Raw genomic sequence first — 71,118 nt, 5'->3', positions numbered from 1 at the left:
GCCTTGACTCGGCCTGCCTGGGTGCAGAGCGCCGCGGCTTCCTGCCCGGTCCCACAGTGGGTCCCCGCAGGCCCGGACAGATGACGGTGAATCAGGAGTGGCTCACTCTGCCGCACAGACAGTGCCCAGGAGGCTCTAGCCCAGGGAGGTGATGAGCAGGGTCTGAGAGAGGCCGCCGGTCACCAGGTCTCTTTCCTCCTTGTTTTCCTCCTCACACTTCTGCCCGGTTCTCTTCCACATCAAGGACTTCTGAAGCACCCTCTTCATGCCTGAGTCACGTGCAGGGACCGGGCAGGTGGCGCCTGGAGGGAGGTGGGCGCAGGGGCCTGGCAGATGGGAGCACACACGCTCAGTCGAAGGGGAGCACCCGGGGCTTGCCTGTGGCCCGCTGTGGCCCCGTGAAAATGTGGGAGCGGGGTGGCCAGACCTTCTGATTATTTGACATAGACTTCATTTTTTAGAGAGTTGTACATTCACAGAGAAATTGAGCGGAAAGTACAGAGTTTCCATGTGCCCCCTGCCACCCCCCCAACCATCAACATCCCCCATCAGAGGGTACCTTTGTTATAATCGATGGACCCATCATTATCACCCAGAGGCCCCCGTTCACGTCAGGAGCTCACTCCTGTTGTTATACCTTCTGTGGGTCTGGACAAATGTGCAAAGACATGTATCTATCACTGTAGTACATTACAGAGTAGTTTCACTGCCCGAAAAATCTCTGTGCTCTGCCTCTTCATCCTCCTCTCCCCTTCAGCCCCTAGCAACCGTTGGTCTTTCTGTTGTCCCCCATAGTTTTGCCTTTTCTAGACCTTTTGATTTTTTTTTTTATTGTTTTTCCTTGCAACGTCCATGGCTGCAACTGGACTGCCAACATCCGCTCTGCACGGCTGATGCCCAGGCCAGTCTGGTTAAATATTTTGAATACTATTCCTGGAAATATCCCTTTCTTTAAATGCTGATGACAAATCCTAATTTTATGAAAACACCATGCAGGCAAATCAAATCATCTGCATTTGGCTCATGGGCCAGCCGTTTGAGATGGCAGATATGGGGATTAGGAAGAGAGGTTGGAGTCTGGTAGATCTATTCTAGCTCTGTCACTTCCTAGCTGTGTGACCTTGGGCTAGTCCCCTTATCTCTCTAAACCCATCTGCAGGGGAGGGTCTGGAGCATGTGATTATGGAGGGGGACCCACCCAGTGCCAGTGTCTGAGGTTGGATGTCCTGGCATTTCCACAAGTTCCCTCGGATTCCAGGATGCACAACAAACCAAAACATAGATGTATTGCTCTTGTAAAATTCAAAAACCGTAAAAATATCAAAGATCCCCAGAAATACGCAGACTTTGGGGGTAGAGAGAAAAGAAAGACCAATTAAGACTTGACACCCGCCTGGCTGGGCAAAGGGAAAAGAGTTTCTCGGCATCCCAGAAACCCAACATGACAACCACCATCGTGATGAGGGCTCACGTTGTTGATTCAGGGTTAGGAGCCAGGTTCTGGAATCCCGCTTGTGCTATGGATTAGCTGTGTGACCTTGAGCAAGTAACTCAACCTCTCTGTGCACCAGAGCATCAGGGGTGCTGTTCTTGTTGTGGTCTGTGTGATTGGTGCCCCCTGGGCTGGGCAGTGCGTGGCTGTCCCTGGCGACCCTGAGGTCCTTGTCTGGAAAACGAGGATAATATTTGCGAGGATTAAGTAAGTTAACACATACAACATGCTTGAGGCATGTGGTGTCTGGTGCAAGGCAGTGACTTCCTAAGGGTCTGCCAAGAGAAGTGTTATTATCTGTGCTCTGTGCCACCTGCTCTCCCCGCATCTAGTGCGGCTGTGCTATGATCACCCCATTTTACAGAAGAGAAAACTGAGGCTCAGAGAGGGTGGGGACTCACCCACTGTCACCCAGCTAGTAAGTAGAAACGAGGACAATAAAAGCAATAAGGTGGAAAGGCAGGGAATATCTAACACTGATTGAGCACCCGAGCTGTCGCCCTGTCGCATGCTGGGCCCTGTCGCATGCTGGGCCCACCTCGTTATCTCCAGCCTGTCTCCAACACCCGTGCACTGCTGCCCCGGGGCCCCTGCCCTAAGAGGGTGTATTTCCTACTGCCCCTAAACTCCACGTAGGACCTGAGAGACGGTCAGCTCCAGGCAGGCCTGAGACAGCGTGAGTCTGGTTCTCAGAGTTTAGTCGAGGCTGGGTTCCCGGCGGGCGCCCTGGCCTTGTGACCAGAGCTTCACCCCTTCTTCCCTTTTATCCTCAGATTTCAAAGCACTTTCCGCTCACACTCTAATTAGAGAAGACACCTTCCTGCACTCCCGAGAGGCAGGTATTTATAATTAACTGCCTCTGCAAGGCTGCAGGGCATGGGGCTACAAACACTGCTAATTCTAGGATATACCCACAGGATGTGGCCAGGACAGCCTTGACCGCCACCTACTCAGAGGCCCTCCCGGACTACCTGTTTCAAAGTCGTTCCTCCTCTCCCTCTGTCTCTCTCTCTCCCTCTCACCCCTGCTCTGCTTCTATGTACCGCTTATCAGGTTTTTTAAAAATCCTGTATTTATTTAATAGCATATTGACTTAAAATGATAGCAGCAGTAACATTCATAGAGAGCCACTCTGGGCTGGTCCTGCACTTTGCTTCTATCAGCCTCCTGGGGGCACAGAGAGGTTAGCTAACCTTGCCAAGCTCACACAGCTAGTGAGGAAGCTCTATTGAATTGCTTATTTGTTCCTTCATTTGTCTGAGTGTTTACTGTTTGTCCCCTCCAACCCCCAACCCCCCACCCATCCATCCAACCCTCTATCTATCCATTTACTCAATACATTAATTGAACAAAAACTGTATTCCTGGCTGGCCTTTGGGCCCCGAGGACACAGAGCGATCTTGTTCACTGCTGCATCCCCAGTGCCCAGAACAATGTCTGCATGTAGTAGGTGCTGGATAAATATTTGTGGGTTGAATGAATTCGGGATCCTGTGCTCAGCCTGTGTGAGAGCACCATCTCTGTGTAAATATAGACATCTTTTTCTGTGCCTGAGGGAGAAGGAAAACCACATCCACTCTTCCCTAATTCTCCACCCTCCTTCATGTCTCCACGCCTTTGCTCAAGCTGTTCCCTCTGGTGGTCTTCTCTTTCCCATCATTTACATCAGGGGTTGGTAAACTACAGCCTGGGGGCCCAATGTGGCCCATCACCGGTTTTTGTGAATAAAGTTTTACTGGAACACAGCCACATCTGTTTGTCTAAGTATTACCTATGGCTGCTTTTGATCTATAACAGAATTGAGTAGTTGCAACAGAGAACTGTGGAGCCTGAGTATTTTCTCTCTGGCCCTTTACAGACAAGTTTTGTCAACTCCTGATTTAGCTAATTTTCCTATATCCTTTAAGAGTGAGTTGAGGGGTGCTTGGGTGGCTCAGTGGGTTAAGTGCCGCCTCTTGATTTCGGCTCAGGTCATGATCTCAGGGTTGTGAGATCAAGCCCCACGTGGAGTCTGCATGAGATTCTCTCTCCCTCTCACTCCGCCCCTCACGCTCATGCTCTCTCTCTCTCTCTCTGAAATAAATAAATAAATCTTAAAAAAAAGATGAGTTGAAATGCTTCCACCTCCAGGAAGCCTTCTGTAATTTCTCAGGCTGGATTAAGAGCCCCTACTATGTGCTCCCATAGCCCCATGCTTCTTCCTAAAATAGGGTTTCTTAACCTACCCCCATTCTAAGAGCCCTTTAATCTATTTTTTCCCTAATTGCCAACTCCTCTCCACCAGTGAAATTTTAATATACAGATAAATGGTATATCTGTTTATGTACTGTAGCCCTTTGGAAGGTCACAAACCATTGTACTATCCCAAACTTTTTTGCCCCTGTTGAGAATACATGCTAACCTAACTCTTATCACCCTGTATTCATTCAGTTGTACAGAATGCATTGTGCACCTACTATGTGCTGGACCCTGTTCTAAGCCCAGAGGACATGTGGTATAGATATGAGACACAGTCCCCGGGTCTAATCATCTATTCATGGGAATCATCCCTCACTCTGAGCAACATGGTGGCAGGGACTCAGCTAATTCAACTTTACATCAGAATCGTTTCCCAGGGCCTGGCACACAGTAGGTATTTAACGAGTTCAATGACTGGTTCATATAAGTAGTTATGGAAATGTAAAGGCACAGGGTTGAGGGGATGATTCAGAAAAGTAAAGGTGCATTGGAATAGAGACAGGGATTTTTGGATCGATGGTCCCATTTTGGAGATTTTCAATGAGCCCATGGCATAATGTCGTCTGGTAGGCCACAGTGGTGTGCCATCCTTCCCCAGGCTGTGATACAGATGTCACAAACGGACAGCTCCAGCTATGGGTGTGTATTTTGGTTTGTTCTTCACAGTGTTAAAGACTAACACACAGAGAAATTAGATTGATGGCCAATCTTTAGAAATTGGGAGACTTCATATAAAAATCTGAATTTCTGTCTTCTCTGGAACGAAAGGGAGTGATCAGGCAGCCTTGGACCTATATTCCTCATCGGCAGGAATCAGATGCAGCTGAGGAGCTGCTGCCGCTTCAGACGGGACACACACTCACCAGTTTGCCCCAGTCCCTACCCCTCCCTGCTGTCAGCTCAAGCTGGAGCCAAGAGTCAGTTGCTTTCCTTACACCTGGCCCCCTTCACTCTTGCCAGGCTCCTAAAGGCTTTTGAGCTTTTGATCCCCAGGGTCTGCTGGTAAGAAGGTCACAGTTAGAGACCTTCAAGGCACATCTATGGCAGGCCCTGCCCTCTGGGTTCCTGAGGGGTCTGACCTGGGGGAGGTGACACTGTAAGGGGGGGGGATGGGAGGGGAAGAGAGAAACCAGGGTATTTCTCCCGCTCCCTATGCCTCAGGCACTAGATGTGCTCCTTGGTGGCTGCAAACTGTTGCTGGCCTAGCCCGCACTGGCTAGCTGGACTGTAGGATTCAGTCTCACGTTCGTCTCTATAGCCCCAGAGCCAACAGCAGCTTCTGGCTCTGGACTCCCTCACCCTCCTGGTGTGTCTCCACCACGCGTAACCAGTCCCCATTTTAAATTCCCTCTGCTGAAGGACCTGAGTGTGTGGAGGCAAGTGAACCCTCCTCTCTGGGAGACAAAAGAATGTCAGGCTTGGTGGTCTCAGAGGCCTCTGGTCGCTGCCAGTGGCTGAGTTCCCCAGGGAAGAGACAGCATGTTTGGTCTCCACCCACCCACCCCCCGCCCCCAGCTGGAAGACTCTACAGGAGGCCCTGGTGAGGCAGGAGGACAAGACCCTTCTGGAATGGCTGGTCCTGGACACCTGGAGGAAATGGGGCCATAGAGTGAGCTCAGTACTGCAGTGACCGCACAGGGAGGCAAGGCATGAGCACGCACCTGACCACTGGGAGGGGCAGGACACGGGCTCCGAGGTGGGAAGCCTGGAGATAGAACCTGCCACCTTAGAACCCATTAGGTGACTGGGCCTGGCTCGCCAAGCTGGAGGGCAGAGTTGGGGAGAGTCTCTCTGGGCATATCTGCTGTAATATAAATGGTGTAGCCCTGTTTCATTTTTTCCTTGAATTCAGGAAATTGCAGCCCTGTGCTCCTGGTGATCACACTGGTGGGAGGATGATTAAATAAATGATCAGAAGCAAAAAGGAACTATACTGAATGTCCTTTTTGCTTCCTTTTGATGGGGGAGTTCAGGGAGTTCTTCATTTGTTGTGTGTGCGCGCGCGGGCTTATGCACGCACGTGCGTGTGTGTGTGTGTGTGTGTGTGTGTGTGTGTGTGTGTTACGTATGTTTCTATACCGCATCTAGCTGGGTCTTTTAGAAAACAAGAGTCTACATGTGATGTAACTCTGCAGGGCAACTCGATCTTTGGGAATAAACATCTTCCCAGCTCTTTGGTTGCTGTCTGTCCTCCCCACCACATTGGTACCCCCAGGGGAAGAGCAACAGGCCTACTTTGCTCCCCATGTCCTCATGCGCATAGGTGTGAAAGTATTAAGAAAAGTCTTGGTACACCATACACAAAAATTGACTCCAACGGATCAAAGACGTGAATGTAAGACCCAACACCATAAAACTAGAAAGAAATGCAGGCAGGAAGCTTCTTGACATCAGTCTAGGCAGTGATGTTTTAGATTTGACACCCAATAGCAAAGGCAACAAAAGTGAAAATAAACAAGTGAGACTCCATCTAACTGAAAAGCTTCAGCACAGCAAAGGAAACTAACAGTAAAATGAAAAGGCATTTTCATTTTAATGAATTTTTTTTAATTTTTAAATTTTAATTTAAATTTATTTTAAATTTTAATTTAAAGTTTAAAAAAATTTCCATATTTAAAAAAATATTTGCAAATCATATATCTGAAAAGGAGCTAATATCCAAAATAGATAAAGAACTTACATAACTCAATAACAAAAAACCAAACGATTGAATTAAAAATGGGCAGAAGATCTAAATAGACATTTTTCCAAAGAATATGTACAGATGGCCAACAGGTACATGAAAAGATGCTCAATATCACTAACCATCAGCAAATCAAAACCACAATGAGATATCGCCTCACACCTGTCAGAATGGCAATTATCCCAAAGATTAGAAACAACAAGTGTTGGCGAGGATGTGAAGAAAAAGGAACCCTCATGCACTGTTGGGTGGGGGGGGGGTGTAAATCGGTGCAGCCACTGTGATAAACAATATGGAGGTTCCTCAAGAAATTAAAAGTAGAATTAACATATGATCCAGCAATCCCACGTCTGTATATTTATCCAAAGAAAATAAAAACACTAATTCAAAAAAGACATCTGCACTCCGATGTGCAGTGCAGCATTCTTTACAATAGCCCAGACATGGAAGCAACCTGAGGGTCTACCAACAGATAAATGGAGGAAGAAGATGTGATGTGATACACACACACACACACACACACACACATATATATGTATGTTGTAATGATGTAATGATGTAATATACATATATAACATCAGAATATATAGATTAGATATATATATCAGAATATTACTCAACCATATTAGAGAGATATAAATCAGAATATATATATTATATATATACATATCAGAATATTACTTAGCCATAAAAAGAAGGAAATCTTGCTATGACAACATAGATGGACCTTGAGGACATAATGCTGAGTGAAATAAGTCAGACAGAGAAAGGCAAATGCCATATGCTCTCACTTACCTGTGGCATCTAAAAAAACCCAAAAAACTCAGAGATACAGAGAACAGACTGGTGGCTGCCAGCAGCAGGTGCTGGGGGTGAAGGGATGAAGGGAGTCAAAAGGTACAAACTTCCAGTTATAAAATAAGTAAGTCATGGGGCTGTAAGGTAAAGCATGGTGACTACAGCTAATAATCTTGGGTTGCATATTGTAAAGTTGCTGAGAGTAGATCTTAAAAGTTCTTGTGGCAAGAAAAAAATTCCCTGACTATGCATGGTGATGGACGTGAAACTAGACTTATGTGGTGATCATTTTGCAGTATGTATTAACATCGAATCATTATGTTGTACAACTGAAACTAATATGTTATATGTCAATTATACCTTCGTAAAAAAAGAGAAGTCTTGGGTTACAGTTGATTTGCTGCCCTGCACAGTTTTGATGTCGCCTCTGGGATCTGCCTCTGGGCATTTGCACACACTGCTTCCTCTGTCTGGATAGCCTTTCCAGCCTCTTTGGCCCAGTTAATACCCCATCCCGGTTCATATTCAGCTCCAATGTCACCTCCCCAGGAGAACCTTCCCTGGTTGTCCAGACAAGATTCAGTCCCTTTGTCAAATGTTCTTATATCATTCATTCATTCATTGTTTCTTTCCATCACTTAACCATTCAACCACTTATCCAATAAACAGCACCTACTCTGCTCTAGGAATTGTTCCAGGCACTGGGGACACAACCTTTGCCCTCATGGAGCTCACACTTAGGGATTATTCAACAAACAAGCAAACAGACATGTGCTATGAAGGAATCAAATTAGGGTGATGCTGAGAATGACTGGTGGGAGGGGGTGGAGACCTCCCTAAAGAGGTGATGTTTGGATCAAGATTAATCCAGAAGCAGGAGCTGGCCATGGGAAGGTCTGGAGAAAGCATATCAGTGAGAGAAGAGTGAGTGCAAAGGTCCTGAGGCAGGAACGTGCCCAGCACGCTGAGAAGCTAGGAGGTCTCTGTGGCTGGACCACAGTGGGGAGAGATGAGCCCAGAGAGATAAGGTGGTAGTGGACTGTGCAGAGCCCTGAGGCCTCGAGGAGAACTCTGGACTTCAGCCTGGAGCAGAGGGCAGCCAGCGGAGGGTTTTCACAAGGTCTTACGCTTCTTCACAATTCCAACCTTCACCATCACCTGTGATTCTACTTCTGCGTGACTACAGGGCTGTTGTCTGGCTCTTCTTCTGAGTTCCCAGAGTGGACAGCCACGTCCCTTCTGATCCCCCAAATGTATCTGTGTGTCTGACTCACAGCACATATAGGTCTCAGGCTGGGTGCCCCCCCCCACCCCCGCACCCCTGGAAAGAGACAGCGAGACAAGGATTCAAGTTGTTTGGGAAGTGATCCCAGGAAGTGAGGGAGTGGGGGCAGGAAGGTAGGGCAGCCAGTACAGGGTGCCTTTCGAACAGGTTACTGCTGGGAACCTCTATCCCACTGTGGAACCCTGGGACCAGTGTGAACATGCCTCCATGGTATTCCCACCAAGAGGGGAGGAAACAGAAGGGTTTCTATCCACCGCCTCCCATCAGTCATTGGTTGCTGTTGGGGGCATGAAACCTTGGGCACTTCCGGCTCGTCCCACATGGGCTCGATGGGTGCTGGTGGCCAGAGAGAGCCCTTGGCAAAGAGATGCAGGCGCTGGTGACTGGGAGCCACTGGGTCGGGAGCAGAGGGGTGCAGTCTATATTTAAGTAAATAAATGACTGCTTACCGGTAGAAGAGCCGAGAGAAAAGTGCCTCTGAGCCCATTAGCGTGGGCACCACTTCCTCTTGAGTTTTCAGCGAATCCTCAGAGTTCCTTGGGGGGGTTGGTTTTTGCTCCAGTTTCTTGGTTTTTGTGTGGTTGGGATGGAAGTTTCTGGAAGCCTGCCCTGCCATCCCAGGAGCCTGGGCTCACCACATCCTGGGAAACTGGGGAGAGGAAATCTGGATTTTTCTCTAGGAAGAGTTTCCTCAACAGTCCACAAGACTTTATCAGCGTCCGGCCCTCTCTTATTCAGGTGGGCAGGCCTGCTGGTGGGCCCTGCCTTCCCGGAGCAAAGCCCTGCTCTCCTTCCCCTGCCTGGGAATGCTGGACCACACTTGGATGGCACCATGGCCCGCTGCCCACCATCCGGAAACTGGCCTGGCTAGCAATAGGCAGGTGGGCAGGAAGGCAGGGGTTTGAACATGTCCCTCACCGCCTTGGGAGGGGTGGGGGACGGCAGGGGTGAGCTGTGGAAACGTGATGAGGTCACAGTCCCTTGGGATGTTGCCCTGGTCTCGTGGTACAAGATGCCTGGACCTCACATTCCACATTCCAGCCAGTGGGAAAGGAAAGGGAGAAAGGCTCTTCCCTCCACTTTAAAATACAACCTGGAAGTTATCCCCAGAGCTTAGGATCACATCCCATAGGTCACGTCTAACTGCAAGGGAAGCTGGGAAATGTAGTCTTTCTGGGGGCAGCACCAGGATCAGCTACGGGTTCCCTGCTAGGCAACAGGGGGCGGATGGATACTAAAGGATAACCAGCTGTCTCGACCATATCCCATTTTGCAGATGGGGAAACCAAGGCAGAGGGTGGTTAAGTGGCTTCTACAAGGTCACAGAGGGAATAAGGAAAGAAAGTAAGAAAATGTATATAAATCGTAGGTGCCCAAAGCCAGCCTTACTCTTTAACCCTCTTCCCCTACATCCTTTTAGTACCATCCATGGCAATTTATCAGTTTTGAGGGTCTCCTTCAGAGGAGGATGCTAGAAGTTTCCCACACCTCCCAGACTGATGAATTTTCTAAAGCCCCTGAAACCCACATTCTTTAGGTCATCCAGATGTGACCTCGAAATAACCCAAAGGTTTTCAGAACCATTTCTCAAGCAGAGCAAAGGACCCATGGCCTTGCTTTCCTCCATGCCCTAGTAGGAGATGTGTTGAGACAAGTTCCCAGCCAGAAAGATTCCCCTGAACTTCATGGAAACTGAAGCTCAGAAAGGGGAAAGGTCTTTCCCAAGGCTGCACAGCTTGTTCCTGGCAGAGACAGGATTAAGACCCCAGATGAGGAGCCCTGGAGAAATACCACCTTCTAAAACCTGGGCCATATCATTCCTCCTTCACCTTCTCATTGTCTATTCTCTATCCTGGTGTGTTTATGTACATTTATTTATTTATTTATTTGAGACTGCACAAGCGGGGGGTGGGGCAAGGGAGAGAGAGAATGTCAAGCAAACTCCCAGCTGAGTGCAGAGCCCCACAAGGAACCAAGAGTCAGCCACTCAACCTCCTGAGCCACCCAGGTGCCCCTATTTTCGTCCTTTTCTGTTTTAATCTCTTCGCCGCTGTGTTAGTGAGATTTCTGGAAGAAGCTCTGATTTTGTTTAGGGAGCAGAACCCTGATTTTGTTTAGGGATGGAAGGTGATAGTTTTGCCGCAGGGGAGAGATTAAGACTGGGCTAAAACAGGGGCACCTGGGTGGCTCAGTCGGTTGAGCATCTGCCTTCGGCTCAGGTCGTGATCTAAGGGTCCTGGGATCGAGCCCCATGTTGGGCTCCCTGCTCGGCAGGGAGTCTGCTTCTCTCTCTCCTTCTCCCCCTCCCTCCCGCTCATGCACGCGTGTGCTCTCTCTCTCTCTCTCAGATGAATAAATAAAATCTTAAAAAAAAAGATTGAGCTAAAACAGTCATATTACCTTTGCTATAATATCTCCCCTTTGCTAAAAGACACTTCCCAGCCTCCTTTGCAGTGGGGAGCACACACGTGACAGTTCTGGTCCCTGTCAGTTCTGGTCAATTAGATGTGAGGGGAATCCCTCCAAGAAGATTGTGGGAAAGATTTCCTTTCCAGATTGAAAGAGCTCAAGGAGAAAGGACATTCCACTCTTCCCCAACACTTTTCGTCCTGTCTCAAACTTTATTAAGAATGTGAGACTTGTGACTGTGGCAACTGTCTTGTGACCGTGAGGCAATGAGACTAAAGACAAAGCCAAAACACAGGACGGCCAAGCAGAAGGGTTGCTAGTGGCCGGATACTGGATGACATAGAGATGACTGATATCGATGTTGCCTTGACCCTGAAACTGTCTCCTTCCAGACTTTTTGTTCTCTGAAAGAATTAAATGCCTTTACTATTTAAGCCACTGTTAGAGGAATATTCTGAAAGTTTCAGCTGAAGGCATTCCTAACTGGTACACTTGTGCTCAGTCCACCATATCTCGGCCCTGGAGTTTCTCCCCAAATCCCAGCTGGCAGGACTGTCCCTGATTTCCCTAAGCAGCCACCATGCTACTCTCTTCCTCCCTTGGAAACCAATGGAGAGCAGCCCATGAATCTACTTGGATCCTTGCAGGGCGGGGGAAAGAAATCTACATAGTACTCCTTGGGGGAACTTACAATTTACTCAACTTAAAGGCGTACAACATTTGCTTATATTTTGAAGCTTGGCTTCTCTGAGGAATTACCAAGTCAGAGTTGCACAGCATTTGGAGAATTTCTGACTTCATACACGTGTCTGTAGGAACCGGAATGCTTGGGTGCAGATAAGAGAATCAGAATGACTAACAGTTACATGTTCAGGATGGCTTTGCCGGGCGCTTTAATCAGCACTTCACTTACACTCGCTCGTTTACTCTTTACAACAACCCCATTAAGGAGATACTTATCTTTCCTCCATTCTTCAGATAGGGAAATTGAGGCACAGAGCTAATAAGTGACATAACGGGGATGTGTCCCAGGTTCCTGACTCCGAAGTTCATGCTCTTAGCTGTCACCCTAGAGGGTCAATTAGCAGTGGCTTCAGCCATATGGAGATCTATTATTTATTTATTTATTTATTTATTTATTAAGATTTTATTTATTTGACATAGAGAGACCCAGTGAGAGAGGAAATACAAGCAGGGGGAGTGGGAGAAGGAGAAGCAGGCTTCCCGCCGAGCAGGGAGCCCTACGCAGGGCTCGATCCCAGGATCCCGGGATCATGACCTGAGCCGAAGGCAGATGCTTAACGACTGAGCCAGCCAGGCGTCCCTATCATTTATTTTAGACAAAGTTTGGTGTGGTCAGCTCTGGAGTCCTCCGACCTTGCTCTTTGCCATCCTCAGTACACCAGCCTTGTGCCATGTCACTGGCACAAGATGGCAGCTGGGGCCAAGCATCCCCTTCTCCCACAGCTGTGTCCAAGGCAGGAAGGGAGGGGCAGGGGCAGCACCGGCAACGGTGCTTAGGGGAGAACACCTCCCTGGAGCGCCCATGCAGTGGACTCCCCTGGTGTGTCCTACAGGTCAGAACCAGGTCACGTGCTCATCTTGGACCAATCACTGGCAGACCAGAATGGGTGGGTCATGATTGGCGAGACCAATCACATTCATTGCCTGGGGCCGGCCACAGTGTGGTTGGCACAAATCAGGGTTCAGCTAGCCAAGAAGAAGGGGGATGGTTGTTGGGCAGACACCAATGATGTCCAAGAGAGACTGATGTTTACTGAGCACGTACACAGAACCAGGCATTGTCTTAAGCTCTTCGCATATATTACCTCAAATTTTCATGGTGTTATTTATGATGAACAATTAGAAGCCCAAAGAACTTAAATGACTTACCTCAAATCACTTAAACAGGACAGGAGGAACCTGGCAAGCCCCTTAGACACCCACTGTCAACCCCAGTAGGTAGGGTTACCAGATAAAAGACAGGATGCTCAGTTAAATTAGAATTTCAGATAAAGAGAGAAACTATTTTAGTATAAGTATGTTATAAGTGTTACACGGGGTATACTTACACTAAAAAAACTTGTTGTTGATCTGAAGTTCAAACTTAACTGAGCATCCAATATTTTTATTATTTGCTAAATTCGACAATCCTACTAGAGTAACCAGGAAGGAAATCTAAGCGCAGGGTGGGGGAGGGGCGCTCAGCCACGTTTTGCTGGTATAATGAACCCCAAGGAATATTCCTCAGTTCTGCAAAGAAATATGTGTTCTCCCATTTTTCAAGACACCTGACTCCTCTTGGATTATTGTTTTCCTTTTTTGGAGAGAAATATAGGTACAGAGAAAAGTTCCCTCCTCTCAGGAAAACAACTGTGTATGCATTATGATAAAAGGCAACTAGCATTTGGCCTGAGGACCAGGGAGGTGGTAGGGAGAGGTGGGGAGTGTGGAGAGCCGGAGCATCCCTTTCAAACAAACACTCCCACCCCTTGTTGAATGTGGGCCCAGCACAGTCAAATCTTCCAGTGTTTTAGGGAGGTAGAAATCTGTTTTTTTCTGTAAAAATCCCTTGATTTGTGAACATTGGCTCAAATTTTATTAAAATGCCACGTGGGCCAAAGGAAACATATCTGCAGGCTTGTGGACAGCCAGGAAAAAAAAAACACCTCTGCTGTTTAGCTTTGAAAGAGGAGACTGCGACCCTGTGAGGAGTGGGGGCAGAGAAGAGGCAGCTTTGGCAACTGGAGAGTGCTTGGGGCTAGGAACGGTAGCCAGACCTAGGTTCAAATCTCCTCCCTTCCGGATAACTGCTGTGTGACGGTGGGTGGGTTGCACAGCCTCTCTGTTTTCTAAACCATTTAGGGATGTGATCATATGCATGCATCTCACCGTGTAGCTCTGAGGCTTCCACGGAACAAGCTGACAGAGGCAAAGTGCCTGGCACCTAGGGACTGTATGCTAATTCCTTTCCCTTCCCTGGGAAGCCCTCATGCGAAGTTCAATTTAAAGATTACTTGTTCAAGTTCTTCCCCCTTTCCTCCTTCCCTCCTACTTCCACCCCCCCTCCTCCTTTTTCTTCTTCTTCTTTTTTTTAAAGATTTTATTTATTTGACAGAGAGAGAGACACAGCGAGAGAGGGAACACAAGCAGGGGGAGTGGGAGAGGGAGAAGCAGGCCTCCCGTGGAGCAGGGAGCCCGGTGCGGGGCTCGATCCCAGGACCCTGGGATCATGACCTGAGCCGAAGGCAGACACTTAACGACTGAGCCACCCAGGCGCCCCTCCTTTTTCTTCTTTTTAAGTTAAACAGTGTGAAAGTTTAGGCCCACGTGTCAGGAGACCTGGGACCAGGCCCTGGCTCTATTCTGATCTCAGATTGAGACGTAGGGGAAGGGTCTCTTCCTGGTGGGGCCTCAGTTTTTCCCTCTGCGAAATGGGCAGGTTTGATTGGAGATACAGAGGCTCTTCCGGGTGCCAGGGTCATGCCGGTCTGTGGAGCCCGGGTGGGGGTGGGTGGGGGGTGGGATGGTGGCCTCGGTGGTCATGGGAGGGGTGGCCGTGGAGGAGGCTGAGTCAGAGGCACTGTCAGTGCTGGGAGCAAGGGAACAGACCAGCATATAGTGCCCGGTGACTGGCAAGCCACAGGAAGGTGGCCGCCTGTGTCATCAGGGAGCCCGTAAACACCCTCCAAGGAGACCAAGGTCCCTGCTTGTCTTGGATCCGACCATAGGCCCTTCCCAGGGATTTGGGGTCAGAGCTCTTAATAAATCATCCTGCCCAGAACATGGAAGCCTGGAGCCGTCCTCCTGGCTCTCTCAGATCCGACCTCTGACCACCTCTCCTGCCCGCCTCCCTCTTGCCAGGCCTGAGACTGGTGAGTTTCTCGAACACACAATTCTCTTCCTGCCTCTTCAGGACTTTGCACACCTGTTCCCTCTACCTGGAATGTTCTCTCCCTTTCTCCAGGTTTCACCAAGATAATACTTCCTCATGGTTCCAATTTCAGCTCAAAGATCACCTCCTTCTCTGTTCTTCGGGCAGACGCAGGCCCTTGATATGGTCTTGTTCATCTCCTCGAAGCGCTCACCACCATCTGTGAGCTCTGTTGAAGTGCTTGTCCGTTTGGTCTGTCAGCCCTTCTCCTGAGGGTGGGGCCTGGGAGGGCCATTTCTGCTACTCCAGCCCATTCGCCCAATGAGTGAATGAATGAATGAACGAATGAACAAATGAATGAATGAAGCTCTCAGGAGGGTGCCAGGTAAATTTCATAGGCTCGAGGAGCTCAGCATCCTTTCAAAGGGATATCACATCAGGTCTCTTTCCTTAGCCTCAACCCTGCAGTGTCTCTCCATTGTACTTAGAAAAAAATCCCAGCCTCCATCCTGGGCCTCACAGATGCCCCCCAGGATCCAGCCCCGCTGAGCTCTCTGACCTCATCTGCTGCAGGCTGTATCCCCATCCCAGCTCCTGCCACACTGGCCTCCTTTTGTTTCCTCACCACAAGAGGCTTGTTCCTGCCTCAGGGCAAGCACTTTCTGTTCACCCCAGGCCCTCCAGTCCCTCAGGTCTCAGCCACCTCACCTCAGGGAGGCCTTGTCCCCGCTTCTGTTCTCCCTCCCCTTGCCCTGCTGTGCTCCTTCACAGCATGTATCACTATCTGAAATTATCTCATTTATTTACAAATGTTTGATCAACCTTTAGTTGAGTTCATGGACATGCAGAATAAAAACGGCTTTCCCCAGTTTCCCTAGAAGCAAGATGTGGCCATGTAACTGAGTTCTAACCAAAGGCTTATAACAGGGAGTGTGTTTGGCAGTTTCTGGAATCTTTCCTAGAGGTTTAGCTGTGGCCTACCCTTTACCCATCCTCTTTCCTTCTCCATCCTGCCACCTGGAAGGCAGATGAGAAGGCTGGCGCTGTGGCCTCCACCTTGGATCATGAGAAGGAGGGCCACACCCTAGGGATGGCAGAGTCATGAACAGGAAGGAGCCTGGGACATTGAGAGCTTTGTGGAGTCTCCAAACCAGCCCTGAACTGCCTACATCTGGACCTCATTCACACGAGAGAAAAATAAACTCTTTTGTTTATTGTTGATTTTTTTCAAGTTAAGTTTATTATATTTTATTATGACTACATTTGTATGTCCTAGCGGTACACTCTAATGCAAAATGTCAGCTAGAACACACGCTGTGTCTTTTTATTTTAAAATGTGTTTGATACGTTTTTATCTACTTTGTCTAGAATTTTAGCTGGAGTTACAGGAGGAAGCCTAGGCCAGAGAGGGGAAGCAACTTTCCTGAGGTCACACAGCAGAGGAGGGGCAGAGCTGGAGTTTGCAGGGCCCCAGATCCTAACCCCCAACCCTCATTTCTCAGAAGCTCCCAGCTTGAGGTGTTGCCAGGCTTCCTCCAGGCTCGGCCAGGACAATGGGCAGTGTGGGCTACACCTACTCTGCCTGGTTTCTCAGGGGCCCAGAGCATACCGGGAATGTGAGAGAAGACCCCAATTGAGGGATTGGTGGGAGCTGCACCCCAGTTCTGCCACTGGCAAGCTGTGTACCTCAGGGAAGACCTCAGCCTCTCTGAGCCTCAGTTTCCCTATCTAGTAATCCCCCGGGCCGGGTCAGTTGCCCCGTAGGTTCCCTGAGGCTCTGTACTGAAAATGTTTGCTACCTCAAGGAGGATAGAGCACCAGACCCCACAAAGTGGAAATTGCTGGATTGCAGGCAGTGTCACTGGTAGTAGGAGGTAGCTACTTGGTACAATCAGTTCTGGGTTCAAATCCTGACCCGGCACCTAGCAGCTATGTGACCCTGAGAGTCACTGCCATTGAGGCAGCTTTCTTCAGTGTCCTCTTTGGAAAATGGGAATTTGCTCATTTATCCCACACTTTTGTGCTGAGCACCGCTCATGTCAGACCATGTCTAGGTGCCAGAGACTCGGTGAAGGAATTGGATGCAGTCTTCCTTGTCAGGGGCTGATGATTGAGTGCAGGAGCCCGACGGCGAAGAAACAGACGAACGTGGAGCACGCAGGGTGACAAGAAGACACACAAAGCAAACTAAAGCAGGGGGAGGGCGAGAGAGCAGGAGGGGCTCTCTGAGGCAGGGTGGTCAGGGAGGCACCCCAGAAGACGGGACATCGGGGCAGAGGCCTGAATGGTGTGAGATGTGGGGTCCCGGGGCAGCTGAGCCTGCTCCCGCCCATCACCCTGTAACTATTCCCTGGCCTTGTCCTTCCTTAGAGCAGGAACCACGCGGCGGCCACCTCTCTGTCCCAGGCAGCAGCCCAGGGGTGACTGAGTGAAGCCAGGGACGCTGGTCCTTTCCTTCCCGCCCCCTAAGCATCCGGTCCATCAGCAAGGCTATGTGTTCTGGCTCCTGAGGTTCTCGCGAATCCGTCACTTCCTTGGGTCCCTGCTCATTTCCTGCCTGGACTGTGGCAGGAGCCCCCTTCCCGGTCCGCCTGCTTCTGCCTCGCCCTCCCACAGTCTGTCCCACCCACGGCATCTGCCTTAGTCTCCTCTGGCTCCTGTAACAAACCACGACAAACTTCTTGGCTGAAAACAACACAGATGTATTCGCTTGCAGTTCCGGAGCTCAGAAGTCTGAAATCAGTCTCGGGATAAGTCAGGGGGCTGGCAGGGCTGCATCCAGGGGGGCGCTGCTCCCTTGTCTTGTTCCACTTCCGGGGGTCACCTGCATTCCTTGGCTTGCGGCCCCTTCTTTCATCTGCTAAGCGTGCCCCTCCAGCCTCTGTTTCTGTCTGTCTCCTCTCTCGGTCTTCTCCTCTTCTGTAACCAAACCACCCTCCCTCGGCCTCTGTCTTATGAGACTCCTGAGATACTACTGAGCACACTCAGACAATCCAGAATCATCTTCCACTTCCAGCTCCTTAACTAAGTCACAGCTGCAAAGTTCCTTTTGCCATAGAAAGTAACATTCATAGGTTTGGGGGAGTCAGAGGTGGACATCTTTAGGGAGCATTATTCAGCTGACAACAGCATCTAAAGGGATCCTGTTAGAACCTAAATCAGATCCTGTGCCCCTTCTGGTCAAAATCCTCCCTTGGCTCCCGCCCCCCTCAGAATTCATGCAAAACCCTGACACATCTACCACCTCCTCTCCTCCTCCCTCTCCTGGCTCCAGCCACAGGCCTCCCTCCTGTGCCTCAACATTGCGTGTAGGCTCCTGCCTCAGGGCCTTTGCATACACCGTTCCCTCTGCCTAGAACCTTTCACCCTGTCTCTTCCCAAGGCTGGGTCCTTGTCATCTTTCAGGCCTCGCCTCCTCAGAAAGGCCATCTCGGACACCACCCTCTCCTCACAGTCACATTTAACACAGTCTGAAATTACCCTGATTGTCTTCTTTCTTATTTATTGTCCCCTTCTCCCACTAGAGTGTTAGCTCCTAACGACCCAGGAGGGGCGGGGTCTGTCTGGTTCTCGGCTGTATCTCTGCTGCCCTGCACCAAGGGCAGGGCCTGGCACGTGGTAGGTGCTCAGCAAATGCTTGCTCCATGAATCTGTGTGTGGCCAATCTCAAATGTCCCTCACTGTTGCTGCGAATAAAATACAAATTCATTTAAAGGCATTCTGACCTTCCCGGGGCCTTTTTGGCTTGATTTATTTTCTCAGCCGATGATTAAAACACCGCCTTCCGATGTAAAGAGTTGGTGAGGTATCATTTATACTAGGCAAGCAAGGACTCATAAAGGCCTGGCATAGAGACAGGGGTCTCCTGAGGACAGGAGCCACCAGCAGAGGCGGGGCGTTCTTCTGGTGAAGAGCAGGAGTGTGGCGCATGGCCACCTAGGCAAGAGGTGATTTCTCTCTGTGCCTCAGTTTCTGCATCTGTAAAATGGGGAGCATAACAGGGCTTACCTTGCAGTGGGGACCTCAGTTCTATCGACCTTTGGGGCCAGATAATTCTGTGTTGTTGAAATTGAGCAGCATCCCTGACCTCTACCCACCAGATGTCAGTAGCAGTCTCCCCGTTGTGACAACCCCAAGTGTCCCCAGATATAGCCCCATGTCTCTCGGGGTTGGGGGGGCAAGACTGCCCTTGGCCGCCTCCTAGGGCCACCAGGGGGGTTGAGAGGTGATGTGGGCACAGCATCTGGCACCGAACCTGGTGCTCAGCAGCTGCTCAGGAAATGGCGGGGGGGGAGCCGCTATCTGGTTAAGCGGGCGGCCAGGCTGGAATCCCGGCTCCACCACTCGTTAGCAGGTGGCCTTGGGTCAAGGGACCCTCTAAGCCCAGTTTCTTCATCCGAAAAATGGGGTAACAAGAGTGCTCACTGTCTTGGAGCTGTCAGGAACATTAGAGACCATGCCCAGCACACAGTAAGTGCTCAATAAATGGGAACCCTAAAGAAGAGGGTGAGCGATGAGGAAAATGAAAGATCCCGGAAAAGCGGGAGCAAGAGAAAGGGCACTTTGCAAGGTCTCCCTGGGGTCTCTGGAGTGTGTGCCCCTGCATTAATGGGGGACACAGGGGCACAGCTGCCCACACCTAGGAGGCCAGTGGTACAGCCCCTCAGCCCTGCTGGGCCATTTAATAATTAAGCTGGAAAAGGGGTGATGGGGCTGGGAGGCCCACGGTGACCAGGGCCTGGCCTTGTTTGGCTTCGGTGACGTGATGGCCCTGGGATCACGGCCTTCTTGAGCCCATAAACAGGGGGTTGGGCCCTGAGACAGGCAAGGCCAGGCCAAGGTCTGTGCTGGTGGCCTCCTGCCCGAGTCATGGAGGGGGTGGGAAGGGAGGCGTCTGGTGGCGGCCGCAGGGAGGGGGTCGCTGTGGAACCAGGGCTCACAGGGTCACTCTCCCCTCCCTCCACCGTTTCTCTCCCCTTCCCTGCCCAACCCCCTCTATTGTCCCCTCCAGTTTATTGTGCACTTACTATATGCAGGGCTCTGCCAAAGCACTTTGTATAGATTGACTCCCCCGCCATGATGAAGGGGTGCTCCAGCCCCGCCACAAGCCAGTGAGGCTCCCACGGCCCAGGTGAGCAAGCAGAGGCTCCCAGCGCGGGAGTCACCACATCCCGGCCCGGGGCCGGAGTCTAACCCAAGCTAACCGCACAGCCTCAGCTGTTCCCTCTTGCCTCTCCCTCTCTCTGGGTCTCTCTGGGTCTCTCTGTCTCTGCGTGTGCGTTTCCTTCTGTTTCTGTATTTCTCATCTTCACTTCTCTGTCTCAGTCTCTCTCTCTCTCTCTCTCTCCTTCTCTCCCTGCCTAGCCTGTCTCTCTCTGAAAGCCCCGCCTCGCGGCCCTGTCTCCCTGCAGCCAGCCCTTGTCCCGACGCCAGCACATTATGTCCCTGGTCAGACCCTGACGTCAGGCAGGGCCTGGCGGGCGGCCACGGGCTGCTGCCGGGCAGGCGGAGGGAGTGCACGCCTTCCCGGTCCCCACTGTAGTGGCCGCCTGCCCAGCTCCCAGCACCAGGCTCCGGCTCTCCCGGCCTGGCCTCGGCTGGCCCGAGAGCGGATGGCCCTCGGCGGCCGCCTGGCCTGTGAGCCTGGGGCTGCCGGCCTCTCGTGTCTCCCCCTCTTCACCCAGACCCCATGGCCGCACGGGATGGCTCCTGGCCCTGCTCAGTCCCAACCAGCATTCTTCAACTGGGGGGAGGGGGGGAGGCTCAGAGAGGTGCAAGGGGGGTGGTTCTGGGTGACAGATGAGGGGGTGGACCAGCTGGGGTTTTAGGGGCAGGGACTTGCCATGGGAGGGGGTGGTAAGGCCAGGCATGATGAAGGAACGCCCCACCTTAAGTACAAACAGTGCCCCTTGCCGAGTTGGTCTTAGGCCCCAGCAGAGCTTGAGTAAGTGGTTAAAAAAATGTAATATTTCTTGTTTGGTTTGTTTGGTTTTCCCCCTTGGATTTTCAAAGCAACGCAATTTCCTTGAAGGACATTTTGAAGGGCACCTGAGCATCCTGGTTTAAAAACGACCTTGGGGTTGGACAGACCTAGCTCAGACCCCCAGCTGGGGGAGCTCGGGCCAGTGGCTTTACCGTTGAGCCTCAGTGTCCTCATCTGTCAAATGGGGTAAGAAACGTACGTGCACGCCTTGGACGGTTGTGGGGGGGTGAAGCAGAACCACGTTTCCAGAGCACACTCATCTTTTCTCTTGTCCCTTTTATTTCTTCTCGTGTTAAATCGAGGAATGCAGAAAAGTACCAAGAGAAAAAACAAAAACAAAAACAAAACAAGGTTGCCCAGAGAGAACTGCTCGACGATTTTCATGGCAATTCAGCTCAGTTAACATTTTTATATTGAGATCCTACCATTGCTGGCTTTGTCATTTTTCATGAAACTGAAACCGGACTTGAAGTTTCATTTCAAATGATCTTGGCATATTTTATCATCATTTTGTGAGTAGACGCACATTCGAAAGGTTCAAAGCGGGTCTAGCGAGGAGCGAGGCTCTTCCCCACCCCAGCCTCTGGCCCCCCTTCCCAGAAGCACACACAGCTGGCGATTTCTTGTGTGTCCTTCCTTCCTCTCCTGGTGTTAAATCATCTTCAGACACACGATTTCTAACTCCTCTATTCATTTGGGCTTTGGTTGTGTTTTTTAATTCACTCCAGTATAACACATGACATTACCAAAAAAAAATGAGAACATACCGACACTCAGAAGGAAGGCGAACGTAAGGAAAGCGAGTCACCTGAAATCTTCCGACCCCTTTAGTGTTCTGGAGCATGGGCTTTTTCCATTCCTTGATGTCAGGGCACATTCTTGTAGCTCCCGTGTGTTTTCTTCTTAGCGCTGACCCGAGTTTGTGATGATGTATTTGCGTACTGATCTGATTGTTATCTGCCTTCCCTGCTGGGGACAGGGATGGCCATGCCTGTGTCCCCCTGACAGCAGAATGCTGGCACACTGTAGGCCTGTAATGGATATTTTCCAAATGAGCGAAGGAGGGAGTGAATTTGTGAAAGGGATTGTACGATATATTACACTACCCCATGACCTATATATATATATATATATATATATATATATATATTTTTTTTTTTTTTTTTTTGCTTAACATACCGGGTACATCTTTCCACATCTCCAGCTAGACAACAAATCTTCATTTTTCATGTCTACACAGAGGCACCACAATAAACATCTTTTTGATGCTGGCCAGAAGCTTCTGCCCCTAACTGGGAAATTCTTTTTCAAACGCAGATTTGTTAACAGATTCCATATGATCTACCCGTGCCCCAGCCCTTTGGCGTTTACTTTCAGCCTGACACTTTACTGGTTTTTGTGGGCCCATTGTTTTCTGGGACAAGTCAAGATTTACTGTCTGTCCCTGACATCATGTTTTTCCAGAGAAGCTTAAGAGTAAAGAACTCATCCCACCCCCACCCCACTGCTTCCGACAGTTAAGGGTTCTGTGGATTTGCTGAAGTTGGGAAACCCAGTGTAACCCTTGCCTCCCTGGCTGCCTTGTTGCAAATAACATACACCAAGCTCAGTCCTACCTCAGGGCCTTTGCACTGCCTGTTCCTCGTGCTTCCCATGGATATTTACTCAGCTAGCCTACTTCAGGTCTCTCATCAAATGTCACCATCTCAGAGAGCACTTCTGCAACCATTTTTTTCTAAATTAGCATCTCTCAGTCACTTACCCAGTTTTGCACTTCTTCATAAGACATATATCAGTACCTGGTATCATGTTATATCATATTATATTATGCTATATCAATAGTTTGGGGTTTTCTCATTTACTGTTCATCTCCCCCACCGTAAGGGCAGAAAGTTAGTTTGTCTTCTTTCCTACAGTATCCCCAGTACCTAAAACAGGGCCAGGAGCATGGTCAGTACTCAGGAAATAGTGGCTACATCGATAAATGTTCATTTCAGGATTCCAAGCTTCCTTGCAGGACTAAGAACTGACTGCCATCATTCATTCATTCATTCAAGATTTATGCATAGAGCACCTAGCACGCGCCCCGGCCCATCTGGATGCTGGGAGTACTAGAGTGGGTAAGGAGGACAGGTCCTCCACTTGAAGGATGCGGTCTGGGAGACACACCTACATCACATAATGACATCCAGGTTGACTTGCTGGTTGCAGGCGACGGGGTGAGAATGGGGCTCGTGCTCTGCCAGGCGTGGGTCCCCAGCTCTAAGGCAGCCCTTGCAGAGCTGGGGAAACTGCCAGGGTGACACCAGTGGGAATGACATCCTTGTCCTCTACTTCTGCCTGCTGGTCTTCAGGATAAGTGGAGGACAAATTAAAAAGTAAGGCAGGAAGCCTTTCTGCATTCCTCCCCAGCCCAGCGGGTCTTTGCTTGGGGAGCTAAGTTTCGCCCTACTTTCTGGCTGCTCCGCACCTTGCATATCCGCTTCAAGGAAACTCCTTCCCCAGTGGCCACTCTCCCGGAAGGAGATGCCAAAAACTCACTTTCCCAGCCTCCCTTGCAGCTTGGTGCAGGCATGGGGTCTGGGCTTCATCAGGGAGACATGCCTCCCAGAGACTTATGATTAGCAGAGAAGGACAGGAGGGGGGCGCGGAGAAGGCACTGGCTCTAGCGGATGCAGGGGGAGGGGTCCTCAGCAACAAAGCAGGTTCCCTGGGGCAGCTATTCCATGAAACCCGAGCCTCTCTCCTAGCGATGTAGCCTCCCATCCGGACTCTGTGGCCCACTTGGGCGGATGGTTATTAACAGGCATTAAGAAGGTTCATGTTCTTTGACCCCCCCCCCCCCCGCCAACCAAGTCCCTATTATGGAATTGTGTACTGAGGAAATAACCACAAATAGTGAAAATGCACAGAGATGTTCAGGACAGAATTATTTAGAGTAGTGGGGAGTCCGAAACTACCTAATTGCCCAATCGCCAGGGAATGGTTGAGCTACTTAGGTGGTAATTCCTAAAAGAATGTTAGAGACAATTCCTCCAGCACAATGTTAGTGCAATACTCGGATTAGGTTCATCTTTGAGTAGCTAAAAGCCCCAAATGCCAGGGGCATAAATGAAACAGAAGTTTGCTTCTCTCTTATCAAAAAGAAGTGTGGAGGTGGCTATCCAGGGCCGGTAGGGTGTTTTTATAAATTCATCCAGGACTCGGGTGCCTTTTCTCTTATTGCTCCACCATGGCCCAAAATTGCCACTCCGATTCTGGCCATCACACCTGCATTCCAGCCAGCAAGGAAGATAGGAAGAAGAGCAGGCGCCCTCTCTCTGAGGACACTACTTGGAAGTTACTTATGTATCATTGGCCAGAACTTAGTCACATGGACACATCTGGGAAATGTAGTTTTTTTCTGGGTGGCCACGTGCCCAGCTAAAACTTGAGATTTCTATTATGAAAGAAGAGGGAGAGGTCAGAGAATAGAGGAGAAACTGGGGTCTCGGCCACAACAGGCAACAATTACAAATAGTGTCCAAGAGGATTTTGTAATAACATGAAAAAAAAAAAAACCCTGATTTTGTAGTTTGGGGAATTCGTATATATATATATATATATATATATATATATATATATATATATATAGTGTGTGATTGCAACTGGGTGATAAAATTTCAAAGCAGAGAAAGCTTCTCAGAGGACAAGGCTGCTAGAAAGTGAGCCTTTTGTGAGAAGTCCAATACGAAATTTTATTTTTTCTTTTTATTCTTATTTTCCAAGAATCCTGTGCAGATTACGGAATCTGCTTGGGCTATAATTCATGCCCTGCAAGTCTGTTCTGGAACGCGCCAAGGTAGCCACATGGGAAAAGCAGAAATGAGATTACATCTAGTCACGGACAACATGGTTGTGAATGGGGAGAAGTCCAAGGGACCCACAAAAATCGATTCGAAAAAGAGGGACCTGGGACTTACCACAGGTTCAAATCACAGCGTTGCTGAAATGTCAGCTCCATGACCTTGGGCAAACCACTAACCTGGCCATCTCTGCCTCTGTACAGCAGAAGGACGAAAAGCATCCGTCTCCAGGTGTAATGGGCTCTAGGAGGAGGTGGCTTCTGCAGAGTGTGTGCACCTCCTGTACCCTGCACAGAGCAAGCCCCAGACCACGGGTTCTCTGCCAGGGGACAATGGCCATGTCCGAAGATACTCCTGGTTGTCACAACCGAGATGGACAGAATGCTACTGATACCAGGGATGCTGCTAACATTCTACACGGCACAGGTCAGACTCCCACTACAGAGACTGATCCGGCCCCAAATGTCCGTAATTCTGAGTGGAGAAAGCCTGCCCTACACACACACACATCAGCTGCGACCCTTATCAGGCCGGTTTCCTGGCTTTTGCTGTCAGAGCTGCACACACGGTAGTGGCCAGCTGGGTCGCACACCTGCGTGTGGGAGGATCGGCCCAGGATGTGTTTCTGGGCAGGAGTCTCGACAGCGTCCCTGCTCTGCACCCACACGCTGAAGCCTCCTGAGTGCCCCCGTGGGGTCTTCTGCCGCGTGTCTCAAGCTCCCCACCAGGAAGCTGGGAATGTGTACCGAGGAGCCGGGAGAAGGAGCAGGGGGGGCCACTGGCCCCCAGTCCAGGGACTAACAATGCGGCCGCTGCTGCACCAACAGGACCTGCAGGGCGTGTCCCCAGTGCTTACCATCCAGCGGGCACTCTGCTCCGCTCCTTCCGGCCTCCTGAAACCCCGCTCCACGTCAGAGAAGAGGAGGCAGGCTGCAGGACGGTGCAGGAGTCAGCCAGCCCCAAAGCCAGCACTCTTCCCAGAACTCCCTGCCCTGCTCAAGGGTTCGCCACCTGGCTGCATATCAGAATCACCTGGAGCGCTGAGGACCCCAGACTCCCGGGCATCCCCGCCTGCCCAGTGAAGCCAAGCTTGGTTCTGGAATCAAACAGATCTTGACTTGAATCTTGGCTCCTCCACCTCCTGGCTGTGTGACCTGGGGTCAGTGACTAGCTCTCTGAGCCTCAGGTTTGTCCTCCAAATAAATAAAAAAAAAAGATTAGTGGACACCTGGGTGGCTCAGTCAGGTAAGCATCTGCCTTCAGCTCAGGTCTTGATCTCGGGGTCCAGGCACTCCCTGCTCAGTGGGGAGTCTCTTTCTCCCTCTCTCTCTGCTGCTCTCCAACCCCAGCCCCTGCTCGTGCTCTCTCTCTCTCAAATAAATAAATAAAATCTTTTTTAAAAAAAGATTAGTATTAGTTACTAGCTCAGAGGGTGGCCATGAGGTTCAGTGAAATGTCCTACCTCATAGCCTGCACATGGGGTCTGGTATACAGTAAGTACTCATTAAGTGTTGGCTTTTATTTTTATTTTTGGAGCAGGGCTTAGGCACCTGTGTGTGTGTGTGTGTGTGTGTGTGTGTGTGTGTGTGCTATCTAAGCTCTTTAATTGATTCTGATGTGCCCAACTAGTTATCTATCCATCCATCCAACCATCCATCATCCACCCATCCATCCATCATCCACCCATCCATCCATCCATCATCCATCCATCCATCCATCATCCATCCATCCATCCATCATCCACCCATCCATCCATCATCCACCCATCTATCCATCCATCCACCCATCTATCCATCCATCCATCATCCACCCATCCACCCATCCATGCACTGAATCATCCACCTACCCATCCACCATCCATCCATCCCAACATCTATCCATCCATTCATCATCCATCCATCCAATCATCTCTCCATTTATTTATTCAACCATTTATTTAACACGAACTATGTGCCTGGCTGGGCTTTAGGCCCTGAGGACATAAAGTGATCAAGATAAAGGCCCGCCCCTCATGATGTTGACAGTATCAGTGTTGGGAGAATAGACTAGAAAATAAGTGAATAAATAAGTTAGTAAAGTCATGTGGTATAAACTGCTGGATACATAAACAGGTAGGATAGGGGAAGAGCATGGGGTGAGCTTCTCTTCCAGGTGGGGTGAGAAGCAGATATCCTCTGTTTGCCCTTCCAAACCCCCCTTCACCCCACTCTGTGTCTCAGAGCAAATCTGGGTAGACAGCACCAACCTTAGGAGCCCATGCCTCCCCAAAGTAGATGCCAGAAAACTCACTTTCTTAGCCTCTCCTGCAGCCTGGGTACAGTCGTGACAGCCATGTCTGAGAAACAGCAGGGAGCCTGAGAGGTAGACGTGGGAACTGAGGTTCCCAGAGGGCAAGGGGTTCCTATGAAGCCAGGCAGCTGGGGAGGGGGCGAGGGCGGCCTTGAACCCAGGAGTACTGGATCTGTCAGTTTGAGCCCCTCACTGGTTCACGGCCCTCACTGTGGGCGGTTGCAACGAGTTGACAGGTAGAGAAGGAAAAGTTGAGAAGGTCAGCCGGCGTCACACCCTGAGGCCCAACTTAGCGTTTACCAGCCACCTGCTGTAATCCAGACGTGGCTCTGCCCTTCATAAGCATGGGCTCTCAACAACCCTACAAGGCAGGATGAGCAAATCAGGATTCAGAAAAGTCAAGCGAATTGCTTGAAGTCACATGGAAAAGGAGTCAGTATACCCCACTTCCAACAAGAAGACCAACCGTAGGGGAGCTTGGGTGGCTCCGTTGTTAAGCGTCTGCCTTCGGCTCAGGTCATGATCCCAGGGTCCTGGAATCGAGCCCCGCATCGGGCTCCCTGCTCAGCAGAAAGCCTGCTTCTCCCTCTCCCACTCCCCCTGCTTGTGTTCCCTCTCTCGCTGTGTCTCTGTCATATAAATAAATGAAATCTTAAAAAAAAAAAAAAAAGACCAACTGAAGATGTGTGGGCATATATCTGACTCTCTGAGGACACCCTGAGCAACCTGGGGTCAGGGTCCACATCTGAAACTTTTTTCCATTTCCAGACCAAACCCAGGGCACTCCATATGCCAGGCCCGCAATAAAAACATAATCACTGCAAGAAGGCATGACCAATTTACAGGGTTTTCCTTGAAAAATTTTAGAAGCTCAGAGGCTCTTCCTTCTTACATTTTTTTCTCCTAAATATCTTTCACTTGAAAACTCTCTGAGTCATTCTTTGGATTCATTTTAGTTCTTCTAAAATGGTGGCCTTGTGTGTGTGTGTGTGTGTGTGTGTGTGTGTGTGTGTGTGTGTGTGTGTGTATGTGTGGGCGGGCAGGGTGTAAAAAGCAGTATTTCCCACATTCTCAGCCCGGACTATAATATGTATCTACCCAGCCTTCTATTTCTCCATTTATCTGCCTGCCATCAATCTACCTACACACTTCCAAGCACCCATTCTATTCACTCACTCTGTGGAACATTCCATTCATTCTTCCATTGATTGATAAATTCAGTCATCATCCATCTATCTGTCCATCCCTTCATCCACCAATCCATCCATCCGTCCGTCCGTCCGTCCGTCCGTCCATCCATCCATCCATCCATCCATCCATCCATTCTTTCATCCCCCATCTATCCATCCATCTCTCCCTCCCTCCATCCACAAACACCTACCAAGCATCTCCTTTGCGCCAAGCCCTATGCTGGACTCAGAGGCCCTAGAAACAAATAAGACTTGGTCCTCGACCTCACAGAGCTCCCAGTACAGTGGGAGAGACAGCTATGAGGGCTGGTAGGAAGGGCTGGTTCATTCATTCATTCTGCCTATGTTCCATGCTGCCTCCTATGGGTCAAGCAGTGTTAGACCCTGGGGAACAAAAATAAAGGAGACGAGGTCCTTGGGCTCCCATCCTAGCGAGAGCGACAGTAAATATGAACCCAGGCAGGAAGTGCGTGTTCAATAATAATTTTGTTCATCCGCACGTGTTTGCTGATGCCCCCCACATGCCGGACCTGGGCTCTGGGGACACCAAGATGTGAAAGATTCACTCTTATCCACTAGGAGCACAGTCCAGAGACTGAGCAGAGAGTTTGTGCAGAACGTGGTATCAGCTGCCGTCAGGGTGTGAGCAGGGCTGCACCGAAGCAGGGAAGGCGGTCTGGGGAGCTTCCCGGGGGAGGTCGGGCCTGGTCTGAGCCTCAGGGACCTGCTGCGTTCTGCTGGTTAGCTCTGCTCCCCGGGCTCCTCGCAGCCTTCTTTCCTCCCTTCTGCAGAAGGTGAAGGTCAGACTCAGGGGCCCCCAGCCACCCCCTCCTTCCCACTCAAGCAGCTCTTTTGAGGCTAGGACTCAAACCCTGTCTCAGGGCAAGGCCCTGGAGAGCTAGCTGGCCAGAACTTGGAGACTATCCCACAGTGACCAAGGTCCATCAGTGACATTGAGATTGTTTGTGCAAATATGCTCCATTTTCCTATGCAGTCTTGTTTACAGAAAAAAACCCAATTCTGCTAACATGACTTCTGGTGGCGTGTGAAGGGGGTGGCTGAGAGTGTCTACCATGCACGGCGCCCTAGGGAACAGAGCCATTGGTGCCAGGGGGAGGCGAGGGGCAGAGGTCAGGCTGGAGGTGGCAACAGGGGCCAGGTCATGCAGGACCTCACAGGCCTTAGGAAGAGCTCGGGGTTTGCTGTGAATGGTAATGGAGAGGAGTTGAGCTGGACTCCACTGGGTTAAAACATAAAATTCAAAACCTCCAGATGGCTCATGACTAGTTCATCGGCTCATTCATTCATTCAACCAATATTTGAGTACCTACTCGGTTCCAAGCACAGTTCCAGGCACTGGGGGATCAAGGGTGAACATAACAGCCACAGACCTTGCCTTCTTGGTATCAGTGGGGACACAGACCCTAAATCAAATAATCACACAGTGAAATACAATGACAACTGCTATCAGGGAAGTCTTCTCTCAGGGGACACAGAAGCAGCTGGTTTAATCATTCAGCCAATGTGTCAGGCACTGTGCTGGGTGAGCAAGGCAGGGATGCAGGTGAGCAAGGCAGACCTAGTCCCTACCCTCAGGAGCTGATGTTCTAGTGGGGGAGACACACCCCGAAACAAACAACAGCGCAGTGAGGTAAATGCAGTTGGGGTCCTGTAGAGGGGCTGTGGAAGCAGGGAGGGCTTCCTGGAGGAAGGGGCATGAACAGGAGTTAGCGAGGTAAGGGACTGTGTATGGAGGAGGTGAGGGAGGGGCAGGTGGGGTGTCTCTCCTGTGACCCGCTGGACTCAGGGGGCCGGGGGGGGGCAGGAGAAGATGCCATAGCTTTGGGGGAAGGTCAAGACTCTGTGGAATGAGGGCCAAGGCCATGACCCAGGGAGGCTGAGGGTATCTCTGGGGCGCCCTCTGTCTCTCCATCTCTGTCTCTTCTGTTTCTCTCATTATCTCCGTCTCTGGCTTTCACTGTCAGATGCTAACAGGTCCTCGGATCCTCTCGGTGTCTCTTGGTCCCTGTTTCTCTTTCTCTTTTTTCCTACACTCTGGTCATCTTCACGAGATGTCAGTAAGAGACAAGGATACTGGGAAAAACCCGGGGCGGGTGGGCAGGAAGCGAGGTCAGGGGCACAAGGACAGCTGAGCACAGGGACAGGCGGTGACTGAATGTTCTGTTTTGGAAAGACAGCTCTGGTCGGGGGCGAAGGTGGAAATCCGATAACCTGGCCTAACCCTGCTCCAGCCAGCCCTCTGGCCAGCGGCCCGTGACCCGTGGATGCTGCACAGAATTTTCCCAGAGGGAGGGGACAAAGGGGGAAAATGGCCCACGGGCAGCTTTCCCTCTGCAAGTGGGACCAACAGGAAGGGATGGAAATAAGGGAAGAGCGAATGCCCCAGTGAGATCTCGCCGTGGCCTGCTTGTCTCTACATGCTTTTCAAAGGTTTAACAACTTCAGAAGTGCCTATGTGTGCGCCAGGCACCAGGTCCTCGCTAACCCTCCCAAGCAGAGCATTTGGGTTTGAGACCGTGGACTCTGGAGCCAGACCACCTGAGTCTGAATGCTGGTTTTGCAAATGTCGAGTTCTGTAACCCGGCCTCTTTTCTTCACGTGTGAAACGGGAAAGAAAATAGCACCTGTCTCATACATGGGAGGTCAAGTTTAATACTAGCTAATACACGTAACAAAGTAAGTGCTCAACAAAATTCAAATATTTTTATGTCAGCTTTGTGATTGAAGAGCTAATGCTAAGGAGGCAGAGGGAGTCACGTTCAAATCCCTGCTCCACCGCTTCCTAGCTCTGTGACCTTGGTTAGGGCTCATAACCTCTCTGGCTGTCTCTCTTCCTACCTGGTAAGTGAGGATGGTTGTAGGCCTCGCCTCAGTGGTGGTTGAGAGGTTCTATGTGCGTGTCAAAGTAGATAGAAAGCACTCACTTCCCAGGTGAAGATAAGTCTCGAAGAAGTTCATTCTTTTCCTCCATATGTCCAGTAGGCTCCTGGGCCTCAGAGCACTCATGATGTACTGGGTCCTCGGCTCTTCCTGTTTGGGAAGACAGCAGCGGGCAGCTGGAGAGGGAGCGAGCCCCCTGGGGGCCCAAATGAGACCTGACAACAGCCTTCCCGTGCAGGCATTATCAACCCATTTCACAGAGGTGGAAACTGAGGTCTGGAGAGGTAAGTAGGCCGCCAAGGCCAAAGGTTCGTGAGCACCGGCTCCTCGGAGCTGCTCTTGACCTGAACTTCTGTGACAACTCCACCCACCACTTCCTCTTGTCCTCAGAGGCAGCTGGGACCTCGACCTCTCTCACACTCTCGGCTTTGTCCTCCTGCCTTGGCATCCCCAGATGGCCCAGAGTGTGCCTCAGAAATGTTGTTGTACCAGACAGAATCTGCAAGCCCAACGGGCTATGCTGTTCCTGAATTAACCTTCCCATCCCTGGCCTGCTTCCTTATCCTATGCCAGCCAGCTGGAGGAAAACAAGAGGGCCATGAAGCCCCAGAGCACCTCCCTCACTACCAGGTGAAGCAGGTGCCAGGTGCAGGAAGGGACAGAATGGGGTCTTGGGGTCTGGAACCCCAGAGTCCCAGGTTCTCATGCCTGGCTCTGTGAGTCCGGCCATGGCACTTCCTCTCTCTGAGCCTCACTTTCTTTGTCTGTAGAATGGGCACAACCATCATAATCTCCACCCCTTTCAGTTGATGTGCAGAATAGAGAGAGCACGGGCAGGGGGCAGGTGCTCAGAAAATGACAATTGTCCTTGCTATGTGGGAGGGGTGGCTGAAAGCCTCTCCCCCAACCCCAATCCCTCAAGCCCAGTTTGGCTTCTTATGGTCAGTGGTGAACTCCTCGTGAGGAAGCAGAGTGGGTAAGAGCATGAGCCCCAGTCTTGACTGCCTGGAGTCAAATCCTGCCTCTGCCACCTGCGAGCTGTGTGACCCCCGCTAAGTGACTTAACTTCTGTGGGCCTTAGTTTCCCCATTCCTGAAGAGAGGTAATAATAGTCCCCGTCTCTCTGACTTGTTGTGACGATCAAACAGGTTCACAGATGTAAAGGCTGGGATCCTGCCAGCACACAGTGAGAGCTAGGGAAGAGTTTGCTGCTCTTCAGACCCCGAAGGCAGAAGGGACCTGGTCTTCCGCACAATTTATAAAGGCCTCAGGGCCAGGGAAGGAGTGGAGGAGCCGGGAGAAGAATGCCATCTGACCCAGGAGGGATTCTGCAAAGCAAGATCCGTCACATTGGCAAAGGGCTTTGTGCGGGTCCCTCGGGGGCCCAGGGAAGGGCTGCCCCCCATCCGTGCTTCCGTGAGAGCCCAGCGCAGCGTTTGGCCTTCTCCATAAGGTGGAAGGATCATCCTTCCAGTTGCTCCGCCTTGAACCCTGAACTCATCCCCGATTTCTGGATTTCTGTCACATCTGGTGGAGCAGCGTGGCCTGTCAGCTCTACTTTCTGAACAAATCCAGAACGCGAGGCTCTGGACTTCTCCTCTCCCCACGGCCACGGCCACGGCCACACCCTGGGCCCGGTCATTATCTCCTACGGCCCGGACCGTCGCAGATACCTCCTCCGTGACTGTGGCCCTTCCCTCCTCGCCCCTGCAGTCCAATGCTCCACACGCAGCTAGAGTGGGTCTTTCAGAACCTAGAACCTAGGCCACGCCCTCCTCTGCGCAGGACCCTGCACAGTTCCCCGCACAGTTCCCTGCACAGTTCCCTGCACAGTTCCCATCTGCCCTAGAGAAAAGCCCGAGGCCCTCCAATGACGTGCAAGGCTCGGCCCCTCGACCCTCTGCCTTCACTGCTTCCCACGAAACCCCTCACTCGGGCCGCCCCAGCCACACTGGCCCTCTCCTCATCCTCACACAGGCCAAGCACAATCTCAGGGCCTTGGCACCTGCTCCTTCCTCCGCAGGGGACGCTCTTCCTCCAGATAGCCCCCTTGCTCCCTCCCGCATTACCCATTAATGTGGAGCCTGCTCTCCACCTCCCAAATGTCAGCTCCACAAGGACAGGGGCTGGTCTCCATGCCTTGTTCATTGTCGCGTGTCAACACACCCAGGCAACCAATAAATAGGGGTGAACGTGTCACCTTCGCCGCTGCTGGAGAATGACAGCCGGAGGCCAGGAGAGGCCGGGACCACAACAGGCTCTGGCAGCCGGCTGGGCTGGAGAGGCTGGGGGCCCACCGGGGGTGGGGGTGGGGCAGGAATGGTCCCTCCCGGATGGAGCGGAGATGATGGGATGGGGACGAGATTGGGGGGGAGGACGGAGCCCTGCTACCTGGCCTGAGGGTCTGGAAGGATGGAGCTGCCACTGAGTGGGAGGGGGAGCCGGGGGGAGGGGCAGGTTTTGATCGGGGACGTGTCAGCTGAGAGCTGGCTCTCAGGCTTTGCTGAGGCCTGGCCACTGTCCCCGGGGCTCAGGAGCCAGCAGAGTGAGACACTGAGCCCCCGACTTCTTGGCACTTTCCCGAGAACTTGAATGCCAGAGCTGCCACAGACTCACCAGGAAGCCTTGAACCACCGCGTGCCATCTCTCCCCGGCCTCGCTTTTCCCATCTGTCAATGGGATGACAATCCCTCCTCCCAAGGCTCTGGTGAGACCCAGTGATCTAATGCCTCTGAAGTGCCTGGCACCTGGTGGGCACTTGACCAGAGCTCATTTGTCCCCTGTCCAGCCCCCAGGCTGGCTGCCCCCCAGGGGACTGTGCTGTGAGCATTATTTTTAACTGTGGCTCCAGCAAGCTGGGCAGTGGCTCTGAAGGCCGCGGGAAGACCACAGGGTGAGCAACATCCCAGCTCCCTCGATGCCAGGAGGCCGTGGCGTGGAAACATCAGGGGAGGCCACCCTGGGCCCAGGCTTTGGTAACCCTTTATATGGAATTATGTCATGTCACCCGGTGCTGTTTATAAACAGCACTGACCTTTCCCAAGCAGGGGACTGGGGGAGGGGGCTGCAGCCCAGTCTCCCCGCCCCTCACCCTCAGCCCGAGCTGGTGGGGTTCCCTCCCATCAGCCCTCATTCACAGAGCAAACTTGGGGCGGCTGGCCTCTGGCCAGACTTGGCCTGCTTGTTTCAACACCTCTGAGCATTTTGCAGCTGACCAGCCCTGGGGTATTTTTAAACGCTGGCCTCGGCCAACCTCTTTGTCACATTCCAGTCGGGGCTTGGATTTAGTGCATGTCCCAGTTTAGGGTAGTCCGGGGGTGATGGCAGGGGGGCAGGATTCGTTGACAACAAACATTTAACAAAATTCCAGGACCTGTGGTCCTACTGTGTGCCGGGCCTTGTAGCAGGAATGGAGAGGCACCAGGTGACCTCACTCACAGAGCCTGTTCTCAAGGTGGTCCTAGTTTGTCGAGGACGCTGTGACTGAGGTTAAGTGGAGGCTAAGACAGCAATGACACCTCAGATGTCCACAGGGCCCAGCAGGTTACGTAAATGAGTGAAGGGGGACCTGCGGGAGGTGACAGGGAGGGGTGGGAGATGCCGTGGACCTATCGGAAGGGGGAGCCTCCCCCTCAGTTCCGGCCTCTGTCAGCGCGAGAGACTCAAGACCAGTATGCCCAGACCTTCTGACTTTCCCAAAGATGCTGCAAACCTAGGTTTATGTGGACTTTCCTGCAAACATTTCTTGACTTTCAAATGTTGGCAACAAATTTTTTTTTAATGTTGAAAACATTCTGAGAGCCAAATGAAACCCGTTTGTGGGCTGGACTCAGCCTACAGAGTCAAGTAGATGGAGGCAAACAATTTGTGCTTTCTGATACAAACAGATGCATTAGAAAAGGCTCAACAAACTCAGGCTGAGCACCTGCTCCGAGCTTCCTCTACTATTCCAGGCCCTGGGGAAACAGCGGGAAACAGGATGGACAACATCCCTGTCCTCGCTGCTTTATTTCCAGGGCTGTGCCCGAGCCGGCTTGTACTGGCTTGTGAATCCTGCAAGCTGGTTGTTAGACACAGCCATCATTAGGAATTAAATTACATGAACTTACAATTAAATAAATTATAATCAAAAACAAAGGTAACAACTACTCAAACTTATCACTCTCTAATTGTTTCATTATTGTCTATATTCTCAAGCTTATTCACATCTATTGCATCTATTATATCATACAATATCACGCTGTTAATATGATGGAAAGAGTATATAATGGCCAGGGCGCTGCGCATCTCCCCTCAACTCCAAGTTCAGTGAATTCATGTTGAAATTGGTCATGGTGGGAGTATTTACACCAAAAATTGGCAAAGGTAAAATCAGAGCTCCCCCTTGCTGAGAGCCAGTTGTTAAACATTTAGCAGCAGACCAGATTAAGACAAATGTACTGATAATATGTAATATGTCAGATGCCTACGATGAAGGAAAATAAAGTAGGTAGAGGGTTTGGTGGTGATGCAGGAGAGTATTTTAGATGGGCAGGCCAGGAGGAGATGATACTCGAGCAGAGACCTGAATAAAGTGAGAGAATGAGTCAGACAGATATCTGGCAGGAGGAGGTTCAGGCAAAAAGAACAGCAAGTTTCGGCCTGGGGACAGGTACAAGCTTGCTAGTTTGGGACAGGGAGGAGGCAAGAGTGGCAGGAACAGAGTGAGGGAGGGAGGGTAGGGATGAAGCTGGGGAGGTAGGCAAAGGTCAGATCATACGAGGTCTTATAGGCCACGGTGAGGAGGATGATTTTTACTTTAAGGGAGATAGGAGATCTAGAGGGTTTTGAGCAGGGGAATGGCAGACTTAATTTGTCTTTTAAACAGTTTCCTCTGACTGTGGTGGGTGGAGTGGAACAAAGCTGGAAGCTGGGAGAGTAGGGAGGAGGCCACGATCACATTCCAGGCAGGTGAGGATGGTGGCTATACAGGCGACAAGGATTCGGAATGTGTTTGGCAGTCAAATCAATAGGACTTCTGATGAATGGGATGTGTGGGGTGAGGGAACAGGGGGTCAGATATGCTCCCCAGGTTTTGGCCTGAGCGCCTGTGTTTGTCGGGGGCGGGGGGCACCATCTCCTGAGATGAGACCAGAAGGCGGGACCAGGACCTAGGAGGGGAATCGGGGGGCTCTGTTTTGTGATGTTTGAAGGGGGTGGTACCCAGGTGGAGGTGTCAACTGGCCAGTTGGGCACTGGAGTCCGGAGCACAAGGTAGTTCTAGAAGCAGTGTCTTTCTCTTGCTACAGCAACCCCAAGCCAGGGGAAACGCTGCTGGGGGTTGAGGAGGGTTCTGGGAAGGCCTTACACTGAAGAAGTTGTAAAGTTTAAGGAGAGGCATCTGGCAGGTGGAGAATGGAGGAATAGCATTCTGCAGGAGGGAACAGCAAGGCCAAAGGCCCAGTATAACCTTTTTGTAGAATGGTGTGGGAGGGGAGGCCAGGGTGGGAGAGGAGGCTAGCGAGGCAGAAGAGCAGATCTGGGAAAGGACTGTTTGCTCTACCAAAGGAGGCTGGAGGGTGCCCTCAGGGTGCTGGGGTGAATTGTGAGCAGGTGTAGGCCACAGAGAGCACCTTAGGAAGGAAACACTTCATCCCCTTCGGCCCTTACTTAACGTTGCATGGGATTCAGAGCCTCCCGCGCCCTGCTCCCAGCATACACAGCAAAACCCCCTCCTAGTCAGCCGGAGCCTTGGCCAACCCGCCAGTGTCTTGGAGAATTTATGCCAACGAGCCAGGAAAACAAAACAACCCTGAGGGGAGGGAGGAGAGTTAAAAAAATATTCTGGAACCTTTGGTTTCTGGATTCCCATCATGCGGAAGGACCAGAAGTTCACTTCCCGGGACTGACCAAGGTGACCAAGCACGGCAGGGAGCTCGGGGGTTCACAGGACCTTTGCGACCATCTCTGGGAAGAGGCACTGGGGTCAAGGGGTCTGGCCCTGGGACTTGGGGCCCGCCCTGTCCCCATTTCGGGTCTGAGTTCAAGGCAGGCTTTTCTGCCACGTACTTGCTGTGTGATCTTGGGCAAGTCATTGGTCTTTCTGAGCCTCAATTTTCCTATCCAGTGGGATAAGGGCTAATAATGGCATCTATAACCCTGTCACTCACCTGCGCCCAGCGATTACTAGGGATGAAGTTGAGATAACATAGGTCGATAATCGAGCCCAGGGCCTAGCTCATGCTACTCTCCTGATAAATGTCAGCTGTCAATCATTATTGGTAATGCTATTATTCATTATCGAGCGCTTACTTATGCCAGGCTTTGAGCTGCACGCACTACCTCATTTAAGCCTCATTCCCTCCCTGGGAGTGAGGATTATTATCAATTCCATTTTACACACAGGGAAACAGAGCCTTGGAGAGTGGACCAGGCTTGGCGAGTTAAAATTGCTAGTGGGGGACACAGCAGGAATTTGAACTTATATCTGCCCTCAAAATCTGTTCGTGTGTTCGTTCTGGGTTCTGTCTCCTGTGAATCAAACCAGGTTCCAGAATTTGGGGAAAGAGTAGTCCGTGTGACCCTCAGCATCCATCCACACCAGTGGGCGCCCCTGCCTTTCCCAGAGCCAGCCAGCTCAGACCACACACATGTCCTAGGGTGTAGACAGGACACGAATGATGGCTGCCCCAGGGCAGCAAAGGGCCTGGAGAAGCAGAGCCCTAGGCCAGGCTGAGGCCTTCCTCTTGAATCAGGAGTCCAGCCGGGCACCCGCGGCCCATCAATAAACGTGCCCCAAAATAGCTTGCTGGGCCCGGCCAGGACAGAAGACCAGGACGTCCTGTTCCCACTGGCTCTGGCCGGAGAGTGACCGTGTACTTGGCCTTCCCCATTGGAGGCTATTGGAAGGGAGGGCAGAGCTCATCCTGCCTGAGGACTCATGGGAATAAGCTGGGCACCAAACCTCCCGACCTGGGCACCGTGGGGCTTCCGGAAGGCACCGCTGGTGATTGAGATGGCTTCGGGGGCTGGGGGGGGGGGGTTGGACTGGGCCTCTCCTCTTAGTAGGCCGCTTCCCGGGCCGTTCAGAGCGCGGACGCCAGCCTCACGAGCTGTCAGGGTGCCCTCTGGGCTTCATCCGCATCACCGACTTAGCGCTCACACCCGCCCCGGAGGGGGCTCCCGTGTCCCTCCCTTCCAGATGGGGAAACCCTGGCTCACCCACCCAGGTGCACACAGCCAGTTACGCAGCCGCCCCAGGATTTAAACCCGGTTATGTGTCCCGTTGCAACTACAACACACTATGGGAAACTCAGTGGCTTAAAACAACACAAATGGTCGGAAGTCCCAAATGGGTCTCACGTGGCTAAAATCCAGGTGTCAGCAGGGCTGTGTTCCTTCCGGAGGCTCTGCTCCTTGCCTTCTCCAGCTTCCAGAGGCCACAGTCCTCGGCTCTGACCTCTGTTCTGTTGACACATCAACTTCTCTGACTGGGACCTTCCTGCCTCCCTCTTAAAAGGACCCTGTGATGACGTGGGCCCTACGGGATCACCCAGGTTGATCTCCCATCCTAAGACCCTTAACTTTATCCCATCTGCAAAGTCCCCTTTGCTGTGTAAGATCACATTTTCTCAGGTCCTGGGGATCAGGACGTGGACATCTTTGTGGAACCCTCATTCCACCTACCATGAACCCCGAACCCACCCTTTTGGGCTTTGCCTGAGAGCACTCCAGGCTGCAGGGCCAAGAGTGGGCCGAGGAGACGTAGCGTGGTGGTCGGAAGAGTGGGTAGCCTGGGTCTCTCCGAAGTAAGCCTGGGGCCCTTATGGGAGAAGGTTCCTGGGCGAGAGACGGCAGGCCCAGAGACGATGAAGTGGGCCAGCCTGGGACATGGGGACCCGGGGGTGGGGCGCGGTACCCAGAACACTACTCCCACTGACTGGTGCCAAAGGAGAAGTAGGCCCAGGTGGCCAGAGCTGTTGACTTTCCAAAAGAATCTGGAAATCCTGGGTTTAGGTGACATCTCCAATTTTTAGGAGTCAGCAAATGATACCAAATTGAGAGGGGGCAAGCCCCTACTCACATGTATATACACACGCTGTGCATGAGGTCACACAGAACACGTCTGAGGCCAGACGGGACCCATAGGCTGTGAATTCCTGACCTCAGGCCCTGCCCGGGGAAGGAAGGCATGTCCTCGCTGAGGGGAGGAGAGGCTGGGACATCTGTGCGGGAGCCAGACGGTGCTCCCCGGCCAGCTCTGCCAGGTGGCGGAAGCCTGGACAGAAGGTAGTCAAGAAAGGGACAGCGGGCTTCAGCAAAGAGCAGGGGCAGACAGAAGCCAGAAGACTTGAGCTCCACTTCCGGCCGTGACCCCAGGCAGTCAGGTGGGCTGTGTGGCCTGGGACAGGTTACCTGGCCTCTCGGTGCACTCCCCAGAGTCACACATTCTGGTCTATGAGCCAGGTGCCATTCTGGCCCCAGGGACTCAGCACCGTGCAAAGCAGGGCAAGCACCTGCCTCCTGTGGCCGTGGATGGGCCACTGATGTGGAATGAGCCTGGGGCTTACTGAGGAGGAACTGAAAACCATCCAGTTCCTCCACTGACCCCTGGTTTCCCTGCCTTGCCCTTAGTGTGAGGCTAACGGAAGACTTTCACTCATTCATTGAGCACCAACTCCATGTCCTATAGTCTATCCTCAAAACCTCTGAGGCTGGTGTTACTGGCCCCATGTCACAGGTGGAGATGCCGTGGCCAAGACACACAGGCCACATTCGCCAGACTTGGGAAGGAGCCTCTGCCCCAGAAACTATTCTCTTGGCCCCTGTGCCTTAGGCCTCAGCTATTTATCAGTCCTGGGGAAGCTCTTAGGGTCACTGGCCGGGGCAACCTTGCAGGTAACATGAAGGAAGTGTCCTCTGTCCGCTAAACTTTGTTCTGAATTTGCCTCTTTCCAACTTCAAACAGGCGCCAAGTCCCGACCTTGTTGACCAAAGGCCCTTGGTGCCTTTAGAGATTTCAAACAACTGGTCATCTTTCAGCCTTCTGGACTTGAGACCTGGGCAGTTTTCAGCCTCTGCACCCGAGGCTGGGCTGACTCCCTGAAAGCCATTTTTTTTTAAAGATTTTATTTATTCATTTGAGAGAGAGAGAGAGAGAGAGAGAGAGGACAAGCAGAGGGAATGGTGGAGGGAGAGGGAGAGGCAGACTCCCTGCTGAGCAGGGATTCCCTCCGGAGGGCTCGATCCGGGGACCTGGGGATCATGACTTGAGCCCAAGGCAGACGCCTAACTGACTGAGCCACCCAGGCGCCCCTCCCTAAACCGTTTTAAAATAACAGTGGCCAAGGACAGGACCTACTGTGCTCCAGGCACTCGACAGACACGGGCTCACTTAACCTTTAACAAGCCTGCGGGGCGGGCGACTAGGACGGCTGAGGGAGCTGAGAGGCTGGGTGGGATGAAGTCACGTGCCCAAAGCCACACGAGCCTAAGTAGGACAGATCCAAAGCCACCCTGGGAGCCCTTGGGCCATGTGGCTCCACCAGCCACTGGGTGGGGAGAGGTTTCTGCTCTTCACCAAGAACCTCACCCTCCTTGTACCCACTTCACCGGCAGGGCGAATGCCTGAGAGCTGCAGTTTTCACTAATCCCCTGTTTGAGGGCTGCTTCCTGGACTGGGGGCCAGGTTGCTAACGTGTTCAGGGGGTCCCTTTCCAAGCCCCTTCTCTCGTCTCGTAAGTGGGCTTCCGTGGTGGGGAAATCCTGTCCATTCCCCGCCCCCCGCCCCCCCCCCCCCCCGCCATGGAATCTCCTTTGTGGGGGAAGGCGACAAGGGAATTGATGGGGACGCCTTGGGCAGGTTTTGGGGTCCCTGATTCTAAACGCCCAGGGAAAAGCTGGCAGGAGGGTGGGTGGGGAGTTGCCCAATTCAAATTTGGCCAGTTCTTACCAGCTCCAGAGTTCTAGCAGGCGGTGGAATCAAAGGAGCCCCCGGCTGTTTATTTCCCCCCTCTCCTTTTTGGAACAAGGAGATCAAAGCAAATCCTCTGCTCTGCCCACCTCCTCCCTCCTTTTTCCTTCTCTCTCTCACAAGCCTGAGAACCAAGAATCCCAGAGCTGAGAAGGTTTCCCCGGCGCAGCTTTGCCCTGAGCCCTGGGCCGAGCATTTCATGGGAACAATGGCACAGGTCGTGCAGATGATGAAGCGACAGCTCGTACTAACCCCACTGGCAGAGGACAAAACAGAGACCCTGGAGCCACTCTTCACAGGTGGCTCAAGCCTCTCTGACTCCCAGCTCAACACTCTTAACAGCTCCTCGAGCCACATTCCTCCTCTAGATTTGTATTTCCGCCTCGAAAAGTGAGCACAAAGGTACCTAACAGCAGAAATCCAGCTTCCCAGGAATGTTCCCTGGACCTCTCTGCTGTGCCCAGACCCGAGTTCAGGGGCCCCAAACTCCAGTGACCTCAGGGCCCGGGCAAGACACATGGATGATTGAAGGTGGTCAGGTGGGAGACAGTAGGGAGGGGTGGGGACTCTGGTGAATCATAAAGGCCCCGAGTTTCGACTCAGCACCAGCCCATGGCTGTCTTGGGAAAAGGAGGGCCCATTGTTGCCAGGGTTTTCAGGCAAGTCAGAACTCCAGAGGTTTCATGTGAAATCTCTGGATTTTTTAAAATATGGTGTAAGACAGAATTCTATTTTATTTTTTTTATTTTTTATTTTTTAAGATTTTATTTATTTGACAGAGGCACAGCGAGAGAGGGAACACAAGCAGCGGGAGTGGGAGAGGGAGAAGCAGGGAGCCCGACGCGGGGCTCGATCACAGGACCCTGGGATCACGACCTCAGCTGAAGGCAGATGCTTAACAACTGAGCCACCCAGGTGCCCCAGGATTCTATTTTACTTTAGTAATAAATAAACTGATACTGTACTATGCTGGCACCCTGGATTAAATATTCTATTTTTCCCAGCGAGTTGAAATACTGCCTTTGCCATAGTCCTTCCCACCCTTCTTCTATTTCATATTTTCCTTGGAAGCCCCGACATTAGTTTATCCAATGAAAAGACCCCATGGGCCACTACTTGAAATTGCATTAAGTTGATATGTGTTGGCACATTTGTCGTCATTAAGGATGTGGAATCTTCCTGTCTTAGTCTCATCTTATTTTGTGCCCCTTAGGAAGATGCTTTAGTTTTCTTCCAAAGTTGATTTTCAAGTGATGGCAAAATTCCAAGCTGTTGGAATTGCACGGGCCAAGGAACACCTCCTGTGGGCTGCGTTTGGCCTGGGGGGGCTCCCTGTTGCCCCCCTGAGATTCAGGGCAGCCTCACCCCATGCGGGAGACTCAGCATGCTGTCATTCAGTGATAACCCTGTCCCAGGCGGAGAGATCTCCAGGGCCAGGCAACTCTGGGCAGTCTGGGCTGAGAAAGTCTGGGATGTTCGCCGTTTGACCCACCCTGTGGGAAGGCAGGGCACCCACTTCCTTCACTCACGGCCAGATAAGCCTGTGGAGTCTCCCACCAGCTCATTTTTGACCAACACTGAAAATAATAAATGGAACCTAACCCAGATGGTTTGCTTTTTAAAAATCAGATTTATTTTTTAAAAGATTTTATTTGAGAGAGCGCGTGCGCATGAGCATGGGGGGGTGGAGAGGGAGAAGCAGACACCCCGCAGAGCAGGGAGCCCTATGTGGGGCCCGATCCCAGGACCCTGGGATCATGACCTGAGCCACCCAGGCGCCCCTAAAAAGTGAATTTTAAAAAATATTAGAAAATACAGTCAATTGATTGGGGAATGTCTCTCAAGGCCAACTGGGGCCAGGCACTGCCCAAGGAGCTGTGGACGGGGCACATGGGACCGGCTCCTGCTTTGTGGGTCTTACGGTCTAGCGGGGAACACAGATGAGAAACCCAGAACCACGAAAAGCCAAGGCACATCGCAGTGATGACTGATGCATGAAGAGACGAAGAAAGTTTACAGGATCAAGACAGACCAGAGGACCACTGTAGACAGGGGCTTGCAGATGCCTCTCAGCAGAGGTGACATTTTGCTAAGACCTGAATGATGGAAAAGAGGCAGCTGTGACACCCAGGAAAACCACTGTGACATTTGGGCATCTATAACTGCCAACTTTTTCACCTAGCTATATTTTTGTATATTACGTACATAAAAATGTACTTAATTTCTATTTTACATGTTTATCTTTTCCAGAAAAACGGAAGTGGCCACACATCGTGTTCTATAACCACCTTCTTTTCCCACTTGGAGCCTCAATTTCCCTGCCTGGAAACCAGAGAAGATCTTCCTAACTACCCCTGGTGAGGGTGAAGATCACCCTGAGTAAGTGGCCTCTACAGCTCATGTGACTGATCCCAAGATTAGCCATTGTCGGTATTTTAAAAATCACTTTTCAGTGGCAGCTCTGAGAGGTAGAGATTATCACTTCCATTTTGCAAGGGAGAGTTTAAGGCTCGGAGGCCCCAAACGTGGAAGGCTGAGATGTGACGCCGCTTGGGAGCCGGCAGCACGTCATTCCTCGGCCCCCCGGCCCCCGCCCCCCGGCCCTCAGAGCAAAACCTCAGCCAGACATTGCCCCTTCCTCCCCAGAAAGGAAGTTGAGACTGAAACCAGAGGCTTCTTTTTGGTGGTTGTTTTTTTTTTCCTCTGCGTGATGTTGTTCATTTTTATGAGCATCACACTTATCTGATGTCGCAGGTTTGGGGAACCCAAACCGCAAACACAAATATGCCGTGTTATTCTTTTAAGGATTGTGCAGCAAGATAAGGGAGTTTGGTGCTGGGGGATACCACGCAGGGTTTGTTTCTGCAGAATTGGGAGTGGCAGGGTTTGCTCTCTGGTTCAGTCGTCAGCATCTTTGGGGGGAGCTTGGTCACTGGTCACCCGGGCCACACTGCGTGTGCTGAGAATGCATGCCTTGCCCAGCACTAGCCAGAACAGCCAGGCTGTGGGCACAGGGGAAGCCCAGTGACAGCACCAACACCCAGCATCAGCATCTCCTGAGGATGCTGCAGAAAAGCCTGGTGGCCTGGCGTACCTGGGGCTCGGGCATGCTGCTGGTGTCCATCTTGGTAGATTCTGAGTTAACCTGAAGATCCTGTTTGGTTTTCCTGTGCTTTTTTTTTTTTCCTGTGCTTTTTGAGAACCACACTCAGACACCTGAATCCCCTCTCTGACCTAAGCGTCACCGGGCCTACAAAACCTTGCTTCCTGCTTTTCTGCCCAGGCCCCCAGGCAGACTGTTATCCACACGCAGCCAGAGGGATCCTGTGAAAACCTAAGTCAGGTCACGCCCGTCCTCGGCTCAAAACCCTCCTGTGGTTCCCTTCTCACTCAGGGTCAAAGCCAAATCCTTCCTGTGGCCTACCAGGCCTCTGTCTGCCTGGTCTTCCCTCCCTTCCTCTGCCTGCTCCTCCTTCATCTCTCCCGCACATTGCACTGGCCCCCACCAAGCCCCTTTGCCTCAGGGCCTTTGCACTTGCTGTCTTCTTGCTTCCTTCACTGAAATACCTCTTATCAGGGAGGCCATGCCTAACCCCCACCACAAGTGTCTTTCTCAAAATAACTGTTTTCTTATCCCACCTAATTTTTCTTGCTAGCTCTTTGTTACTGCCCAACATCTTAGATATTTATTCTTTTGTTTATTATCCTTTTGTGTTTCTCTGGTGCCTGAAAACTGCCTGGTGCATTGAGTAAGCTCCATAATTTCTTTTTTTGTGTGAATAAATGCAAGAATCTTGGGGCCAACCACTTCACACCAAAGGGGTTAGCTCAGATCACAGGACAATGAGAATCATAAAGGACTTTTAAACCGGGGACTTACATGATCACTTGGTGTAGGAACGATCACTACAGCTTCTGAGAAAGGCCACATGCCCTGAGTGTGAGGCGTGCCCCGTGCGTGGGCCACCAGATAGATGGTGTGGAATACAGACTTCATATCAATGCCTCCCTGGTGGGGATGTCTCAGGGATTAAACCAGATGCTTTGTGTGTGAGGCTTAGCCCCACGCTTGGCATGTGGTTAAGCACAAGCAAATGGTCACTAGAAGTACCAGCTGTAGTGAGCCAGGGAGCGTGCAGACAAGAGGATTAGCTGACATCCAGGTTCCTGGACTGAGCAATGGCCAGGAGGAGAATGCATGAGATTGGAAACAAAGGAGGAGGAAGTCTGGGGGTGGGCTTGACGTCACGGGTACCAGGGTCAGAGCAGGAGAAAGGATTGGGGGTTCTGCGAAGGGTCTAAGGGAAGGCGTCCAGTTGGCAGGGGGACTTGGCAGAGAGGCCTGGTGTGGAGGTACCGATCTGGAGATTCTTGGTGCAAAGGTGGGGACTGAAGGCTTGAGAATGGCCCTGAGTCAGAGATGGGGTGCAGAGAAGGAGCCGAGGCGGGGAGGGAATCCTGAGGGACTCCCAACGTCCCTCCTCTGCTCAGGGCTTCCATCCTGAGACTGCACTGATCTCCTCAGGCTGGAGAGGGAGCCCCCTCCTCGAGCACGCCGGCTGACGGTCCCTCAAATTAAAGAGGATCTTCTCGGCCAGGAGAAGAGCTGACAGGGCTTGAGGACTCCGCAACATCAGCCACACCTCTGTTAACCAGAACTCTTCTGTCCCGTCCTCGCCTCAACTCCCGGCGATCTCATCTCCAGTCCCACTACTAGTATCCGTCACCCACAGCTACAATCAGGCTGCGTAACAAACGAGCCCGAACCGTTTATTCTCTTGAATATGGAATGGCTCCCGGTCAGCTGACCCAGGGTGGGCTTGGCCAGGCGGCCCTGCTGGTCTCGGCCGGACCCGTTCCCAGAGCGCTGTTCGGCGGGAGGTCAGCAGACCCGGGCTGGCCTGGCTGGTGTGGCTCTGCTCCACACGTCTCTCATCTTTCTCTGGGACCCGTGGGCCATCCTGGGTGTGTCAGGTGACGGTGGCAGAAGAACAGGAGTCAGGTGGGAGCACGCAAGTTCTCCTATTAAAGCCTAGTCGCCGACGGACGAACGGTCACTTTCATCTCACTGGATTGGCCAAAGCAAGTCACGTGGCTGAACTCAAGGGGGGATATGCTCCGCCCTTCTGTGGGAGGGGCCACAGGTCTCCTGTCAAGAGGCGTGGATACAGGGAAGGGCCAAGAATGGGTTTCTCTTTGTTCTCCCTTCTCTCCCTCAAGAATATTCATCTTCAAGATCCCCCTCCCCAGCCCGAGGAGATAAATCAAGTCTCGGGACAAGCCCACACACTGCTGATGGTAGTGTAGAAAAAGAGAAAAAACACACGGCCCTGATAACATCATTGAATCTTTGAGCTAACAAGCCTTACACGACTTGTGCCCACTCGATACCCACTTTCCCTTGTGTCTTTGTTTACGGAACTCTGGTTGTATTTGGGGTGGCAGGGGTCAGCTGAAAGCACCCACTCTTCTAGACTCCCTCGCACCTGGGAGTGGTCATGTGATCCTGGTATGACCCAAATTTGGCAAGAGGGGTTCCTGGGAAAGATTTTAAAAGAGAGACCAACATGGTGGGCATGCTGCTCGCCTCTTGACCCTTCTTCCTGCCTGTAATGCAGATATCAGCTGGAGGTGGAGTGGCCATCTTGCAGCCTTGACCAACCATGAGGACAAGAGGGCTGAGCAGAAAGTGGGAAAGAACCTGGGCCTCCAGTGGTATCACTGAGTCACTCAGCCCTGGGTGCCTACCCCTGGATTTCTAGTACAGGAGACTGACTAATGGTCAGGTTTTGTGTAACTTGCAGCTGAATGCATGCCTGATGGACCCACCACACTGTTTCTGGTTTCTGACCATATGAGATGCATTTTCTTAATGATTAAGCCAATTTGCTTTGGGTTTTCCTGTATTGCATTTGAATGCATCTTAATGAATATCTGAGTTTTGCAGTGAGTTGACTTCTGATAAACTGAGATATGCCTGATCTTGGACTTGGGTGAAATGGGGGGCAGGGGGGGCCACTCTTGTTCTCCCTGGGAAATCAGATGGTGAGACAGAGGCAGTATGATTTCCTGGGATCTTTCTGCTAGGACCAAGAGGACTAAGGACTCAGGGTCTTCTTCCACGTTAGGTATCTGTGGAGAGTTCTGACTAATGAAGGTGGTTGGATTTTTGGGTTTGAAGAGGGAGGCTAAGGTTCCAGGGGGCAGATTTACCACCTGAGGCTCTCGGCCAGAGCTGGGTCTGCCTGACTGTGGGACTGTCTTCTCTTTCTCCTTCCTGGGCTCCTGTCTTCTCATCAGTGGAATGGGATTACTCAAGATCAAAGCTTTGCAAACATTTCATTTCAAAGTAGGTAAAACCCTTTTATAGCCGAACCTTGACTTCTTGTCCAACCCATAAAAAAAGATAAAAGAGAAATTGCTCAGAGTAAGGCAGGTCAGGAAGCCTGCAGCCTCCTCCCCAGGCCCCAGGGCCCACAGGCACCTCGCTGCAATCCTGGGCTCGCCCTGAGGCTTTTAGGAAGCACCAGCTGAGGTTATCCCAAGGCCTTTGGAAAACCCTGAATCAAAGAGGGGAGTCTCTGATCTTGCAAACATCCCTCAAACGTCTTGCAGAAGACAGGCACACACTCGGCAACAGAAAACCAAACTTTCCAATGGTGCAAAAGGACAAGGAGCAGAGTCACCTCCCTCCCATCTCTGACTCACCGGCCTCCTGCCTCCCCCAGAGATGGTCTGTGCTCTTGCAGCAAATATGGACGTGTATTGCCCCCTCGCTCCTTAAAATACATGCGCGCGCACACACTGTGGTGTTCTAGAATCACTATTTGCATCTTGTGTTTCTCTGTTAACATTACATCTTGGTGGTTTTTCCAAATCCGTGCTCAGAAATCTGCTTCATTCACTTCATTGGTTGCATGATATTAGAATACTATTTCATGTACATGGCTAAAAGTCCCCTATTTTTGGGTATTCAGGTTGTTTCCAGGCTTTTACCACACCAAAGACCCCACAATGAAGCTCCCTAGGTCCGTATATGTGCGTCTTGGTGCATCTGTGTTATTTTAGACACTTGGTTTCTCTCTCTCTCTCTCTCTCTTTTTTTTTTTTTTGCTTATTAGCATTTTCAAATTTTTATTCCATGAATATGTTCCATTTGTATAATAATTAAAAAGATATGTTTACAGGCCCAGGCCTCCAACTTCAGCCAAGTTAGATAAACAGCCCCACGCATAAGCACAATTCGGAAAGAACAAAAATGGGCCTCTGCCACCGAGGCCTGTTTGGCTGGGAGGTTGTGCTTCTAGAGAGTCGTGTGCCAAGGCCCAGCCCTGCCTGCCGCGGCGCACCCTGCAGAACAGGGTCGGGGTTCGAGACCTAACCATGCCATCAACTTGCCAGGTGACTCCAGGCAAATCACTAAGCCCGGCTGGGCCATCAGAAGGGTGTTTACTGCATGCCAGGCTCTGAGCTAAGGTTGATATGGTGTCTGGGGACATTGGTGTTATCCCTACTTCTCAGATGAAGAAAAAAAGACTCAGGGGGGATGACGCACGTGCCAGTTTCCTCTAGGTCAGTCAGGGAATCACCATCCATCCAGCCCAGGGGCCCGTCCTGATTCCTCCCACCTCCCCTGAAAATATCAAATCATCCTAAAGCACCAGCAGCTCTATCCTCAAAATATAGCCCTGTCTCTCACCAAATCCTCACTGTGGCCTTTAAGACCCTCCGTGATCTGCCCCCACCAGCTTTACAATGCCATTCTCATCCCTGACCCTCTCTGCCCCATCACACACAGCTGCATTCTCAACCACAGGGCCTTTGCACTTGCTGTGTTCCCCTCTTTAGCTGCAGGTCTAGGCCCAGGTTGAGACAAGTGAGATGCCCAGGGTGAAAAGTTTAAGGAAGCACTCACTCTTAAGTGCCAACCTGCCCTTGAACGAGACCGAGAGCGAGTGTCCCCTTACATTCTGCTCACTGGGTCACTCCCTGGCATCACCCTCACCCAGCACTGCTTCCCAGACATGGTTCTTCTCATCCACGGGGTCTTGGCTTAAGTGACCTCCCCTGCTCAGAGAGACCTCCTTGACCATCTTAGTGAATGCTGTCCCCATTACCATCTGGCCTACTGCATTGTCTTGTTTCCTTCATGGCTCTTATCACAAAAGTGACTGTTTTGTGCCCATCTCTGTCCCCTGGGTTAGAAGCTCTATTGAGGGTAGGGACTGTGTTTGCCTCCTTCTCAGAATGTCTCCCCAGTGCCCGGCACTGTGCCAGCATTCAAGAGATACTCCATATATGTGTGGGATGAGTGAACGGATGAGCTGGCCAGCCCTGAAGCACGATTCGAACCCAGGTTGGCCTGATTCTAAAGTCAGTCCTCCCGTCCGTGACTGAGAAACACGGAGTTTAGATCCAATCGGCCAGGGGACCCTTGACTGTGGCCTGTGTCACAGCCTGTCCTGTATGTCTCAAGGACAGGCTGCCTAAGGAAACTTCGGGCGGGGAGGAGCTTGGCCAAGTGGAGGGGACTGCTCTCAGCTTCAGGCCTTCCTTCACGGGGCCAGCTGTGCCCCCCCGCCCTGCCCTGCCCTGTCCCATTCTAGTTTTTATTTTTAGCGGCAAGTTTTTGGGCACGGAGAACTCTCCTTAGGAAAAGTCCAACAAGAGGATGAGGGAGGCGGTTTTGAAATCCGGTGGGAAAGTAGGTCAGGCTGGGTTGCTGGCCGGGGTCCAGACGATAAGGCCTCGGTGGAAGTTTAATAACGTGAGTGGCCGTATCCATGACATAATTCATAACTGAGAGGAAATGACAATTAAGGAGCAATTGTGCAACGCGGGACAAGCCTCCTTCGCAGCTCATAAAAGCAGAGGAGGAAGAGGCAACGCTGTCATATTCTGGGGCCACTTGGGGCTCAGCCTCTGCATCGGGGGGTTCACACCCATCTACCCTTCCCTCTTTCAGGCCTCAGGGAACTGGGAGGAGACAATAAGCACATACTATGTGAGCAGATGGGCTCAGGGCTGGGGTGAGAGCCACGAAGCTGGAGTCTTGCTGTGGCTGAGAGATTCGGACACAGCTGCACCATTTTGATGTTACCTTGTCAAAATGGAGAATCGCTTTGATTATTGAATAAACTGTACAACAGACACCCCTGATCCTTATTCCATCTCCCTCCTCCCCAGTCCAGTTACTATGGATTTTCATTTCTCCTTTATACATTCTCTATTTTTTGATCTTTCCATGAGCACTCTTTGCTTTTATAACCAGTTACACACACACACACACACACACACACACACACACACACACACACACACACACCAGGATATCCACCCGGGCGCGTTTTTCCTCCTTGAACAAATCAGGTATGTGCCCACCCCAGGGCCTTTGCACTTGCTATGCCCTCTACTTAGAATGCTTTTCCCCCCAAAACATCCACAGGGCTCACCTCTCAGCTCCTTCAAGTCTTTGCTCAAATGTCATATTCCCATTGACGTCTTAGCTGACCAACCTTTTAAAAACAGCAAACCCATCTGGTGTTCTCTACCTCTCCTGTTTTATTTTTATCTGTAGCACATACTACCAATCAACCCTCTCCATCTGCTGTTCACTTATTTTATGGTCTATTTGGTCCTCAGTATATTAGCACCACAAGCAAAGGGATTTTGATCTGTCTTGTTCGCCGCTGCATCCCCAGAGCCAGGAACCATGCCTGGAACACTGTGGGTGCTCAGGAAATAATGGTGAATGAAGGAAGGAAGGAATGTTCGCTATGATTCCTGGCTTATTAAAAAGGCTGACAATGTGCTGGTTTGGTTTGGAAGGCTGCCTTAAAATGGTCCCCAGGTCAAGCCCTTCCTGGACGCTGCTGGTGGGATGAGGAGTTGAAGCAATCGGGGCTGGGGCTGTTGGCCCAGGTGTTTGCAGCTGACATTCGGTCCGAGCGGTCGGAGGGCCCTGTGAAGATTTTATCTCCTCCCTCCTCCCCGGGAGCTCTTTGGCCACTTCAGATAAGATTCTAAATGCATCGATCCGCTGACCCCGCCCATCTACGAACAGTCTCACGCGACAGCACAAGCCTCTGTACGCACAAGGGGTTCTATGCAGAGCGCGTCACAATAGTGCACATGCACGCACACACACTCAGTGCTCCCCCACACACTCAGACACACCTGACCTGGAGGTCCAGACCCTGCGACACACGCTCACATATGCATGCAATTATGCACACTCATTTTGTTATTCACACACGCAAACACACGCTTACATGCTCAAACGTGTTTGTACACACAGCACACAGATACCTACTCACACCCACACCCACATGAACACACATACACGTGCTTGCTCGCCCTCTTAAAGCTGTACATTCACACTCTCACATGCGCTTAGACATGCAGCCACCCCCACCCGCATGCACACACTCTGGCGTCCCACCCCCCGCCCCCCACCAGCATCCGCAGCCGGGTTCCCAGTCCTTCCTGAAGGTGGAGCCCTGGGGAGCCAATCCTCAGCTGTATTTTGAGAAGTGGGACAGACCGCTGGCCCTGACCCCAGTCCACCTTGGATCTCCCCATGCTGACCCCGCACTGCCAGGAAGCCACCCAGCGTGGGCAAACCGGGTTGGGGCCAGCTCCGTAAGCAGCGGGTGTGTGATGCCCACATCAGCCCTGACTGTGCCGCCTCGGGGCACGTCTGCCTGGCTCATCTGTGCCCAGGGCACCCGCCCACTTCCTCCCCATCAGAGGGCAGGCTGGTCCTGCTGACATCAGGCGGTTTCTGGGCCTGCCTGGCACCCAAAACAGAGGAAGGAAGCAATCTTCCCCAGCCGCGGGGGCCAACTGGAGGAGCCCGGGGCGCGCGCGGTGCCCTGGGCCCCGCTGTGGCCGGGCTGCCCGCCCCTCGGTTCGGAGGACGGGGCTCTCTGAATTAGCCCCCAGAGGTTGCGAGCACCTCCCCTGGCGTCCGTGAGAACAGCGACAACAGTGACTGATACTCATGGAGCTCTTCCCGTGTGTCAACCACCGCTCCGACTCCCCGTGGCCTATCTCATTAAATGCCCACCACAGCCCTACTGGTGCTCGCAGCATCCCAGCTTACACAGAAATGAGGCACAGAGAGGAGTGGGGACTGGCCACGGAGAAGGATCTGATCCCCCACTCTCCATCCCCCCGCATCCCCCGCCGCGGCTTGCACGTGTGTTATTTCTTTGGTTTGCTTGCTTGTTTTTGTGAGCCTCCAATACCCATGGCCTTGCACGGTGCATCTGTCTGAATCTCGGCAACGATCTCACGAGCTGGGCACCAGTATTAGCCCCATTTAAGAGAAGAGGAAACTGAGGCTTAAGTGACCCTACTGGGGCGGACAGCAAGGAAGGGGCAGAGCGGGGTTTGTCTCTGGGTCTGAGGGCTCTCTCTGTGATGTCAGGTCATCCCTCTACCAGGACGGGGGAGGGGAATGGGGGCTGACGGGGGCCTCGGTGGCCATAGAACGTCAGAGAAATAATAATAATACATTTATGACGACACCACTTTTGTTACTTTTTAAAATAGTGGGAAATAACGAACCTGCCCTAAAATCCATAGACATTTATGGGTTCCAGTCAATGAGTTCTGACAGATGCACTCGAGACTCAACCCCCTAAAACAAGATACAAACACTGCTACAACGAGGCTTCCCCAGGCTCCTTCCCAGGCGACGCTCGTCACCCATAGCCCCAGGTCACCACCAATCGGTGCGCCGCCAGCCCTGGGGTATGTGGGGCGGGTTCTGTCTCATCCAGAGTTTCAGAGTGAACCATGCGGTGTGTGCTCTTTGTATCTGGCATCTTCTAAGCAACATGACACCTGCAAGGTTCCCCCGTCTGCTGCAAGGATCCACAGTTAGTGTCCTTTATGGCTGAGTGGCGTCCCCCCCAGGAGAGCCTTCCCTGGCTTGCTTATCCAGCCTGCAGGGGAGGGCGTCTGGGTTTCTGACTGTTGCGAACATCCATGCACACTGAGCACCTACTTTGGGCCAATTGCGGTCCCGACCCAATGTCCTTTGCAGGCACCGTGTCTGGTAATCTCCACGCCAGGTAGATGCCACTGTCTGCACTTGGGGGCAGGAGGAAACATGGGCTCAGGGCAAGAAACCCAGAGACACACAGCTCACTGCGGCCAGGGTGGGATAGGAACACCGGGCAAGGGGCAGAAGGTGACAGGCAGGCAACCCCTGGGAATGCATGTTTAGTGGAAAGTGAGCTGGAGCAACCACAGGGATATCAGCAGGCTGCCTTTATTAGGCACCCACTATGTTTCTGGGCATGGATCCACCCATTCAGTCCTCCCAACAGCCTCTGTTATCCTGTATCTCCACTGGAGAAACTAAGGCACAAGGAGGATGAGTCATAGCTCCAGAGTCACATAGCTACTGAGGAGCGGAGCTCAATCACTCAGGCGATCAAGTCCTTTAACCAGAAGGCTATGCGGCCACAGTAGTCCTCCTATTTGGTGAGTGCCCCTAGTGGGGCTGGCTCAGGTCCTGGGCTACCCCGGAGGCATTTCCACTCACAATTACCTCCCCTCCTGTCGGGGAGCTCCCCCGGACCGGGAAGTTCAGGATCCAAGGGCCTGGAGCTGGGAGTGCAAGCGGAAAGGTTGAAGGTCAAGAGCGGGACTCTAAAGTTTATTTATTTTTTTTTAGTAATCTCTACACCTAGCGTGGGGCTTGAACCTACGACCCTGAGATCAAGAGTCACATGTTCCGACTGAGCCAGCCAGGCGCCCCAAGAGCAAGACTCTAAATAATAGCCTCTGAATCGGGCTGTGCCATTCGCCGGCTGTGTGACCTTTGATCAGTCACTTAACCTCTCTGAGCTTCCTTTCCTTATCTGTAAAATCAAAGATGATGGCGATGACGACCTCAGGAGGATGCAGTGAGTACAGCATGGTATTATTAGAGCTGACATTTACCTACATTTTCCTCCACGGTAGCCTTGCAAAGCACACGCTGTTTAATCCCCATTTTACAGATGAAGACACTGTGTCTCTAAATATCGTCCCCATGGCAAAAATCTCCACACATACATCTTCTGCCAGGATGTCTCACCTGAACTCAGGCTTGACTATCCAGCTGCCACTCAACATGCCTAATCAACAACTCAGACATCCAGGTAAGAAATAGAACTTCTTACCCTCCCACACGACCCCGCCCTTCCTGCAGCCTTCTTGGCTCTGGAAAACGCCACCTCTATCTTTCTGGGGGCTCGGGCCAAACCCTTGAGTGTCCTTACCGACTTCTCTGTGTCTCTAACCCCCAAACCCCCTTCATCCCAACCATCAGTCTTCAGAAGGCAGCCCCACCCGGGCGTGAGTCACCCAGTGCTTACGTGGATTATGACATTGCCTTCCAAACTATCTCCCCCTTTCTGCCATTTCTCCCTAACCAAAGGAAGTCAGATCGTGTCTCTTCTCTGTTCAACACCCTCCTGGGGCTCCCAGAGTGTTACCCAGAGTAAAAGACAAGGTCCTGACAGTGGTCCCTGGGTCCTGCCTGGTCGGCCCCCACCTTGACTCTCTGACCACTCCCCTCCAGCCACACTGGCCAGCTCCCTACCCCTGGAACTTACCAGGCAGGCTGCAGCCCCAGGGCCTTTGTACTTGCTATTCCTTTTGCCTGAGACTCTCTTCCCAAGAGATAACAACATGGCTCCTCTCTCACTTCCTTCGGGTCTTCACTCAGATGTGAATGTATCCAGGAGCTTCCCTGACAACCCCATTGCAATGAATAAGCCCCTTTCACCAGCACTCCTTGCCCCCCTTTCTCTCCAGGGCATCCGTCACCAACTGACATGTGGAATTTTAAGTTTTGTTAATATCGTCATCATGACCAGTTTTGAAGTCTCTGCCCACTGTGCTGTACAAGGGTGGGATTGCTCTGGAATGTCCATGGCAGCACCCTCAGCACCTCCATGTCTGGTTCGAAGAGCCTGCTCAATAAATATTTGTCAGATGCACGAAGGGGGATCAGAAGGGGTTAACTGACCTCCCAGGCCATCAGGTTAGGACATGTTATAGCCAGGACTGAACCCGGGGTCCATGTCCCAAACTGTGTCCTTAATCTCCCAAGGCCTGGTTCCCAAGTCAGCACCCCAGAGATGCTGGGTGGCTGTCAGTGCCATGATTTTTAGGGCGATGTGCCCATCCTTCCCCACCCACAAGGGAAGACTAGGGTGCAAAAGGGAGAGGTCAGGCTGACTGTGGCCTCCAGCCAGTAGGAGGTGACTCATCAACCCCATGATGACAGGTGACATTCCATCCTCTTCCCTAGGGGACTTTGGCCCGAGATAAAGGGAGCCCTGCTTCTGGGAAGCAGGAGGACAAACTGGTGGGAGAGGTGGCTGGGCCGCTGCTTGGGGGATTGCATGCCTCAGCCGGGGGGGGGGCCACAGGGTCCAGGGATGAAGTGGGGACAGCCCAGGTTAGATTGGCCAGATGGATTCCCGAGCCTCCCTTCCAAGATCAGAGATGTGGAGTCCTCTTACCAGGAAAATGGAGCGAAATTTCCCCTGTGAAGTCAGCACCCCAGCCTCTACGTCAGGCACCCAGGGGGAAAGCGTCTTGGCGACCTTCCATTTACCCCCAGCATTTTTGCATGGGTCAGAAGGACTTGAGCCAGTCGGCACACACATCTTGAAAAGGAATTTCAAGGGGCCCCAGACTCTAGCCAGATAGGCTATATTTGATATAGATCTTAGTTTTTAAAAATCCTAACCATACAAATAATACTTGAATGCAGTTCGTTGCAAAAAAGCGCAAGCAACACACTTCCTACTATAGGTTTCCTGCCTCCCTAGGATTGCCTTTGGCCTCAAGTAACAAATAACAGTGGTTTTGCCAGCAGGAGATTCCATGTTTCTTGTCTGAAAGGAATTCCAGAGGTGGATTCATTTAGGGACATCATCAATGAGCAGCTTCCCAGTCTCCCACGTTGATACATGACTTTCAAGCCCATAGCTCAAGTGGGCTGCTTCCCTGTCTGGCATTGTCCACTCAGCCCAGGCAAGAGGACAGGGAAGGGGCGAAGGGCGTGCCAACCGAGGCCCCGCTTTGATCAAGACATGGTAGCTTTTCCAAAGTTTCACGTGGTAAATTTCCAGTCACTTCTCATTGACCAGAATCAGGTCACGTGGCTACCCCCTTGTACTCGCGTGCCTGCAAGAGGAGTTGGGGAGGTGATTCGTTTGCTTGAACCCATTGCCATCCCCTTCAGAATCAGGGTCCTATTAGGGAGAAAACGGGGTGGTGGATGATGGGCAAGCACCATTGGATCTGCCTCGGATTTGCTCTGTGTTAACTGCATGGGGACAGGCTATAAATGTGGTTTGTACCTTGCTTTTTTTTTCACCTAACAATAGGCGTTTAGAGATTTACCTTATCCTAACGTTGATCTGCTGTGTAGTATTCCATGGGATGGATGTACCACAGTTGATTTACCTAATCCCATGTTCATGGAAATTTAGCTTTTCCCCCCAAAATGTTCACCATTCTAAGCAATGCCTCAGTGGATGTTGGCCTCATGCAGCACTCTTGATGCCCAGATGCGTTGTTACAAAACTAGAACGCTCAGGTAGAGAAGCGTGTCCATTTAAAATCCTGGAAGTGTTCCCAAATCAACACCAGGGTTTTGCCAGTTTATACTCCCTTTGACTGTGTACTGAGAGGACCTGCTTCCTGCACACTCACCAGCCAGGATATTGTCACTAAGATTCTTTTTTTCCCATTGAGATGGGGGTAAAAAAATCATTCTTGTCACAATTTGCATTTCCATGATTAGTATGGAGGTACTATCTGATTATCATATTATGTACTTATCATATTATCATTTATGTATTGGTTATCTGTATTTTCTGATGTATTAATTTGCCTTTTTTTTTTTTTTGAGAGAGAGAGAGAGGGAGCAGGGGGAGGATCAGAGGGGGAGGGAGAGAGAGAATCGTAAGCAGACTCCACACTGAGCGCGGAGTCCTACATGGGGCTTGATCCCACGACCCTGAGATCATGACCTGAGCTGAAATCAAGAGTCGGATGCTTAACCGACTGAGCCACCCCGATGCTCTTTCTGTTAATTTGCCTTTTTAAATCATCTGGTCATTGTTTTCTATTGAGCTGTTGTTTTCCTTCCTGATAGGCATGAGACCTTTTTTATTCTAGCTATATAAATCCTTTTTTCAAAAAATCAACTTTATTCAGGTATAGTTTATGTACAATAAACTGCATCCGTTTAAGGCAGGGTTTCTCAGTCTTGGCACAATGGACATTTTGGGTTTGATACTATTTTGGGGGCCTGCTGTGCATCATGGGATACTGTCAGCATCCTTGGCTTCTACCCCTAGGTGCCATTAGCATGTCCCCTGCCCGTCATGACAACCACAAACGTTTCAGGACGTTGGTAAATCCCTCCTGGGGGGCAAAGTCATCCTTGGTTGGAAGCTCTCATTTCAAGTGCACAGCTGTTGAGCTCTGAGAGATGTGTGCCCCCAAGAACCTACTACTACCTTCAGGAACTTCATATTTAGGTAGCAAATATGTCCCTCAGCCCGAGGCTTGGCTTCAAATCCAAGACCTGCCCCTTCCTATTGGAATGACCCCAGTAGCGTTGCTACGTGACTCTGAAACCTCAGTTTCCCCAGCTGTGAAATGGGGATGATAATTCTGACCAGGCAGTGATTTGTGATAGTTGAAGGACCAATGCTGTGGCTGACACGTAGGAGCTGCTCAAAAATGCTAATTCCCCTGTCCTTCTGCACTAAGTACGTATTCATCTAGTCAGTGCATACTCCCTGAGCACCTGCTATGCGCCAGGCCCTTTGCTAGACTCTGGACACAGTGGAGACCAAGACAGCCAGGGTCTCTGTGCTCAGCTCGGGGAGAGAGACAGTAAATGAGCAAACAAAGGATGCGTGAGAGCGATGTTTGTAAAATGGTCTTATGATGCTGCTGATCGGTGCCAAGCCATCAGTCAGATGATGCAGTGATGCAGCCGCCTGGGTGAGCCGTGGCTTTTTGGGGAGAGCGAGAGGAGGAGCTGGAGCAGCAAGGAAGGGCGATCTGGGCAGAGGGAACAGCAGCATGAAGGTAGTGAAGCTGGAACCAGCCGGACACATCTGAGAAGAGCAGTGGTGGCCGGGACAGAGCCATCACGGGGAGGAACAGAGGTGAGACTCAAGGTCAGAGAGGTAAAGAGGTGGGGGCAGAACATGCAGGGCCTTGGCGACTGCGGATGAGAGTTCTGGGTTATTCTAACATGCATTGAGAAGCCACTGCACAGCTGTTAGCTGGGGAGAGACGCGAGTCCCTCATTCACCCAACGTTGAGCTCTCGCTCTGCCTCCTTACCCTGGAGGAGACACATGGGATCATGGTGTGCCAGTTCTCCAGGCCTCTGCCTGGATCTCCTCAATAGTACCCTATGAAGGACACAAATAACCAGCTTTTCTCTAGAGGGACCCAAGGCCTCAAAGCCCCATTTCCCATCCATGTCTTACACCAACCCTGAGAAGCCACTCGGGGCTATGGGTGCCTATTTGACAGATAGGAAAGCTGAGGTGAAGCTACACAGAGGGGAAGCACCAAGATGGGCCTTGAACCCAAGGCTCTTGCTGCTAAACCTGCTTCTCCTTAATCCCTCGAAGCCCTTAGGGTGGAGGGGGAGGGAAGGATGTTCTCCCCCTTCTTTAGATGCCCCATGGAGCAGGGGCTCGCGTCCACAGTGCCCGTATCAGGCAAGGCTCCTGGGCTGCCCACAGGGGAGGAGAGCCCTACCCACCCCCTCAGGAAAGCAGGGAAGGGCAAGTGCTCGGGTTTGGGCCCAAAGCCAGATAAAGCTGCGGCAAGGCAGGAAACGCGGTGGGCCCAGAGCCAGGTGGGATTAGGGTTTGGGACCTGCCCCACCTGTGGGGCACCCATGGCGCTTCCTCCTTCTGGCTATGGACTCTACACTGTTTCTGTGCCAGTGCCCGGGATTCCCTTGGCTACCCCATCAGGTGGGGTCTCGCAGCCCCAGACCCAGCATCTGTTGGGATTCTGCCGGGCCAAGCTAGCCTCACTGGCCCCCCCTGTCACCTGGACCAGGCTGGGAGTCCCAGGATCTTAGGTGCAACAGGAGCCCAGAATACGTGTGTGGAACTGAACTGGGGGCGTGCCTCAGGTTCTCCAGTTTGCACTTCCAGCCTCTGCCGTTTCTTCTCGTTTGCTGTGTGCCAGGGATGTTGCTCGTGGCTGGGGATGAAACAGGGACCGCCATGCCCGGTCCCCTCCCTCAGGGAGCTGGCCGCCTCGCACCAAGCAGGGAACACTGTGCTCGGTGCTGAGGGTGAGTGTGGCAGGGCCCACCAGCATCCACTGTCCTCCATCATCTCTTTCCTCAGAAGGAGAGAATTCTGGAGGGTTAGCAGGGCACATGCTGCCCAAGGAGGGGTTATACTTCTCAGCCTCCTTTGCAGTTAGGTGGAGTCCTATGACTAAGTTCTGGCCAAGGGAATGTAAGTAGAAGTGATGTGAACCCACTTCTGGGTCCTGCCCTTAAAAGTAATGACACTTTCTCTCTTCCTGCTGAGCGGAACGTGGACGTGTGATGGAGGGGCTTGGGAGCCATTCTGGACCTCACTTGGAGGCTGTGGAGGGCAGAGAACTAGATCGAAAGAACCAGCGTTTCTAGAATGAACTTGCAGAGCTAAAGCAACTCACCAACCTTGAACCTTCCACCTCCATGCTGGAAATGATGTTCTGTCCCATCGAGCCACTGCCGATCTCCATTATAGTGGCTCAGATGGTAGCCTGCCCGATACGGAGGAGCAAACACATGTTGTTGGGAGGGCCTCAGAGGTGTTTAACCTGGCCTTGCGCGGATAGGTGTGGAGAGCTTCCTAGAGGAGGCAACTTTTAAATGAAGTCTTGACAATGAGGAGGAGGATTTTTCTAGACAAAATTTCCAGGCAGAGACATAGCATCTGGGCAAATCTAAAGGGGTGAGGGAGAACACGGGGCTTTCAAGGCACCTAAAGAAGCTGAGGGTGGCTGGAGTGTAGAGAGGAGGCACGGGGGCAGAAGAAGATGGGGCGGGGGCGGTGCAGGATCCACTCCCAAGGGCCTGGAAAAGCCACATTAAAGCATTTGGATTTAGGCCTGAAGGTACAGGGGAGCCATGGGAGGCTCGAGGCAGGAGGGGGAGGTGATTTGAAAGCTCTCTCCGGCGATGGGGTGAGGAATGGATTTTTTTTTTCGTTTATTTGAAAAAGCTGAAGCTCTGCGATGTGCCAGGCACTGAGGATTATCAGTGAACAAAACAGACTTGGTTCCTACCGCGTGGAGTTTGCAGCCTGGTGGGGTGAGGCATGAGTCACATAATCGCACACATAAATACGAAGTGTGGTATGGTCAAGGCAGGGAGGTGTGCAAGGCTGTGAGGGAACGCAATGTGGGGGGGTACCTGGAGGAGTGAGGGGAGCTTCCCTGAGAAAGGCGATGGGGACCAGCGGCGGGAAGAATTCCAGGCAGAGGGAAGAGCGCAGAGGGCAGCACGGGGAACAGGGAGGGGCAGGCGGAAGATGATGGCAGACGTGGAGACAGTCAAGCGCAGATGGTGAGAGAGAGCAGGGAGTCTCGAGGGCCAGCCAGCTTCCAGCTTGAGCGAGGTGGCCGACAACAGAGGCTGAGGACGGGGAAGTGATTTGAAGAGAAGACCCTGAGTTCAAATATGGCGTGTTGGACTTGACATCCCTATGGGCCATCCAAAGTGGAGATGGTGAGCCAGTGGTTGGATACAGGGGTCTGGTGCACAGAGGGGCTCCCTGGTCAGTTGTGCTGCCCTCCCAGGCCAGAGCTTGCCAAGTGCTGGCCTTTGGGGCACCTAATATATGCCAGGAACTATTCTTCTGGTAGACACAGTGATTGCCCACTCACATCCTCTTTGCTGGCAGGATCCAGTTTTGCTGGATGTGCATCTATCCAGGGTCTCGGGGGCAGGGGCCATGCCCCTCCCCAGCCTCAGAGTGAGTTAGAATGGGTCTGAGCCAGTTGTGGGAATTCTCACTTCTCTCACCAGTGGTTGGTTTGGAATTGGGCACGTGATGTAATCTTGGCCAATGAGAAGTCTGCAGGGGGGCTTCTGGGAATGATCTTCTTCCTCATAAAAGGAGACCCACGGCAGGAGGAGGAGATGCCCCTCCTCCTCTTTGCTTGATGCTCTTAGGTCTGTATGTGATGCCTGGAGCTGTAGCAGCTACCTTGAAACCATAAGGACACACATCCATAAAGTGCTAGGTGGGAAATGGAAAGAATGTGAGTTTTTGTTGACACCTTCCAATTAAACAACCTTTTTAGATAAAATTATGAATCTCCCTTCCCCTGTTTCTTCTTTTTCTTTTTGCTTCTCCGAAGGTGACTGACAGCAGTGGCTGATTTAGTTATGCTGCTAATTTACTTCCAAAGTTTTGTTTAGCACCTTAGAAATATCTTTTCTTAACGTTTCTTTTTCGCCACCTTTAGGCAAGCGTTCTATTCCTTGTGGCTGAACTCATTCTGATTGATAAAGTGCTTCATTATGCATTCTCTCGTGTAACCCTCTCAATGACCCTCTGAGATGGACACTACTATTGTAGCCCATTTTACAAAAACAAGAAACAGAGGCTCAGGGCAGGTGAGTGAGGTTCCCAAGATCACAAGTTACACAGCTGGGATTTGAGTCCAGGCTGGTCTGATTGGAGAGTGCAACTGGGCTAATGCTACACTCTCCTTTTAAAAGTCTTTCCCTTAACATGTTTTAGTAGGAAGCCATAGCTCTGTTCTTATTTTTCCCTGGAAAACTGTGATTATGGTTGGTGGGAAATTTAGAGTGGGCTGCGTTTCTCTGTACATAGTTAATGGCTTTGATTATATGTTTCTGGCTTCTTCATTCTGAGAAAGGCAACCATTGGTTGTACAATATAATCAAATCATTTCTTATGTAAACAGCCGTCTGGCACAGAGTCAGCGGCAGTTCCATCGGCGGGAAGGTGAAAATGAAACTGTGCTCCCAGCTCCGGAAAGCAATCTGCTATTCAGCAGGAAAAGATCAAGGGTTAATGACACGGAGTTGGGCAAAGGCTGCTCTGTGGCTCTGAGCATTATCAGGAGGCGGGAACAAAGAATGGTTGTTAAATGGGTTTGTTACAAAAGTTATTTCCTAATGTAATTCATGAAATGCTTGCCAGAACATTAGGCACATCCTTCGAAAGCACAAGGGAACAAAAAAAAAAAAAAAAAAAGAAAGAAGAAAGAAAGAAAGAAAAAAGAAAGGAAGGAAGAAAAGAAGGCTTCTAATGTCAACAGTTATAAAACTCTTAGAAAGGGTTAATATCTTTAATATACAAAGAGTTCTTGCAAAACAATAAGAAAAGGTACACACCTTATTATAAAATGGACTATTCACAAATAAAGAAATACAAAAGGCAGGCAATCCTATGAAGGCAAGATCCACCCTGTCAGTAATCAAGGAAAGGGAAATAAAAGCTGCAATGATATGTCATTTTCCACCTATCAAATTGGCATAGAATGGCAGTGTGCACCATGACATCCAACGGGCAGGAATTTCAAAGCAACCCAGAAATTTAGCTTTGGGGCATTTACCCTGAGGATATGATGGGCCAAACATCCTCCATGGACAAGGGTGTTCCTTATAGCAATGTTTATAACAGTGAAGAACTGGGGGAAGAAACCCAAAACGCTACACTATGGAGGACTCGCTAAGAAAACTTAATTAAATACTATATTAAAAATTAAATTGCATTAAATAAATATGAAAATTGTATTACATTGTCATAAAGTACTAATAAAAATGGCAATCTAGAAAAATGCCACAACGTATGGTAGAGAAAAAAATGCTCACACGCACATTCTAATTTGTACTAAGTTGTGCGTGCTTTGGCACATGTTATCAAAGAGAGTGTTCTACAGGAGGTTTACTGAAATGTCAGCAGTGTTTATTTCTGGGTGGTAGGATTTTCAGTAATTTGTCCTTTAAGTCAGACTTTCTCAGCCTTGGCACTATTGACACTTGGAGCCAGATAATGTTTTGTTTCAAGGGACTGTCCTGGGATGCTTAGCAGCATCTCTGGCCTCTCCCCACCAGATGCCAGCAGCACCCCCACCCCCAAAAAACAACGCAAACTGCATCCAGACATTACCACGGGTCTCCTAAGGAGCAAAACCACTCTCCGTTGAAAACCACTGTTTCAAATACTTTTCTACATTATTTAAATATTTTAGCAGCAAGCACGTATTGTTATCATAATCAGAAAAACAAACAGTTTTAAAAAACATTCGGTAAAGTCATTTGTGGCTTTGTGAATTGGCTGTGGGTTCGGTCGATGGAATTCAATCAGAGAGCAGAAAAATCTGTTATCTTGCCTTTGATACAAGGTTCTGGTGAAATATCTAGACATTGGCAACGTTTTCCCTGGACTGGGAAATTTGTTCTTCACTCAAAGAACAAATTCTCCAGATTTTAATATAATTAAGCTCCGGGAGTGGGTGTTTTGACTCTCTTGCCCCCTTCTCTTGGTGACTACTCTAATTTGAGAGAGTAGCCACACCTCGCATGCAGCCCTCCTTTTGAGGGGAGCTAACTCTCTCTGGCTCCAAACATAAGCTAATTTTCTAAATCTCACCGTCCAACTGTGGCTACTGTGTCAGGGATGGACACGGAACCAGTTTGGTCCCTTGAGTCTAGAGGACACTCAGTGTTTTGGGCTTCTGGAAAAGATGCATTCCAAGTACTCTTAAAAGCCACTCAAAGAGATCTTCTTCATCTTAACAGAATGAGGCCTGGAATTGCTGTACCCATTTTAACACCATGAAGAAAACCAGCTAGAGGAAAAAAATCAACACACAGGATCACACAACTGGGTGAAACACAGAGGAAAAGAGCTAGAGCCCTGATCGAACCACTCCTGAAGCTCATTTTTTTGCTAGGCTTTTGTTTATGGGAGCCAATACATTTCCTTTATAGTTAAGTTGGTCTGAGCTGAGTTTCTATTACTTGCAGGCCCAAACAATCTGTTACAGCCCCCTTTGATGCCCCCCCAACTTATTTCATGTCATTTCAGCAAATGCTTTGGACACTTACAGGAGGCCAGGCCCAATGCCCTGATCCTGGAGGAGCAAAGACGACACAGTCCCATCCCTGCCGAACATGCTGTCTGGCTGGGGGGCAGGGATGGAGAAAGGCGAACAAATAGGCAAGGCAACTTGTGTTCTGATGACAGGGACACAGGGACACAGCCCAGGCATGGGGTGGGGAGAGGAAATCCTGGCTGAGCCCATCTTAAAGGGAGAGCGGGGAGAGGGAGCAGGGTGTTTGGACAGAAGGAGCAGTGGGTTTGCCAGGCTGGACGTTTGAGATTTTACTGGGGCTCAGGGCAGGGAACCACTTAAAGGAAGAAAAGAGCTGCTGGGGGAGGGGATGTGGCCCCCAAAGACTGTAGGGGACCCGGTACGAAGAGGGCCCAGGTAGAAGAACCCTGCAGCTTTGGAGTGTGGACCCCTGCCTCCCCTATCCCTGGTGCAAACCAGCTCTTATTGGAGAAGGTGGGGGCTTGGGGAGTCAGCACTTCACAAAACCCAGCTTTTCCATATTCCAAGGATGGAAAGACCAACAAATCACTAAAGATGACACTTCATGCCTAATATTCTTTCAACAGCATTCAGTGCACACAAGCACTACTAAGGTGGAAGGCAAAAATTAACCTGGACTCATGGCCTGGTAGGAGACAGATAATCACCTAATGACTCTAAAAAATGTAAACTTCAGCCGTGCTCTGGGGCGTCTGATAGGGGTGTTTGACATTCCAGGAAGGTCAGGGAAGGCTTTCTGGAAGATGTAACACTTGAGCTGAGAGCCGAAGGATGAGGGGGTTCTCCGGGCAAAGCCAGGGAAGACGGGGTTTTAGGCAGAAGGAACGGCTAGTGCAAAGGCCCTGTGGCAGGACGGAGTATATGAGGATGAAGGACTGATATTTGAATAAGCCCTTTGCCTTTACCCTGTGCTTTTCATGGGTCCTGGCAGCAAGCATGTATGTTATCATGCTGTCTGGTAGGCCTTGTTATTCCCATTTAACAGATGAGGAAACTGAGGTATAGAGAAGCAAAGTGACCCACCCAAGGACACACAGTCAACCAAAGGCTTTCTGTCTGATGGAATGTTTTTCTTCTTCGGGAATTCAGCCGTTTTCAAAGCGCGGTCAAGGATCTCTGGGGGTTCCCAAGACCCTTTCAGGGATTTCACATGATGATTTGCCTTTTTCACTCTCATCTCATGTGAGGATGAAGAGTTTGAAAAGTTCACTGATAGGTATTTAGATTCCATATTTAAGTGAAATTTCAGAAACCGCCACTGGTAAGTATTGGTGTAACGTCAAAGAAGAATATCACGATATTACAGCGTCCCCCGTTTCCAGCAGACGCAACTCTGACGATCCAGGTGTCTCCTCTTAGGCCAACCATTCGGGAAAGTTGCAAAATGTGAATGGGGCCACTAATGCCACTTTTCCTGCTACGTTTTTTTATTTTGAAATATATAGCTATTTACTATAAAAATATGCTAATTATATTAACATGGACTGGATTTATTACTTTTTGAAGTGAGTAAAATATTTTATAAATTTCTTAGTTTTACCTTCCAACGTGGATATCGATTGATATAATCCACTCAAACAAAAGCTCCTTGGGTCTTCGCTCAAAAGGGATCCTGAGACCAAAATGTTCGGGAATGCTGCATTAACTGATCCTTCCTCCCTCTCCTCTGCGCTCCCTGCCCACCCTGCCCACCCCGCCCCCGGCCCAGCGCGGGCCCCTCCCCCACATAAGGCAGCCCAGCCAGTTTGGGCTCAGTGCCTCCTGGGAAGGGATGGGACACTAAAGCAGAAATCCCAGGCGGCTTCCTGGCTTTGGAGTTTCAAAAGCCAAGGGGAGCAGGAAGGACTCGTATTTGTGAAAAACAGCGTCTTGCAGAGAGCAAGCCTCCTCCGTCTAGAGCCAGAGGCAGATTCCGGGGCTGGGGCAGAGAGGAGAGGGGGCAGTGTGGCCAAGGCCTGGGATTGAGCTCAAGGAGGCCAGCACCTCAGTAGGAACGACTTCTCTGGGATTCTGGGAAGGCAGGCTCCAGCCAGCCCCTAGGAGTGGCCAGGAAACAGCCAAGGGACCCGGGGACACAGGCTGTGGGGAAGGGACAGCCACAGCACCGCATGGGGCCTCATAGGTGAGAACTAGCCCATCCCAGACCCATGGCCCTACCCTACTCCCGTCCCCAACACCTCGGCCTCACGAAAGGACAGGAACCCAGGAGAAGTAGGGAAGGGGTGACGGGAAGGAAAAGGAAAGAATTGACCCCCCGATGAAGTTTCCACCAGCCTGACAGAATGATGGCACAAAATGGAAATTAAGTTCCACTTGCAAAAAAACTACAAAATCCATCCAGCTTCACAGTTTGTGAACTGGAAAAACCCCACTTGTGTGAAGTGTGACAGCTGGGCCAGCCCTCTTTCTCTTTGGGCATCAGAGAGGTTGTGTCACTTGCTCACGCTGCACAGCAGGAAGGGGCCGAGCTGGAATTTGCACTCGGGACTGTCTCTCGCCCCCAGGCCCTTGACCACCAAGCTCTGCTGCTGAGGGAGGTTGTTCATCCCCCAGGCCTGGGCAGCCTCTGCCAGAGTGCGGGGCTCAGAGCCTGAGGCCGGCCTGGGGTTGTGACCCCCGGGATTGCAGGTTTGGACCCCACGGGGCCCTCAGGTGGGGCAGAGGGCTGGTTGTCAGCGTCAGGCGTGCAGGGGCGAGGCCGGGCCCTCTTGCCCAGACCTTGCCCCGGGGTGCCCCCTCTGCCTCCTGAGCACCCGGGAGGGGTGGGTGAGGCCAGCAGGACGGGTTCTTCAAGGTTCTCTGCCTGAGCTGGTGGTTTCCTGCACCCTCATGTTCTTCCTGGAGAGAAAGACACAAAGATGCCCCAGAAATGGGCCCCGAGAGGTCAAGAATTGGCCAGGGGTCACACAGAATGTTGTGGGGAGAGCCAAGGCCGCGACTGAGGGAGGCTTGAGGGGAAGCAGAGACCCTGGGGGGCAGAGGTGGGTCCCCAGGAGGATGCAGGGGCCAGGTTCCAAGTGGGTTTCTGACCTAGGCTACTTGGCCATTGTCCCTGATGCTCCCCCTCTTGCCACCCACATCCAAGCCATTGTAACTGTCAGTTTTATGCTTTAAATATTTCTCAGACTGGACCCCATCTCCTCACCTCCAGGCCCCCTCCCTCCCACCCGCCCCAGGCCAGGCCACTGTCCTCTCCCACGGGACTGCGGCAATCGCCTCTTCCCTGCTCCAACCCTCACCCAACGACAGTCCCTTCTCCTCATGCAGCCAGAAAGATCCTGATCTCACCCAAGTCGTATCCAGTGCTTCCTCCCCCTACAACCTTCCATGGCTCTCAACGCACTCAGGGAAAAATACGAGCTCTTCACGGCGGCCACAGGCCCCTGCCCAGCCTCCCGTCTCAGAGCCACGGCCCACCACGACCACCACCAGCCCCCTCTGGCCCGTGGCCGCAGCCACATGAAACAACGGGCAATTCTCAACGCCCTTCGCTCTGTCCAGCCTCCAGACTTTGGCACATTCTGTGTCCTCAAACTGGAACCCTGTTTGCGCTGTTTTTTATTCTTTTTTTAAGTCGAAGTGAAATTCACATAACACGAAATGAAGCATTTTCAAGGGCCAGTGACAGTACCGTCACAATACTGTTCAATCATCACTCTAACACTTCATCTTTTTAGTTGCCTAGATGTTACCTTCCAGAATGTTCCCTCCCCCAGGAAGCCCATCGAGACTCCACCTTCCCATATTTTGGCTTCAATGCCTCCTTGTGTTTCCCCACTGCAGCTTTGACCTGAAAGGGTTGTATTTGCCTCCATGTATCTGTGTCTCCCTCCAGAGTGCGAGCTGGCTGGACGCCAGAACCACGTCTGATTCTTTTCAGTGTCTCTGGCACCTACACATTGTGTGGCCTTGGACTAACCAGCTGCCACGATGAAAGGGGACAGAGAAGGGGTGGGGCCAGGGCCTCGGTGACAGACAGAACAGACACTGTGCCCATCCCTGTGGAGCGGACGTCCCCCCCACCCCACCCCACCCCGCCGCCAGGGGAACACAAGCTGAGACCTGACAACTTCAAGATAGCATCACCAGGTCTCTGATGGCAAATCAGGGAGCACCTACGGGACTCCTGACCCGGCCTGGGGCTGGGAAGGCTCCCTGTGGGTGGCGTCTAAAGGGACCTGAGGTACAGAGAGGGGTGAACGGGATGAGGGGGGAGGGCCGGGCAGGAATATTCCCAAAAGAGACAACAACACGGACAGAAGCTGAGCCCAGTGGTTCCCAACCAGGTTGATTTTGCTCCCCTGGGGAGTTCGGCAAAGTCTGGAGATATTACTGGTTATCTGGAGGTGGGGGTGGAGGTCAGGGGTGCTGCTCAACACCCCCCAGAGCACAGAGCAGACCCCACCACAGAGAATATTCCCATCCCAGGTCGAGCGACCCTGGCCTACCTGCCGGCCCTCAGGGGAACTCGCTGAGTCTGGCGGGAGTGAGGGTACAGGGAGAGCTCAAAGAGAGGGAGGAAGGAGGGTCAGGCAGCAGCAGCCTCATCGGGGCTTTGCATAAGGGGACTGGAGGCTTGCAGGGGTGTGAGTGTTTGGGGGGGGTGGTGCTGGGGTGTTGAGATTCCAGGCAGAGAGGATTTAGGCGGGAGAGAATCTTGCCGAGATTCAGGGTTCAGAAAGCTCCCTCTGGCCACACTGTGGACTGGACTTTAGGGGTGCCATAGTGGAATGTGGGAAAAATAGGTTTTCTTTAGTGCTGCGGAGTCAGGGAGGGCCTCCCTGAGAGGGTGACGTTTGAGCCAAGAATGGGGTAGTTGTGCAGTCTAGGGGCTGAGAAACCTAGGCAAACATGCATAGCAAGTGCAAAGGCCCTGAGGTGGGGACCAGCTGGGTGGGTTCTGGAAACAGGGTGGCTGAAGGGGAGAGATTAATGGGAAATGCTATGTGGGGCCTTGGGGGCTGTGACAAGGACTTGGGGGTTATTCTAAGAGCCAACAGGGGCACTCGGGGGCTTTTTCACCAGAGGCGGGACATACTATACCTTGGGTTCTAACAGGATCCCTCTGACTGTGTGGAGAATGGATCACAGGGGTGATGGCAGAAGCAGGGAGACCAAGGGGGGAACCACTGCAGTGCTCCAGGTGAGCAGCGATGGGGCTGTGCCCAGTGGAGGCAGGGAAACAGAACGAGTTATTTAGGAGGTTCGATGTCGGATGAGAAGCAGAGCAGCGGGAGTGGCTCAGAAGCTCCTAGCTTGTTAAAGGGCCTGGATATGGATCCCCCATGGGTGTTTCTGGGTGCCCTGAGGGCCGCACCTCCCACCCCTTCCTGAGCTGTTCCACCCTTTCCATGGGTGCCCATAACTCCAGCACCTGCCAGGAGCCGGCCCAGGGCACGTGCCTGCAGGATTTTCTCAACGCTCCAGCCCTATCGGGCCCCTCACACTGGCTTCTTAAATAAAAGTCCAAAGAGGAAACGTCCCATGTTCCAAAGCCAGCTCTCAGAAGCACGGCTTTCTGCTGTCTGACAGGCCCGGGTTCGGATCCTGCCTCTACCATCACACCCAGCTGTGTGGCCTTGGGCAGGTCCTTCATGGCTCAGAGCCTCGGCTCCTCATCTGTCAAGAGGGCACAACAGGTCCTCCCTCCGAAGGCTGGTGTGAATTCCAAAATAAGATAACCTGGGGAAGGTCCCTGGCACATAGCTGGAGTGTTCAAGAACTGTCAGTGAACACTATTAGCACAATGTTATTATCCGGGCACAGAAAAGCATTCACTTTAAAAGCTCCCCTCCCCAGCTGGAAGGGCTGGTTCGAGCTTCAAATCACCAGAGACGTTGGAACTGACGCGGGTCCACAAATAGAGGCCAGTGCAAAGCTCCCAGGAGGACAAACCATGGGGATGTTACCGTCACAATTGACAGCTGGCGAAAAACTGTGGTTTTCGAGGTGCTGGTGAGGAAAGGGGAGGGCTTTGGACCTGCAGCAGCCCAGCGCCGAACCCCTCCCTCATGCAGATGCTGTGGGACCTGGGGCACGTTCCCGAGCTTCTCAGAGCCTCAGTCTCCCCATCAGCCAAGTGGGAACTCTAAGCCCCTGCCGAGGTTGCTGGGAGGCAGAACTATACCCTCTCTGCTCTGCTCTCCAGACACGGGCAGTGACAAGCCTGCGGGGACAGCATCCCGGCCCCTTTGAGAACCAAGGGCTGCTCCCTGTCAGGCGCTTGCCACTAGTGTCTCGTCGATGCTCACACCGTCCCTTCATCTCCTTCTCGCTGCAGACGAGGACGTGGAGCCCCAGCACCGAGGCCATACCAAGCGTGGCACCCTCCCTGTCAAGGTACCCCTCTCAGCCCTCAAAGACAGTCACAGGGACCTGTCATCCCACCCAGGAAGTGGGGTCAGATGGTGGCAGATTCACGGGCGTCTGTTGCATAATTAAGTGAGGGTGAAAAACGTTTGTCATTAAACAAGGGAACCAGGACATCGTCAGCCCCCGCAACAGCTGGGATGGCTCAGGAAGGGGAGGCTGCCCTTCTAGCAGCCTGGAAGATTCTGCCTGGGCTGCGTCTACAGAGGTCCCAGCCCCCCCCCCGCCCCCCTCCCCGTGCCTTCCCCACACACCCCCAGCACCACCTCTGAACTGCATGGCCTTGGGTCTGACCCTTCTTCTCTCTGAGCGTTGGCTACCCAGCCAGCAGCAAAAGCAGGGTCTGTCCCCGTTCTGTCTCCCCAGTTCCCACCTCAGGGCCTTTGCACTTGCCGTTCTCCCTGATGGAAGGGTGTTTTCCACACCTAGATCTTCCCAGGGAGACCCCTTTTCCTCCTTCCGGACACAGTTCAGATGCCTCTCTTCCTAGAGTCCTCTCAACTGCCCTGTCACTGTCCTGTCACCCAGTTCTGTTTTCTCCAGAGCACTCACCATCCAAGAGCATCTTGTTCATCTCCGTGTTGACTCATCTGTCGCCTGTCCTAGAGCTGGAATGTCAGCTCCAGAGGACAGGGAGCTTGTCGCGTTCACTGC

General features: G+C 51.7%; 2 long non-coding RNA genes across 3 annotated transcripts; one reads left to right on the top strand and one right to left on the bottom strand.

Annotated features, from left to right (window-relative positions):
* Positions 1 to 16,137: 16,137 nt before the first annotated feature.
* LOC113938683 lies at positions 16,138 to 38,449 on the bottom strand. Of its 2 annotated transcripts, none has more exons than XR_003524938.2 (5): positions 38,329 to 38,449; positions 30,946 to 31,137; positions 21,571 to 21,793; positions 20,962 to 21,045; positions 16,138 to 18,757 (listed from the first exon to the last, which is right to left on the bottom strand). It is a non-coding gene; the product is annotated as an uncharacterized LOC113938683 (long non-coding RNA). The 2 variants fall into 2 exon arrangements; XR_003524937.2 differs by having other exon boundaries at positions 31,032 to 31,137.
* Positions 37,851 to 63,899, top strand: LOC113938684. Its single transcript, XR_003524939.1, has 3 exons — positions 37,851 to 37,972; positions 43,190 to 43,318; positions 63,779 to 63,899. It is a non-coding gene; the product is annotated as an uncharacterized LOC113938684 (long non-coding RNA).
* Positions 63,900 to 71,118: the final 7,219 nt, after the last annotated feature.

Source organism: Zalophus californianus, chromosome 8, assembly GCF_009762305.2.
Source record: "Zalophus californianus isolate mZalCal1 chromosome 8, mZalCal1.pri.v2, whole genome shotgun sequence".
Taxonomy (NCBI): domain Eukaryota; kingdom Metazoa; phylum Chordata; class Mammalia; order Carnivora; family Otariidae; genus Zalophus; species Zalophus californianus.
The sequence above is the reverse complement of the archived record's forward strand: the minus strand, read 5'-3'. Positions and strand labels throughout refer to the sequence as shown.